The 56,903-nt window shown below is 40.3% G+C and overlaps 4 protein-coding genes and 1 long non-coding RNA gene across 6 annotated transcripts in view; 2 read left to right on the top strand and 3 right to left on the bottom strand.

Annotated features, from left to right (window-relative positions):
* Positions 1–30,274: 30,274 nt before the first annotated feature.
* Positions 30,275–31,270, top strand: LOC310870478. The gene is made up of 4 exons (XR_014570241.1): positions 30,275–30,397; positions 30,764–30,832; positions 30,954–31,030; positions 31,134–31,270. It is a non-coding gene; the product is annotated as an uncharacterized lncRNA (long non-coding RNA).
* Positions 31,271–31,717: 447 nt separating this feature from the next.
* On the bottom strand, positions 31,718–40,568 carry LOC310870815 (uncharacterized protein). Its single transcript, XM_083782135.1, has 6 exons — positions 40,557–40,568; positions 37,111–37,271; positions 36,050–36,158; positions 35,210–35,329; positions 33,418–33,496; positions 31,718–32,954 (listed from the first exon to the last, which is right to left on the bottom strand). Exons 2-6 carry the CDS (start codon positions 37,191–37,193, stop codon positions 32,863–32,865), a joined length of 483 nt encoding a protein of 160 aa, XP_083638261.1. The 5' UTR covers positions 37,194–37,271; positions 40,557–40,568; the 3' UTR covers positions 31,718–32,862.
* Positions 40,569–41,406: 838 nt separating this feature from the next.
* On the top strand, positions 41,407–45,058 carry LOC310870370 (cystatin-like). Its single transcript, XM_083781559.1, has 4 exons — positions 41,407–41,533; positions 42,304–42,402; positions 43,129–43,254; positions 44,422–45,058. The coding sequence occupies exons 1-4, from the start codon at positions 41,432–41,434 to the stop codon at positions 44,512–44,514; spliced, it is 420 nt and encodes a 139-aa protein (XP_083637685.1). The 5' UTR covers positions 41,407–41,431; the 3' UTR covers positions 44,515–45,058.
* A 1,065-nt stretch (positions 45,059–46,123) lies between these two features.
* Positions 46,124–53,488, bottom strand: LOC310870813 (uncharacterized protein; the record flags this gene model as incomplete). The annotated part of the gene is made up of 3 exons (XM_083782133.1): positions 46,124–48,172; positions 51,597–51,689; positions 53,443–53,488. The coding sequence occupies 3 exons, from the start codon at positions 53,486–53,488 to the stop codon at positions 47,196–47,198; spliced, it is 1,116 nt and encodes a 371-aa protein (XP_083638259.1). The 3' UTR covers positions 46,124–47,195.
* Positions 53,489–55,386: 1,898 nt separating this feature from the next.
* LOC310870406 (Y+L amino acid transporter 2) overlaps positions 55,387–56,903 on the bottom strand; it is a 14,432-nt gene continuing 12,915 nt past the window's right edge. Inside the window, exons 11-12 of one of the 2 annotated variants that reach the window (XR_014570235.1) lie at positions 55,981–56,903; positions 55,387–55,890 (exon numbers count right to left, since the gene is read on the bottom strand). The exon at positions 55,981–56,903 is cut by the window's right edge and continues 140 nt beyond it. The gene's annotated coding sequence lies outside the window, so the exon portion shown is untranslated. The other variant, XM_083781615.1, reaches the window with a different exon arrangement.

Raw genomic sequence — 56,903 nt, 5'->3', positions numbered from 1 at the left:
AAACATTTCAAAGATTCCTTTTCAGGCAAACATGTCCACCGTAAGATGAACCTAAGTAGGCTAGAATGGGGTTGCTAGGTGTAAGTATGTAGGACTAGCAGCATGCCAAAGTTTGTGCTATTGCCATAGAGAATGCATTGGGCGTTTAAGTTAAATAACTCATAAACTACAAAACATAAAAATAAAAAAAAGTTCCAGCATGTGTCTCCACAGTAAGCTGAATAATAAAAAGTGTGAATGGAGTTTCTAGGTGAAAGTGACTTTTGACGTGCCTATAGAGCTGTCATTGAGCCCCATGTTAAATGTCTCAAATTTGAAAGCACTATATTTCTAAAACTATGAAACATTTCAAAGATTCCTTTTCAGGCAAACATGTCCACCGTAAGATGAACCTAAGTAGGCTAGAATGGGGTTGCTAGGTGTAAGTATGTAGGACTAGCAGCATGCTAAAGTTTGTGCTATTGCCATAGAGAATGCATTGGGCGTTTAAGTTAAATAACTCATAAACTACAAAACATAAAAATAAAAAAAAGTTCCAGCATGTGTCTCCACAGTAAGCTGAATAATAAAAAGTGTGAATGGAGTTTCTAGGTGAAAGTGACTTTTGACGTGCCTATAGAGCTGTCATTGAGCCCCATGTTAAATGTCTCAAATTTGAAAGCACTATATTTCTAAAACTATGAAACATTTCAAAGATTCCTTTTCAGGCAAACATGTCCACCGTAAGATGAACCTAAGTAGGCTAGAATGGGGTTGCTAGGTGTAAGTATGTAGAACTAGCAGCATGCCAAAGTTTGTGCTATTGCCATAGAGAATGCATTGGGCGTTTAAGTTAAATAACTCATAAACTACAAAACATAAAAATAAAAAAAAGTTCCAGCATGTGTCTCCACAGTAAGCTGAATAATAAAAAGTGTGAATGGAGTTTCTAGGTGAAAGTGACTTTTGACGTGCCTATAGAGCTGTCATTGAGCCCCATGTTAAATGTCTCAAATTTGAAAGCACTATATTTCTAAAACTATGAAACATTTCAAAGATTCCTTTTCAGGCAAACATGTCCACCGTAAGATGAACCTAAGTAGGCTAGAATGGGGTTGCTAGGTGTAAGTATGTAGGACTAGCAGCATGCCAAAGTTTGTGCTATTGCCATAGAGAATGCATTGGGCGTTTAAGTTAAATAACTCATAAACTACAAAACATAAAAATAAAAAAAAGTTCCAGCATGTGTCTCCACAGTAAGCTGAATAATAAAAAGTGTGAATGGAGTTTCTAGGTGAAAGTGACTTTTGACGTGCCTATAGAGCTGTCATTGAGCCCCATGTTAAATGTCTCAAATTTGAAAGCACTATATTTCTAAAACTATGAAACATTTCAAAGATTCCTTTTCAGGCAAACATGTCCACCGTAAGATGAACCTAAGTAGGCTAGAATGGGGTTGCTAGGTGTAAGTATGTAGAACTAGCAGCATGCCAAAGTTTGTGCTATTGCCATAGAGAATGCATTGGGCGTTTAAGTTAAATAACTCATAAACTACAAAACATGAAAATAAAAAAAAGTTCCAGCATGTGTCTCCACAGTAAGCTGAATAATAAAAAGTGTGAATGGAGTTTCTAGGTGAAAGTGACTTTTGACGTGCCTATAGAGCTGTCATTGAGCCCCATGTTAAATGTCTCAAATTTGAAAGCACTATATTTCTAAAACTATGAAACATTTCAAAGATTCCTTTTCAGGCAAACATGTCCACCGTAAGATGAACCTAAGTAGGCTAGAATGGGGTTGCTAGGTGTAAGTATGTAGAACTAGCAGCATGCCAAAGTTTGTGCTATTGCCATAGAGAATGCATTGGGCGTTTAAGTTAAATAACTCATAAACTACAAAACATAAAAATAAAAAAAAGTTCCAGCATGTGTCTCCACAGTAAGCTGAATAATAAAAAGTGTGAATGGAGTTTCTAGGTGAAAGTGACTTTTGACGTGCCTATAGAGCTGTCATTGAGCCCCATGTTAAATGTCTCAAATTTGAAAGCACTATATTTCTAAAACTATGAAACATTTCAAAGATTCCTTTTCAGGCAAACATGTCCACCGTAAGATGAACCTAAGTAGGCTAGAATGGGGTTGCTAGGTGTAAGTATGTAGGACTAGCAGCATGCCAAAGTTTGTGCTATTGCCATAGAGAATGCATTGGGCGTTTAAGTTAAATAACTCATAAACTACAAAACATAAAAATAAAAAAAAGTTCCAGCATGTGTCTCCACAGTAAGCTGAATAATAAAAAGTGTGAATGGAGTTTCTAGGTGAAAGTGACTTTTGACGTGCCTATAGAGCTGTCATTGAGCCCCATGTTAAATGTCTCAAATTTGAAAGCACTATATTTCTAAAAATATGAAACATTTCAAAGATTCCTTTTCAGGCAAACATGTCCACCGTAAGATGAACCTAAGTAGGCTAGAATGGGGTTGCTAGGTGTAAGTATGTAGAACTAGCAGCATGCCAAAGTTTGTGCTATTGCCATAGAGAATGCATTGGGCGTTTAAGTTAAATAACTCATAAACTACAAAACATGAAAATAAAAAAAAGTTCCAGCATGTGTCTCCACAGTAAGCTGAATAATAAAAAGTGTGAATGGAGTTTCTAGGTGAAAGTGACTTTTGACGTGCCTATAGAGCTGTCATTGAGCCCCATGTTAAATGTCTCAAATTTGAAAGCACTATATTTCTAAAACTATGAAACATTTCAAAGATTCCTTTTCAGGCAAACATGTCCACCGTAAGATGAACCTAAGTAGGCTAGAATGGGGTTGCTAGGTGTAAGTATGTAGGACTAGCAGCATGCCAAAGTTTGTGCTATTGCCATAGAGAATGCATTGGGCGTTTAAGTTAAATAACTCATAAACTACAAAACATAAAAATAAAAAAAAGTTCCAGCATGTGTCTCCACAGTAAGCTGAATAATAAAAAGTGTGAATGGAGTTTCTAGGTGAAAGTGACTTTTGACGTGCCTATAGAGCTGTCATTGAGCCCCATGTTAAATGTCTCAAATTTGAAAGCACTATATTTCTAAAACTATGAAACATTTCAAAGATTCCTTTTCAGGCAAACATGTCCACCGTAAGATGAACCTAAGTAGGCTAGAATGGGGTTGCTAGGTGTAAGTATGTAGGACTAGCAGCATGCCAAAGTTTGTGCTATTGCCATAGAGAATGCATTGGGCGTTTAAGTTAAATAACTCATAAACTACAAAACATAAAAATAAAAAAAAGTTCCAGCATGTGTCTCCACAGTAAGCTGAATAATAAAAAGTGTGAATGGAGTTTCTAGGTGAAAGTGACTTTTGACGTGCCTATAGAGCTGTCATTGAGCCCCATGTTAAATGTCTCAAATTTGAAAGCACTATATTTCTAAAACTATGAAACATTTCAAAGATTCCTTTTCAGGCAAACATGTCCACCGTAAGATGAACCTAAGTAGGCTAGAATGGGGTTGCTAGGTGTAAGTATGTAGAACTAGCAGCATGCCAAAGTTTGTGCTATTGCCATAGAGAATGCATTGGGCGTTTAAGTTAAATAACTCATAAACTACAAAACATGAAAATAAAAAAAAGTTCCAGCATGTGTCTCCACAGTAAGCTGAATAATAAAAAGTGTGAATGGAGTTTCTAGGTGAAAGTGACTTTTGACGTGCCTATAGAGCTGTCATTGAGCCCCATGTTAAATGTCTCAAATTTGAAAGCACTATATTTCTAAAACTATGAAACATTTCAAAGATTCCTTTTCAGGCAAACATGTCCACCGTAAGATGAACCTAAGTAGGCTAGAATGGGGTTGCTAGGTGTAAGTATGTAGGACTAGCAGCATGCCAAAGTTTGTGCTATTGCCATAGAGAATGCATTGGGCGTTTAAGTTAAATAACTCATAAACTACAAAACATAAAAATAAAAAAAAGTTCCAGCATGTGTCTCCACAGTAAGCTGAATAATAAAAAGTGTGAATGGAGTTTCTAGGTGAAAGTGACTTTTGACGTGCCTATAGAGCTGTCATTGAGCCCCATGTTAAATGTCTCAAATTTGAAAGCACTATATTTCTAAAACTATGAAACATTTCAAAGATTCCTTTTCAGGCAAACATGTCCACCGTAAGATGAACCTAAGTAGGCTAGAATGGGGTTGCTAGGTGTAAGTATGTAGGACTAGCAGCATGCCAAAGTTTGTGCTATTGCCATAGAGAATGCATTGGGCGTTTAAGTTAAATAACTCATAAACTACAAAACATAAAAATAAAAAAAAGTTCCAGCATGTGTCTCCACAGTAAGCTGAATAATAAAAAGTGTGAATGGAGTTTCTAGGTGAAAGTGACTTTTGACGTGCCTATAGAGCTGTCATTGAGCCCCATGTTAAATGTCTCAAATTTGAAAGCACTATATTTCTAAAACTATGAAACATTTCAAAGATTCCTTTTCAGGCAAACATGTCCACCGTAAGATGAACCTAAGTAGGCTAGAATGGGGTTGCTAGGTGTAAGTATGTAGAACTAGCAGCATGCCAAAGTTTGTGCTATTGCCATAGAGAATGCATTGGGCGTTTAAGTTAAATAACTCATAAACTACAAAACATAAAAATAAAAAAAAGTTCCAGCATGTGTCTCCACAGTAAGCTGAATAATAAAAAGTGTGAATGGAGTTTCTAGGTGAAAGTGACTTTTGACGTGCCTATAGAGCTGTCATTGAGCCCCATGTTAAATGTCTCAAATTTGAAAGCACTATATTTCTAAAACTATGAAACATTTCAAAGATTCCTTTTCAGGCAAACATGTCCACCGTAAGATGAACCTAAGTAGGCTAGAATGGGGTTGCTAGGTGTAAGTATGTAGGACTAGCAGCATGCCAAAGTTTGTGCTATTGCCATAGAGAATGCATTGGGCGTTTAAGTTAAATAACTCATAAACTACAAAACATAAAAATAAAAAAAAGTTCCAGCATGTGTCTCCACAGTAAGCTGAATAATAAAAAGTGTGAATGGAGTTTCTAGGTGAAAGTGACTTTTGACGTGCCTATAGAGCTGTCATTGAGCCCCATGTTAAATGTCTCAAATTTGAAAGCACTATATTTCTAAAACTATGAAACATTTCAAAGATTCCTTTTCAGGCAAACATGTCCACCGTAAGATGAACCTAAGTAGGCTAGAATGGGGTTGCTAGGTGTAAGTATGTAGAACTAGCAGCATGCCAAAGTTTGTGCTATTGCCATAGAGAATGCATTGGGCGTTTAAGTTAAATAACTCATAAACTACAAAACATGAAAATAAAAAAAAGTTCCAGCATGTGTCTCCACAGTAAGCTGAATAATAAAAAGTGTGAATGGAGTTTCTAGGTGAAAGTGACTTTTGACGTGCCTATAGAGCTGTCATTGAGCCCCATGTTAAATGTCTCAAATTTGAAAGCACTATATTTCTAAAACTATGAAACATTTCAAAGATTCCTTTTCAGGCAAACATGTCCACCGTAAGATGAACCTAAGTAGGCTAGAATGGGGTTGCTAGGTGTAAGTATGTAGGACTAGCAGCATGCCAAAGTTTGTGCTATTGCCATAGAGAATGCATTGGGCGTTTAAGTTAAATAACTCATAAACTACAAAACATAAAAATAAAAAAAAGTTCCAGCATGTGTCTCCACAGTAAGCTGAATAATAAAAAGTGTGAATGGAGTTTCTAGGTGAAAGTGACTTTTGACGTGCCTATAGAGCTGTCATTGAGCCCCATGTTAAATGTCTCAAATTTGAAAGCACTATATTTCTAAAACTATGAAACATTTCAAAGATTCCTTTTCAGGCAAACATGTCCACCGTAAGATGAACCTAAGTAGGCTAGAATGGGGTTGCTAGGTGTAAGTATGTAGGACTAGCAGCATGCCAAAGTTTGTGCTATTGCCATAGAGAATGCATTGGGCGTTTAAGTTAAATAACTCATAAACTACAAAACATAAAAATAAAAAAAAGTTCCAGCATGTGTCTCCACAGTAAGCTGAATAATAAAAAGTGTGAATGGAGTTTCTAGGTGAAAGTGACTTTTGACGTGCCTATAGAGCTGTGATTGAGCCCCATGTTAAATGTCTCAAATTTGAAAGCACTATATTTCTAAAACTATGAAACATTTCAAAGATTCCTTTTCAGGCAAACATGTCCACCGTAAGATGAACCTAAGTAGGCTAGAATGGGGTTGCTAGGTGTAAGTATGTAGGACTAGCAGCATGCCAAAGTTTGTGCTATTGCCATAGAGAATGCATTGGGCGTTTAAGTTAAATAACTCATAAACTACAAAACATAAAAAAAAAAAAAGTTCCAGCATGTGTCTCCACAGTAAGCTGAATAATAAAAAGTGTGAATGGAGTTTCTAGGTGAAAGTGACTTTTGACGTGCCTATAGAGCTGTCATTGAGCCCCATGTTAAATGTCTCAAATTTGAAAGCACTATATTTCTAAAACTATGAAACATTTCAAAGATTCCTTTTCAGGCAAACATGTCCACCGTAAGATGAACCTAAGTAGGCTAGAATGGGGTTGCTAGGTGTAAGTATGTAGGACTAGCAGCATGCCAAAGTTTGTGCTATTGCCATAGAGAATGCATTGGGCGTTTAAGTTAAATAACTCATAAACTACAAAACATAAAAATGAAAAAAAGTTCCAGCATGTGTCTCCACAGTAAGCTGAATAATAAAAAGTGTGAATGGAGTTTCTAGGTGAAAGTGACTTTTGACGTGCCTATAGAGCTGTCATTGAGCCCCATGTTAAATGTCTCAAATTTGAAAGCACTATATTTCTAAAACTATGAAACATTTCAAAGATTCCTTTTCAGGCAAACATGTCCACCGTAAGATGAACCTAAGTAGGCTAGAATGGGGTTGCTAGGTGTAAGTATGTAGAACTAGCAGCATGCCAAAGTTTGTGCTATTGCCATAGAGAATGCATTGGGCGTTTAAGTTAAATAACTCATAAACTACAAAACATGAAAATAAAAAAAAGTTCCAGCATGTGTCTCCACAGTAAGCTGAATAATAAAAAGTGTGAATGGAGTTTCTAGGTGAAAGTGACTTTTGACGTGCCTATAGAGCTGTCATTGAGCCCCATGTTAAATGTCTCAAATTTGAAAGCACTATATTTCTAAAACTATGAAACATTTCAAAGATTCCTTTTCAGGCAAACATGTCCACCGTAAGATGAACCTAAGTAGGCTAGAATGGGGTTGCTAGGTGTAAGTATGTAGGACTAGCAGCATGCCAAAGTTTGTGCTATTGCCATAGAGAATGCATTGGGCGTTTAAGTTAAATAACTCATAAACTACAAAACATAAAAATAAAAAAAAGTTCCAGCATGTGTCTCCACAGTAAGCTGAATAATAAAAAGTGTGAATGGAGTTTCTAGGTGAAAGTGACTTTTGACGTGCCTATAGAGCTGTCATTGAGCCCCATGTTAAATGTCTCAAATTTGAAAGCACTATATTTCTAAAACTATGAAACATTTCAAAGATTCCTTTTCAGGCAAACATGTCCACCGTAAGATGAACCTAAGTAGGCTAGAATGGGGTTGCTAGGTGTAAGTATGTAGGACTAGCAGCATGCCAAAGTTTGTGCTATTGCCATAGAGAATGCATTGGGCGTTTAAGTTAAATAACTCATAAACTACAAAACATAAAAATAAAAAAAAGTTCCAGCATGTGTCTCCACAGTAAGCTGAATAATAAAAAGTGTGAATGGAGTTTCTAGGTGAAAGTGACTTTTGACGTGCCTATAGAGCTGTGATTGAGCCCCATGTTAAATGTCTCAAATTTGAAAGCACTATATTTCTAAAACTATGAAACATTTCAAAGATTCCTTTTCAGGCAAACATGTCCACCGTAAGATGAACCTAAGTAGGCTAGAATGGGGTTGCTAGGTGTAAGTATGTAGGACTAGCAGCATGCCAAAGTTTGTGCTATTGCCATAGAGAATGCATTGGGCGTTTAAGTTAAATAACTCATAAACTACAAAACATAAAAATAAAAAAAAGTTCCAGCATGTGTCTCCACAGTAAGCTGAATAATAAAAAGTGTGAATGGAGTTTCTAGGTGAAAGTGACTTTTGACGTGCCTATAGAGCTGTCATTGAGCCCCATGTTAAATGTCTCAAATTTGAAAGCACTATATTTCTAAAACTATGAAACATTTCAAAGATTCCTTTTCAGGCAAACATGTCCACCGTAAGATGAACCTAAGTAGGCTAGAATGGGGTTGCTAGGTGTAAGTATGTAGGACTAGCAGCATGCTAAAGTTTGTGCTATTGCCATAGAGAATGCATTGGGCGTTTAAGTTAAATAACTCATAAACTACAAAACATAAAAATAAAAAAAAGTTCCAGCATGTGTCTCCACAGTAAGCTGAATAATAAAAAGTGTGAATGGAGTTTCTAGGTGAAAGTGACTTTTGACGTGCCTATAGAGCTGTCATTGAGCCCCATGTTAAATGTCTCAAATTTGAAAGCACTATATTTCTAAAACTATGAAACATTTCAAAGATTCCTTTTCAGGCAAACATGTCCACCGTAAGATGAACCTAAGTAGGCTAGAATGGGGTTGCTAGGTGTAAGTATGTAGAACTAGCAGCATGCCAAAGTTTGTGCTATTGCCATAGAGAATGCATTGGGCGTTTAAGTTAAATAACTCATAAACTACAAAACATAAAAATAAAAAAAAGTTCCAGCATGTGTCTCCACAGTAAGCTGAATAATAAAAAGTGTGAATGGAGTTTCTAGGTGAAAGTGACTTTTGACGTGCCTATAGAGCTGTCATTGAGCCCCATGTTAAATGTCTCAAATTTGAAAGCACTATATTTCTAAAACTATGAAACATTTCAAAGATTCCTTTTCAGGCAAACATGTCCACCGTAAGATGAACCTAAGTAGGCTAGAATGGGGTTGCTAGGTGTAAGTATGTAGGACTAGCAGCATGCCAAAGTTTGTGCTATTGCCATAGAGAATGCATTGGGCGTTTAAGTTAAATAACTCATAAACTACAAAACATAAAAATAAAAAAAAGTTCCAGCATGTGTCTCCACAGTAAGCTGAATAATAAAAAGTGTGAATGGAGTTTCTAGGTGAAAGTGACTTTTGACGTGCCTATAGAGCTGTCATTGAGCCCCATGTTAAATGTCTCAAATTTGAAAGCACTATATTTCTAAAACTATGAAACATTTCAAAGATTCCTTTTCAGGCAAACATGTCCACCGTAAGATGAACCTAAGTAGGCTAGAATGGGGTTGCTAGGTGTAAGTATGTAGAACTAGCAGCATGCCAAAGTTTGTGCTATTGCCATAGAGAATGCATTGGGCGTTTAAGTTAAATAACTCATAAACTACAAAACATGAAAATAAAAAAAAGTTCCAGCATGTGTCTCCACAGTAAGCTGAATAATAAAAAGTGTGAATGGAGTTTCTAGGTGAAAGTGACTTTTGACGTGCCTATAGAGCTGTCATTGAGCCCCATGTTAAATGTCTCAAATTTGAAAGCACTATATTTCTAAAACTATGAAACATTTCAAAGATTCCTTTTCAGGCAAACATGTCCACCGTAAGATGAACCTAAGTAGGCTAGAATGGGGTTGCTAGGTGTAAGTATGTAGGACTAGCAGCATGCCAAAGTTTGTGCTATTGCCATAGAGAATGCATTGGGCGTTTAAGTTAAATAACTCATAAACTACAAAACATAAAAATAAAAAAAAGTTCCAGCATGTGTCTCCACAGTAAGCTGAATAATAAAAAGTGTGAATGGAGTTTCTAGGTGAAAGTGACTTTTGACGTGCCTATAGAGCTGTCATTGAGCCCCATGTTAAATGTCTCAAATTTGAAAGCACTATATTTCTAAAACTATGAAACATTTCAAAGATTCCTTTTCAGGCAAACATGTCCACCGTAAGATGAACCTAAGTAGGCTAGAATGGGGTTGCTAGGTGTAAGTATGTAGGACTAGCAGCATGCCAAAGTTTGTGCTATTGCCATAGAGAATGCATTGGGCGTTTAAGTTAAATAACTCATAAACTACAAAACATAAAAATAAAAAAAAGTTCCAGCATGTGTCTCCACAGTAAGCTGAATAATAAAAAGTGTGAATGGAGTTTCTAGGTGAAAGTGACTTTTGACGTGCCTATAGAGCTGTCATTGAGCCCCATGTTAAATGTCTCAAATTTGAAAGCACTATATTTCTAAAACTATGAAACATTTCAAAGATTCCTTTTCAGGCAAACATGTCCACCGTAAGATGAACCTAAGTAGGCTAGAATGGGGTTGCTAGGTGTAAGTATGTAGAACTAGCAGCATGCCAAAGTTTGTGCTATTGCCATAGAGAATGCATTGGGCGTTTAAGTTAAATAACTCATAAACTACAAAACATAAAAATAAAAAAAAGTTCCAGCATGTGTCTCCACAGTAAGCTGAATAATAAAAAGTGTGAATGGAGTTTCTAGGTGAAAGTGACTTTTGACGTGCCTATAGAGCTGTCATTGAGCCCCATGTTAAATGTCTCAAATTTGAAAGCACTATATTTCTAAAACTATGAAACATTTCAAAGATTCCTTTTCAGGCAAACATGTCCACCGTAAGATGAACCTAAGTAGGCTAGAATGGGGTTGCTAGGTGTAAGTATGTAGGACTAGCAGCATGCCAAAGTTTGTGCTATTGCCATAGAGAATGCATTGGGCGTTTAAGTTAAATAACTCATAAACTACAAAACATAAAAATAAAAAAAAGTTCCAGCATGTGTCTCCACAGTAAGCTGAATAATAAAAAGTGTGAATGGAGTTTCTAGGTGAAAGTGACTTTTGACGTGCCTATAGAGCTGTCATTGAGCCCCATGTTAAATGTCTCAAATTTGAAAGCACTATATTTCTAAAACTATGAAACATTTCAAAGATTCCTTTTCAGGCAAACATGTCCACCGTAAGATGAACCTAAGTAGGCTAGAATGGGGTTGCTAGGTGTAAGTATGTAGAACTAGCAGCATGCCAAAGTTTGTGCTATTGCCATAGAGAATGCATTGGGCGTTTAAGTTAAATAACTCATAAACTACAAAACATGAAAATAAAAAAAAGTTCCAGCATGTGTCTCCACAGTAAGCTGAATAATAAAAAGTGTGAATGGAGTTTCTAGGTGAAAGTGACTTTTGACGTGCCTATAGAGCTGTCATTGAGCCCCATGTTAAATGTCTCAAATTTGAAAGCACTATATTTCTAAAACTATGAAACATTTCAAAGATTCCTTTTCAGGCAAACATGTCCACCGTAAGATGAACCTAAGTAGGCTAGAATGGGGTTGCTAGGTGTAAGTATGTAGGACTAGCAGCATGCCAAAGTTTGTGCTATTGCCATAGAGAATGCATTGGGCGTTTAAGTTAAATAACTCATAAACTACAAAACATAAAAATAAAAAAAAGTTCCAGCATGTGTCTCCACAGTAAGCTGAATAATAAAAAGTGTGAATGGAGTTTCTAGGTGAAAGTGACTTTTGACGTGCCTATAGAGCTGTCATTGAGCCCCATGTTAAATGTCTCAAATTTGAAAGCACTATATTTCTAAAACTATGAAACATTTCAAAGATTCCTTTTCAGGCAAACATGTCCACCGTAAGATGAACCTAAGTAGGCTAGAATGGGGTTGCTAGGTGTAAGTATGTAGGACTAGCAGCATGCCAAAGTTTGTGCTATTGCCATAGAGAATGCATTGGGCGTTTAAGTTAAATAACTCATAAACTACAAAACATAAAAATAAAAAAAAGTTCCAGCATGTGTCTCCACAGTAAGCTGAATAATAAAAAGTGTGAATGGAGTTTCTAGGTGAAAGTGACTTTTGACGTGCCTATAGAGCTGTGATTGAGCCCCATGTTAAATGTCTCAAATTTGAAAGCACTATATTTCTAAAACTATGAAACATTTCAAAGATTCCTTTTCAGGCAAACATGTCCACCGTAAGATGAACCTAAGTAGGCTAGAATGGGGTTGCTAGGTGTAAGTATGTAGGACTAGCAGCATGCCAAAGTTTGTGCTATTGCCATAGAGAATGCATTGGGCGTTTAAGTTAAATAACTCATAAACTACAAAACATAAAAAAAAAAAAAAGTTCCAGCATGTGTCTCCACAGTAAGCTGAATAATAAAAAGTGTGAATGGAGTTTCTAGGTGAAAGTGACTTTTGACGTGCCTATAGAGCTGTCATTGAGCCCCATGTTAAATGTCTCAAATTTGAAAGCACTATATTTCTAAAACTATGAAACATTTCAAAGATTCCTTTTCAGGCAAACATGTCCACCGTAAGATGAACCTAAGTAGGCTAGAATGGGGTTGCTAGGTGTAAGTATGTAGGACTAGCAGCATGCCAAAGTTTGTGCTATTTCCATAGAGAATGCATTGGGCGTTTAAGTTAAATAACTCATAAACTACAAAACATGAAAATAAAAAAAAGTTCCAGCATGTGTCTCCACAGTAAGCTGAATAATAAAAAGTGTGAATGGAGTTTCTAGGTGAAAGTGACTTTTGACGTGCCTATAGAGCTGTCATTGAGCCCCATGTTAAATGTCTCAAATTTGAAAGCACTATATTTCTAAAACTATGAAACATTTCAAAGATTCCTTTTCAGGCAAACATGTCCACCGTAAGATGAACCTAAGTAGGCTAGAATGGGGTTGCTAGGTGTAAGTATGTAGGACTAGCAGCATGCCAAAGTTTGTGCTATTGCCATAGAGAATGCATTGGGCGTTTAAGTTAAATAACTCATAAACTACAAAACATAAAAATAAAAAAAAGTTCCAGCATGTGTCTCCACAGTAAGCTGAATAATAAAAAGTGTGAATGGAGTTTCTAGGTGAAAGTGACTTTTGACGTGCCTATAGAGCTGTCATTGAGCCCCATGTTAAATGTCTCAAATTTGAAAGCACTATATTTCTAAAACTATGAAACATTTCAAAGATTCCTTTTCAGGCAAACATGTCCACCGTAAGATGAACCTAAGTAGGCTAGAATGGGGTTGCTAGGTGTAAGTATGTAGGACTAGCAGCATGCCAAAGTTTGTGCTATTGCCATAGAGAATGCATTGGGCGTTTAAGTTAAATAACTCATAAACTACAAAACATAAAAATAAAAAAAAGTTCCAGCATGTGTCTCCACAGTAAGCTGAATAATAAAAAGTGTGAATGGAGTTTCTAGGTGAAAGTGACTTTTGACGTGCCTATAGAGCTGTCATTGAGCCCCATGTTAAATGTCTCAAATTTGAAAGCACTATATTTCTAAAACTATGAAACATTTCAAAGATTCCTTTTCAGGCAAACATGTCCACCGTAAGATGAACCTAAGTAGGCTAGAATGGGGTTGCTAGGTGTAAGTATGTAGGACTAGCAGCATGCCAAAGTTTGTGCTATTGCCATAGAGAATGCATTGGGCGTTTAAGTTAAATAACTCATAAACTACAAAACATGTAGCTTTTAGAACTTGGTTGATTGAACCACCCCGGACATGTGATTAAAAATTTGGGATGGATTGGACATTCCGTTCGTGATTTATGGCATTTTTGTGATATAGGCCCCTCCTACTAACTTCGGAAGACGATTACGGCCGAACGATACGCACTACCAAAATTCTGCATTTGGTGTTTTAATCGGATATGTCCAGAGATCATGTGTGCCGATTTCTGTGAGATTTGGACAAAATATGTAGGAGGAAAAGCAAAAAGTTTGTTTTGGACAAAATTCAAAATGGCGGAAAATCTATCATGGCGGAAATGGGCGTGGCCTATATGGGGAGATGCGTCATGACCCAAGGAATCCAGGGAAAAATTTTACGACCTACGGTTCAAGAGTTATAAGCCAAAAGGTAAAGTGGGCTGTTATAGCGCCACCATGAGGCCGACCTATAAAATTATAATTTTAATTAATTTTAGTGATAATTATGAAATATCCCTAAAAGTTTTGTAACTATAGTGATTACAGTCTCCGAGGAAAAAATACTTGAATGTGATTTTTTGCCTTTTCCAATTCATGTCAATGGGGAAATTTAATTCACTAATAAATTCATATCAATTAAACTATACAACATTTCTCTTAACAAAATACAAGCACACGATTCCCGATTTTTTCGGTCAATTTGACATGGCTCAAGTGCGTACAGCGTACAGTGTGGGAGGTATAAAGCGACAAAAAAAAGTCTACTCCCGTGAAATAATAATAATAAAGTGTTACAATTACTAGAGTCTGGTTGCCCATTCGGGCAACCACACTAATAACAGCAGGAAGGCATGGGCCACAATCCACCGTCTTGGCAAAGACCACACCACCCATAATTCACAACGGTCACAGCAAACTCTATTGCATCACAACTGGTGTAGTTATTGGATGGAGCCCGCACACCACCAAAAAAAGAAAAACAACATACTATAGTATGCCCTCCGTGACCATGGACTTTAGCCTTTCGCTTTTCTGCGATTTAACCTTTTTTCAAATCCTCAACAATGATGAAGAATCGTGCACTATAGCGTGCCACTTAATGACCTTGACCAATATCAATGACCTTGAGCAGTATAAATTACCTTCAATAAGACTAGTAAATGACCTTGACCAGTATAAATGACCTTGACAAGTACAAATGACCTTGACCAGTATAAAAGACCTTCACCAGTAGAAATGACCGTGACCAGTATATGACTGTGACCAGTATACATGACCTTCATGAGACTAGTAAATGACCTTGACCAGTATAAATGACCTTTATAAGACTAGTAAATGATCTTCACCAGTATAAATGACCTTGACCAGTATGCGGTCCGTGACCATGGACTATAGCCTTTTGCTTTTCCTTGATTTTCACCTTTAAAAAATCCTCAACAATGATGAAGAATCGCGCACTATAGCGCGCCGCTCAATGACCTGAGACCATGGACCAATGAATGAAATACAACACATTGAGCAGGGCACTGCAGGGAGTTGAACCCCGTTCCGGTAAACCAGAAGTCCGACACCAGTGCCTTAGTTTTTGTGTTGTTGTTCATTTAAAGGTCCAGGTGTGCATACGCATGTGCGCCTGTGCGTGTGTAGGTGCATGTGTGCATGTGTGTGTGCACGCTTCAATGACCACTGTTGGACCCAATGGCGATCAAGGACCTCAGGGAGCCACCCATAATTCACAACGGTCACAGCAAACTCTGTTGCATCACAACTGGTGGCCAACAGTCGTAACCAACACCGCCGCCGACCCACAGGAGAATACCATCGCACAGTGGTATCAGACCAACCACAATCAGCCAGCCCTCAAACCAAACCATTCGACCTAGAATAACTCGAAACCCGGAAAAGCAGCAGGGATTGATGACATACTGGCAAAAATTATACAGCACCTGGAACCTAACGCAAAGACCTGGCTCGTGGGGATGCTGAACACATGCATGGCACAGAAAACCATCCCTTCTGTCTGGAGAAAGGTCAAAGTGGTTGCAATCCCCAAACCTGGCAAAGACCCATCATCCTCAAAGAGCTACCGACCCATTTCCCTCCTCTGCATCACCTACAAGAGAGGCTGCTACTCCAACGCCTCATACCACTCATAGACACCAAGCTGACTAAAGACCAAGCTGGTTTCCGTCCCGTCCTGTGCTGGACAGAGCTCAACCTCACCCAACACATTGAGGATGGGTTTGAGGGAAAACAAATAACTGGAGCAGCAACTGGAGGGCGAAGCAAGCACGCAGGCAGCTTGTGCCTGCCTGCGTGCCTGCCTGCCTTCCTGCCTGCCTTCCTCATGTGGAAACTGCATAGTTGACTTTGTGTGTGTCTTTCTTTTTCTGTCTGTCTTTCTTAGGATGAAGATCAAGGTAGACGCCGTTGGAAGGCTCAACACAAGCCGATGCCCCTAGAGATCCATCCCAAAGCTTCCCTCAGGGAGCCCAGCAAGCCAGCTAGCCAGCAAGCCCGCCCAGTCAGCCAACGCAGCCAGCCAGCTCCGCCAGTCAGCCAGTGTAGAAAGTCAGGCTGACAAGCCAGAGCATATCAGCCCTTGCAGTCCGCCATTGCAGCCATACCAGCCTTGCTCAGTCAGCTCAGCCAGGCCTCTCTCGAGGCCTGGCTCTCTGTCTGCCTGGCCCGGTCTGCCCTGCCCTGCCTTGCAGCAACAGAACCAGCCTTGCTAGCAAGCCAGCCAGCTCAGAATACGAGCTCAGCAAGCCAACGCAGCTGGCAAGCACGCAGTTAGTCTAAACCAGTTTCAGACAGGCAGGCCAAGGCAGACAGACAGGAAGACCGAGGCGCCTAGGCAGGCAGACAGGCCAGGAAGGCAACAAAGTGCAGGCAGGGGGACTATCCGGCCTAAGGCTGCGCTGCAAGGGTTGGAGCCTGGCCAGCTCCTGCTGGTCTTGGCTGAGTGGCTGTGGCTGCACAGTAAGGCTGCGGTAACCTAGTCTGGGCTTGCTGCTGCACTGGCTTGCTCAGCTCGCATTCTGAGCTGGCTGGCTTGCCAGAAAGGCTGGTTCTGTTGCTGCAAGGCAGGGCAGGGCAGACCGGGCCAGGCAGACAGAGAGCCAGGCCTCGAGAGAGGCCTGGCTGAGCTGACTGAGCAAGGCTGGTATGGCTGCAGTGGCTGACTGCAACGGCTGATATGCTCTGGCTTGGCAGCCTGACTTTCTACACTGGCTGACTGGCGGAGCCGACTGGCTGCGTTCGCTGACTGGGCAGGCTTGCTGGCTAGCTGGCTTGCTGAACTCCCTGAGGGAAGCTTTGGGATGGATCTCTAGGGGCATCGGCTTGTGTTGAGCCTTCCAACGGCGTCTACCTTGATCTCCGTCCTAAGAAAGAAAGACAGAAAAAGAAAGACACACACAAACCCAACTATGCAGCTTGCACCTGAGGAACCGAGACGCGAAAAACCGCCACCGACCCACAGGAGAATACCATCGCACAGTGGTATCAGACCAACCTCAATCAGCCAGCCCTCAAACCAAACCCTTCGACCTAGAAGAACTCGAAACTGCAATGGGAAAGTTGAAACCCGGAAAAGCAGCAGGGATTGATGACATACTGGCAGAAATGATACAGCACCTGGGACCTAACGCAAAGACCTGGCTCGTGGGGATACTGAATACATGCATGGCACAGAAAACCATCCCTTCTGTCTGGAGAAAGGCCAAAGTGGTTGCAATCCCCAAACCTGGCAAAGACCCATCATCCCCAAAGAGCTACCGACCCATTTCCCTCCTCTGCATCACCTACAAGAGAGGCTGCTACTCCGGTTTACATTCGAGGGTTGCCGGTCCTCTCGAACGGAACAGTTTAACGTCATGCCCAGGACGAAAAGATATAGAGAACACCAACATGACAAATAACAGCAGGAAGGCATGAGCCACAATCCACCGTCTTGGCAAAGACCACACCACCCATAATTCACAACGGTCACAGCAAACTCTGTTGCATCACAACTGGTGTAGGTATTGGATGGAGCCCGCACATCACAGGTGTAAAAAAAACGTTCTGTATTGAAATACTGACAACGTTTCGATCTATTTGATCTTCATCAGGTCATGTGTACACAAAACATACACTTTTATACTAAGGGAGTGCCCCCATCAACCAATCAAAACACCACATTTTGGTGCCCCTCCCACCACTGCAGGTGTGACACGTCAACCCTGAGTGAGTATGTGGGGACCCAGACATATTGATGTAAATATAGTCTGTTCAGAAATGTTAGTGCCTCTCATAGAGCTTGTAGGTGATGCAGAGGAAGGAAATGGGTCGGTAGCTCTTCGGGGATAATGGGTCTTTGCCAGGTTTAGGGATTGCAACCACTTTGGCCTTTCTCCAGACAGAAGGGATGGTTTTCTGTGCCATGCACGTGTTCAGCATCCCCACAAGCCAGGTCTTTGCGCTAGGTCCCAGGTGCTGTATCATTTCTTCCAGCATGTCATCAATCCCTGCTGCTTTTCCGGGTTTCAACTTTCCCATTGCAGTTTCAAGTTCTTCTAGGTCGAAGGGTTTGGTTTGAGGACTGGCTGATTGTGGTTGGTCTGATACCACTGTGTGATGGTATTCTATGTGGGTCGGTGGCGGTGTTGGTTACGACTGTTGGCCACCAGTTGTGACCAACACCGCCACCGACCCACAGGAGAATACCATCGCACAGTGGTATCAGACCAACCTCAATCAGCCAGTCCTCAAACTGAACCCTTCGACCTAGAAGAACTCGAAACTGCAATGGGAAAGTTGAAACCCGGAAAAGCAGCAGGGGTTGATGACATACTGGCAGAAATGATACAGCACCTAGGACCTAACGCAAAGACCTGGCTTGTGGGGATACTGAATAAATGCATGGCACAGAAAACCATCCCTTCTGTCTGGAGAAAGGCCAAAGTGGTTGCAATCCCCAAACCTGGCAAAGACCCATCATCCCCAAAGAGCTACCGACCCATTTCACTCCTCTGCATCACCTACAAGAGAGGCTGCTACTCCAACGCCTCATACCACTCATAGACACCAAGCTGACTAAAGACCAAGCTGGTTTCCGTCCTGGCCGCTCCTGTGCTGGACAGAGCTCAACCTCACCCAACACATTGAGGATGGGATTGAGGGAAAACAAATAACTGGAGCAGCATTCAGAGATCTCTCTGCTGCCTATGACACTGTCCAACACCGCACAATGGTCAGGAAAAGCCTCCTCAACAACAGGCGCTTCTATGTCCAGTTAAATGACCAGAGGAGTAAATGGAAAGCCCAAAAGAACGGCCTACCACAAGGTAGCCTGCTCGCCCCCTCCTTTTCAATATCTACACAAACGTCCAGCCACTACCCAAAGTAGTAGTACTGGAATGAAATGATAGAACACCTCACACACACATAGTTTCCTTTCGTGGCTGTTTACATTGGAGGGTCGCCGGTCCTCTCGAACGGAACAGTTTAACGTCATGCCCAGGACGAAAAGATATAGAGAACACCAACATGACAAATAACAGCAGGAAGGCATGAGCCACAATCCACCGTCTTGGCAAAGACCACACCACCCATAATTCACAACGGTCACAGCAAACTCTGTTGCATCACAACTGGTGTAGGTATTGGATGGAGCCCGCACATCACAGGTGTAAAAAAAACGTTCTGTATTGAAATACTGACAACGTTTCGATCTATTTGATCTTCATCAGGTCATGTGTACACAAAACATACACTTTTATACTAAGGGAGTGCCCCCATCAACCAATCAAAACACCACATTTTGGTGCCTCTCCCATCACTGCAGGTGTGACACGTCAACCCTGAGTGAGTAGGTGGGGACCCAGACATATTGATGTAAATATAGTCTGTTCAGAAATGTTAGTGCCTCTCATAGAGCTTGTAGGTGATGCAGAGGAAGGAAATGGGTCGGTAGCTCTTCGGGGATAATGGGTCTTTGCCAGGTTTAGGGATTGCAACCACTTTGGCCTTTCTCCAGACAGAAGGGATGGTTTTCTGTGCCGTGCACATGTTCAGCATCCCCACAAGCCAGGTCTTTGCGCTAGGTCCCAGGTGCTGTATCATTTCTTCCAGCATGTCATCAATCCCTGCTGCTTTTCCGGGTTTCAACTTTCCCATTGCCGTTTCAAGTTCTTCTAGGTCGAAGGGTTTGGTTTGAGGACTGGCTGATTGTGGTTGGTCTGATACCACTGTGCGATGGTATTCTATGTGGGTCGGTGGCGGTGTTGGTTACGACTGTTGGCCACCAGTTGTGACCAACACCGCCACCGACCAACAGGAGAATACCATCACACAGTGGTATCAGACCAACCTCAATCAGCCAGCCCTCAAACCAAACCCTTCGACCTAGAAGAACTCGAAACTGCAATGGGAAAGTTGAAACCCGGAAAAGCAGCAGGGATTGATGACATACTGGCAGAAATGATACAGCACCTGGGACCTAACGCAAAGACCTGGCTCGTGGGGATACTGAATAAATGCATGGCACAGAAAACCATCCCTTCTGTCTGGAGAAAGGCCAAAGTGGTTGCAATCCCCAAACCTGGCAAAGACCCATCACCCCCAAAGAGCTACCGACCCATTTCCCTCCTCTGCATCACCTACAAGAGAGGCTGCTACTCCAACGCCTCATACCACTCACAGACACCAAGCTGACTAAAGACCAAGCTGGTTTCCGTCCTGGCCGCTCCTGTGCTGGACAGAGCTCAACCTCACCCAACACATGGAGGATGGGTTTGAGGGAAAACAAATAACTGGAGCAGCATTCAGAGATCTCTCTGCTGCCTATGACACTGTCCAACACCGCACAATGGTCGGGAAAAGCCTCCTCAACAACAGGCGCTTCTATGTCCAGTTAAATGACCAGAGGAGTAAATGGAAAGCCCAAAAGAACGGCCTACCACAAGGTAGCCTGCTCGCCCCCTCCTTTTCAATATCTACACAAACGTCCAGCCACTACCCAAAGTAGTAGTACTGGAATGAAATGATAGAACACCTCACACACACATAGTTTCCTTTCGTGGCTGTTTACATTCGAGGGTCGCCGGTCCTCTCGAACGGAACAGTTTAACGTCATGCCCAGGACGAAAAGATATAGAGAACACCAACATGACAAATAACAGCAGGAAGGCATTATAAATTACCTTCATGAGACTAGTAAATGACCTTGAGCAGTATAAATGACCTTCATAAGACTAGTAAATGATCTTCACCAGTATAAATGACCTTGACCAGTATGCGGTCCGTGACCATGGACTATAGCCTTTTGCTTTTCCTTGATTTTCACCTTTAAAAAAAAATCCTCAACAATGATGAAGAATCGCGCACTATAGCGCGCCGCTCAATGACCTCTGAGACCATGGACCAATGAATGAAATACAACACATTGAGCCAGGGCACTGCAGGGAGTTGAACCCCGTTCCGGTAAACCAGAAGTCCGACACCAGTGCCTTAGTTTTTGTGTTGTTGTTCATTTAAAGGTCCAGGTGTGCATACGCATGTGCACCTGTGCGTGTGTAGGTGCATGTGTGCATGTGTGTGTGCACGCTTCAATGACCACTGTTGGACCCAATGGCGATCAAGGACCTCAGGGAGCCACACATAATTCACAACGGTCACAGCGAACTCTGTTGCATCACAACTGGTGGCCAACAGTCGTAACCAACACTGCCGCCGACCCACAGGAGAATACCATCGCACAGTGGTATCAGACCAACTACAATCCACCGTCTTGGGGAAAATAAATAGCTGATCAATAAGCCCCAAACGCGTTGCACTGCGACACGTTTTGAGCTTGTACATCGGCTATTTTTGCTACAACAGTAATATGCAACGTGGCCTTCTGGAGTGAGAGTGGAAATATAGTGGAAATATAGTCTCTATCGTCAAAGTTGCCCACCCCCATTCTAAACACTACAACATGCAGAGGAGAAGTCATAACGGAACCATCTAAACACTACAACATGCAGAGGAGAAGTCATAACAGAACCATCTAAACACTACAACATGCAGAGGAGAAGTCATAACAAAACCATCTAAACACTACAGCATGCAGAGGAGAAGTCATAACAGAACCATCTAAACACTACAACATGCAGAGGAGAAGTCATAACAGAACCATCTAAACACTACAGCATGCAGAGGAGAAGTCATAACAGAACCATCTAAACACTACAGCATGCAGAGGAGAAGTCATAACAGAACCATCTAAACACTACAACATGCAGAGGAGAAGTCATAACAGAATCATCTAAACACTACAGCATGCAGAGGAGAAGTCATAACAGAACCATCTTAAACACTACAACATGCAGAGGAGAAGTCATAACAGAACCATCTAAACACTACAACATGCAGAGGAGAAGTCATAACAGAACCATCTAAATACTACAACATGCAGAGGAGAAGTCATAACAGAACAATCTAAACACTACAACATGCAGAGGAGAAGTCATAACAGAACCATCTTAAACACTACAACATGCAGAGGAGAAGTCATAACAGAACCATCTAAATACTACAGCATGCAGAGGAGAAGTCATAGCAGAACCATCTAAATACTACAACATGCAGAGGAGAAGTCATAACAGAACCATCTAAATACTACAGCATGCAGAGGAGAAGTCATAGCAGAACCATCTAAATACTACAACATGCAGTCATAACAGAACCATCTAAACACTACAACATGCAGTCATAACAGAATCATCTAAACACTACAGCATGCAGAGGAGAAGTCATAACAGAACCATCTTAAACACTACAACATGCAGAGGAGAAGTCATAACAGAACCATCTAAACACTACAACATGCAGAGGAGAAGTTATAACAGAACCATCTAAATACTACAACATGCAGTCATAACAGAACAATCTAAACACTACAGCATGCAGAGGAGAAGTCATAACAGAACCATCTAAATACTACAACATGCAGTCATAACAGAACCATCTAAATACTACAACATGCAGTCATAACAGAACCATCTAAATTCTAAACACTACAGCATGCAGTCATAACAGAACCATCTAAACACTACTCTGTTCACCTCTAGTCGATTCTTTATTCAGCCACGGACCACCATTTGAGGCCATTTAGCCTCTCAGACCCATTTGAGCCACTGACCACAATTGTGAGCATTAGAGTATAATTATTATGAATAGAGAAGGCACCCAGAGGAAACCCTGAGGCTGAAATGGACATAGTGGCCGAATGAAGGTATTGCAGCCTGGCCCCAAACACATGAACGCGCTGGTCCGTTGACTATATCATTGTGCACGTTCACGACGGCAGCACGCTAGCTAGCTAGCTAACGAACTAGCGTGCATCCCAGAATGCTCTGTTTCTACTCTGTTGTGTTCATATATTATCTTTCTACTACTTTACAAAACCATGATCCAGTAGCCGAATGGTTAGAATCGATGCTATGTGAACATCCGGGCCCGGGTTCGACTCCCAGTCGATGACCGAGTATCTTTTCTTCTTAACAAACACAACTGTTTGTTTGCATCAAGTGGAGGTCCATAATTCATTCAGTATCTGAGCCGGCCACGGGACCACCATTTTTAGGCTCAAATACTGAATTGAATAATGGACCTCGACGAGAAAAGCTAAAACAATTGTGTTTAGTTTGGTAAGAATGAAGCTAACTTCTCAGTCCTCGACGGGGAATCGAACCCGGGCCTTGTTGTCTGCTAGGCGCCGACAGTAACCATTAGGCCACTGGAACACGGCTTTACAAAGCGGCACGAACATAATATATAAACATCACAACAAAGTTATCATATAAAGTGATCACAGATGTTTGAACAACAACAACAACGTTTAAGTATTAAATAACATTTAACGTACCTTGCTGCGGACACGACGACGAGACGGCGGACATGGTGACGTGGCAGAATCAAAACAACACTGAAGCAAACCCCCCTCCACGCGTCTCTTCCGTATTTGAGGAGGGGGGGCGTCACTTCCTTCCGGGTGTGCCGTGACGTGAGGCCACGCCCGCGAGTCTTTTGCCGCGATTTTCTTTGTAGTCATTATTGTAGTCCTCCTTACGTTACATCCGGGTCCCGTCCGCTTCTATTATGATTCTGAACGCGTGAATCTTTTTTTTTTTTTTTTACAATAGCGTTATTTTTCAGAAAGGAAGCCATTGAGGGTTAAAGTGTGTCTTAATGCTTCCAACTCGACTATAATTATTATTAATGTAACTGTAAAGAAAAGAAAATGTATGACGTGGAGCTTTCTTGAGTAAGACCCGGAAGCGGGTTACGTCACGGCTTGAATAGTCAATACAGACATCAGTCCCTTTTCTGGCAGCGTCCTTAGTGGTCTAGCGGTCTAAACACCCGACTTTCAATACAACCTTATGTAACTTCACGGGTTCAAACCCTGCTGATGTTTTTCTCAATCATTGATTCATTTTTGATTGATTGATTGAAATATTTATTAACGGTTTGTAGAATTTACAGTACATTTTAAGCACAAACTCAATACAAAGACTGTTAACTGTGAGTGGACGACCCAATTAAGCATTACACTGCAACCCCACTGTGGCTATACCTTTTTATTCACAATGCAAAGTTATTGTACTCCTAATAATATATCATGGTGTAGTCTAGCTCTGGTTTGATTGATTGAAATATTTATTAACAGTTTGTAGAATTACAGTACATTTCAAGCACAAACTCAATACAAAGACTGTTAACTGTGAGTGGACGACCCAATTAAGCATTACACTTGTTTACAACAGGGTCCACATTGTTCAATTCATCAAAACATTTAGAGACATACAAATAGACAATTCTATATAGTTAAAGAACAGAACAGGAATTCATCATATAGGAAGCAAAAAGGGAAAAGAAAGGAAGCCAATGAGGGTTAAATGGGTCTTTAATGCTTCCAACTCGAGTAGAATTATTAACGTAACTGTACACGTGTCCGGAAGTGGCTCTGGAAGGGCGGCTGACGCTGACGTCATGGCTTACATAGACAATATAGAACTCTATCTCTAAGGGCGCGTTCGGCTATGCGCACCGGGAATGTGGTCAGTTTGTTGAGTGTGGTGGGCGGTGACGTCACAGAGTGCGTTCAGTGTGCCTTATTTACGAACGACCAGTTACAACACACCATTCACACTGAGCAACCCTACCCTCAGGGTAGGGTTGCTCAGTGCGTGCACTCGGCACACCCGGTGTGCAGCGCACTGGATTTTCGAACGACAACGCACTGAGTGCACTGAATAAACGAACGACAAGAGAGCACACCAGTGCGTTCAGGGCGCATTTCCGAACGCGCCCTAAACCTAGCAACTTAACTTTGCCGGTTCGAGCCCCGTTGGTTACTTTCCAACAACACCGACTAGTTGTTTTGTGAGGTTATTGTTAGGGCTAGTTTGACATGCATTAGGCTACCCCCATTGAGTGGTATTTCTATCTCTGGGACCCCCAATCTATATTGTAAAATCAGGGTTAATTTGTTCTCTGAGAGTGTTTAAATCATGGAACATTGTCGGATTTATAGTTGTCGTGTATATTTGTACGTCTAATTTTGATGAATTGAAAATGGTGGGCCCTATTGTAAACAAGTGTAATGCTTTATGGTGTCGTCCACTCACAGTTAACAGTTATTGTATTGAGTTGTACAGTGAAATGTACTGTAATTCTGCAAACTGTAAAATAATCAATCAATCCTGCCTGTGTTCTACTATGCTAGTGTCGACTAGGCTATATGGTGCTGCTCTACTACCCGGCTATAGGATCAAGGCTCTTTAGTCGAGTATGGGAAGCCGTTTAGGCCATAAATGCATCAGGAATTAATTTGGATAATGGTAATGGAGATATTGTAAAAGTTGTCACTTTATTAATCCCCCAAGGTTCTTTTTTAAACAAAGAAAGTCTGAGTTTCTATATGGCTATGGGCTATGGTAGTAATAATAATCATATATATGTGTGTAATTATTTCCATTCGTTTTGTTCCCATTTTTCCCTACATAAGTAAATAAACTAATTATCTTTTGGGAATTTGCACCTTTGCACACCCACAATATGAAATATATATGAAAGCAGGGAATCATAGCTTCAAATTGACATATTGGTCATGTTCAGTTTCACCCACCAGTTTTGGAGATATGGGAATGGCTTATAGAGCAATGTCTTACAGAGAAACAGCGAGTTGAGAAAACAGGCATGAAAGGTTCACTTGTGGTCTTTGCACCTATAGCTACATGTTTAAGCATTTATTTCATATTTACATGTCGATTTCAGCTCAGACACTTATTGTCTCCACCAGGCCGAAGGCATGGGGGGAGAGTATGTTTTGCACTCCGTCCGTCCGTGTGTCCGTCCGTGTGTGTGTCCGTCCGTCCGTGAGGAGCTAATCTCGGCCACCGTTAACCCGGTCGATGCCACATTTTGCACACACACTCCCTGGATGCCAACGATCAACCTCTGCCCCAAACTTTCCAGAACGGCCTGTTATAGCGCCACCAGGAGGCCGCTTTGTGCAAAACAAGTTTTTGCACAGTACACCTACAGATTTTGTCCAAACATCACGCAAATTGGTACACAGTCTCTCTAGAGCCATTCAACGAAACCGGTCTTTCAGATTTCTCAGACGCCATCCTGATTGGCTAAGATTGGCTTCCAAAGTTCACAGGAGTGCTCAGTTTCAAACAAAATGCTGCAAATCATGAACACATCGCGTGATTTCCGTGAAATTGTGCACCCACATTCCCACTAGGCCGAGGACGAAATGCCACATGAACAATTTCAACTCAGCCTCAAGGTGGCGCTATAACTGGCCCAAAAGTGTTTTTACCTCTAACTGCATGGATCTGTGGATAACTTTGTATGCCAACTCCCTAGAGGCCAAGGAAAAACCTTTGCCTGGAATTTTTCACATCGGCTCTTTATAGCGCCACCAGGAGGCCGACATATGTAAAACACATTTTCTATTACTCCTTCAGATTTTATCCAAATTTCACGCAAATCGGTACACATGATCTCCATAGTCATGTGATCAAGACAGGTTTGTTTGATTTCTCATATTCCATCCTGATTGGCCACGATTGGCTCCTACAGTTTTCAGGAGTAGCCCGCTTTGTACAAATCGCCACAACTCCTCAACGCAGCGTCCGATTGCGATGAAACTGTGCACGCATATTCCCACTAGGCTGAGGAAGAAATCCTGGTGGAGACCTGTGCCCAGAAGGGCACTTTTTCTAGTTAACTTTGAAATCATATGTATCCCAAATGAATGACTGCTTTTCTTTCAATGTTTTTGGCTTTCGCCTTTATATTTTTTTTTTATGGAGGGACAGACAGTATAGGCTGACAGGAAATGGGGAGAGAGATGGGGAGAGACATGCACACATGCTGGAACTTTTTTACTTTGAAATGTTTTCAGTTTTGAGTTATTTAACTTAAACGCCCAATGCATTCTCTATGGCAATAGCACAAACTTTGGTATGCTACTAGTCCTACATACTTACACCTAGAAACCCCATTCCAACCTATTTAGGTTCATCTTACGGTGGACATGTTTGCCTGAAAAGGAATCTTTGAAATGTTTGATAGTTTTAGAAATATAAGGCTTATATTTATAAATGTCTCAAATTTGAAAGCCTTATATTTATAAAACTATGAAAAATTTCAAAGATTCCTTTTCAGGCAAACATGTCCACCGTAAGATGAACGGGATGAATGGGGTTTCTAGGTGTAAGTATGTAGGACTAGTAGCATGCCAAAGTTTGTGCTATTGCCATAGAGAATGCATTGGGCGTTTAAGTTATATAACTCAAACTACAAAACATTTCAAAGTAAAAAGTTCCAACATGTGTGCCTTCAGTAAGCTGAATAATGAAAAGTGTGAATGGAGTTTCTAGGTGAAAGTGACTTTTGGCGTGCCTATAGAGCTGCCATTGAGCCCCATGTTAAATGTCTCAAATTTGAAAGCACTATATTTCTAAAACTATGAAACATTTCAAAGATTCCTTTTCAGGCAAACATGTCCACCGTAAGATGAACCTAAGTAGGCTAGAATGGGGTTGCTAGGTGTAAGTATGTAGGACTAGTAGCATGCCAAAGTTTGTGCTATTGCCATAGAGAATGCATTGGGCGTTTAAGTTAAATAACTCATAAACTACAAAACATAAAAATATAAAAAAGTTCCAGCATGTGTCTCCACAGTAAGCTGAATAATAAAAAGTGTGAATGGAGTTTCTAGGTGAAAGTGACTTTTGACGTGCCTATAGAGCTGCCATTGAGCCCCATGTTAAATGTCTCAAATTTGAAAGCACTATATTTCTAAACCTATGAAACATTTCAAAGATTCCTTTTCAGGCAAACATGTCCACCGTAAGATGAACCTAAGTAGGCTAGAATGGGGTTGCTAGGTGTAAGTATGTAGGACTATAGCATGCCAAAGTTTGTGCTATTGCCATAGAGAATGCATTGGGCGTTTAAGTTAAATAACTCATAAACTACAAAACATAAAAATAAAAAAAAGTTCCAGCATGTGTCTCCACAGTAAGCTGAATAATAAAAAGTGTGAATGGAGTTTCTAGGTGAAAGTGACTTTTGACGTGCCTATAGAGCTGCCATTGAGCCCCATGTTAAATGTCTCAAATTTGAAAGCACTATATTTCTAAACCTATGAAACATTTCAAAGATTCCTTTTCAGGCAAACATGTCCACCGTAAGATGAACCTAAGTAGGCTAGAATGGGGTTGCTAGGTGTAAGTATGTAGGACTATAGCATGCCAAAGTTTGTGCTATTGCCATAGAGAATGCATTGGGCGTTTAAGTTAAATAACTCATAAACTACAAAACATAAAAATAAAAAAAAGTTCCAGCATGTGTCTCCACAGTAAGCTGAATAATAAAAAGTGTGAATGGAGTTTCTAGGTGAAAGTGACTTTTGACGTGCCTATAGAGCTGCCATTGAGCCCCATGTTAAATGTCTCAAATTTGAAAGCACTATATTTCTAAACCTATGAAACATTTCAAAGATTCCTTTTCAGGCAAACATGTCCACTGTAAGATGAACCTAAGTAGGCTAGAATGGGGTTACTAGGTGTAAGTATGTAGGACTATAGCATGCCAAAGTTTGTGCTATTGCCATAGAGAATGCATTGGGCGTTTAAGTTAAATAACTCATAAACTACAAAACATAAAAATAAAAAAAAGTTCCAGCATGTGTCTCCACAGTAAGCTGAATAATAAAAAGTGTGAATGGAGTTTCTAGGTGAAAGTGACTTTTGACGTGCCTATAGAGCTGCCATTGAGCCCCATGTTAAATGTCTCAAATTTGAAAGCACTATATTTCAAAAACTATGAAACATTTCAAAGATTCCTTTTCAGGCAAACATGTCCACCGTAAGATGAACCTAAGTAGGCTAGAATGGGGTTGCTAGGTGTAAGTATGTAGGACTAGTAGCATGCCAAAGTTTGTGCTATTGCCATAGAGAATGCATTGGGCGTTTAAGTTAAATAACTCATAAACTACAAAACATAAAAATATAAAAAAGTTCCAGCATGTGTCTCCACAGTAAGCTGAATAATAAAAAGTGTGAATGGAGTTTCTAGGTGAAAGTGACTTTTGACGTGCCTATAGAGCTGCCATTGAACCCCATGTTAAATGTCTCAAATTTGAAAGCACTATATTTCTAAACCTATGAAACATTTCAAAGATTCCTTTTCAGGCAAACATGTCCACCGTAAGATGAACCTAAGTAGGCTAGAATGGGGTTGCTAGGTGTAAGTATGTAGGACTAGTAGCATGCCAAAGTTTGTGCTATTGCCATAGATAGAGAATGCATTGTGTTGCGGAGGATGAGAGGAATGTTCTCATCCTCCGCAACACCCATTCTCATACACCGCTATACACCGCGAGGATATGGGCTATAGCCCATATCGTACGGCATACTATACTGTAGCACGCCGTTTTTCATAATTTTTGAGGATTTGAAAAAAAAAAAAAAAAAAAAAAACGATGGGTTATAGTATAGCCCATTGTTTTTTTAATGTTTGATTTTTTTTTTATCCTCGTTTTTCATCATTTTGGACCATGGGCTATAGCCCATATCGTACGGCATACTATAGCACGCCGTTTTTCATCATTTGTGAGGATTTGAAAAAAATGAAAAAAACGATGGGTTATAGCCCATTGTTTTTTTTGTTTTTATTTTTTATTTTTATCGTTGAGGTTGGGCCTTAGATGTAAATTGCAAGTAGCCTACAAACGTTACAAAGTTCAATACAAAATACATTTGTAAACGTTTCAAAAGAATACTGTCATTTTTTGCTTGCGGCCCTTGGACATTTGGGATTTTGCTGAGTGGCCCCCTCAAGGGCCTTGCAGAGCCATCTTAAGTTGAGTAGCCCTGGCCTACTATATCACAAATCATGTAGGAATTGTAGACGTATTGCCTTATTTATTTATTTATTTATTTATTTGTTTGTTTGTTTGTTTGTTTGTTTATTTATTTATTTATTTATTTATTTATTTATTTATTTATTTATTTATTTATTTATTTATTTATTTATTTATTTATTTATTTATTTATTTATTCATGTATTAATTAATTAATTCATTCATTTATTCATTTATTTATTTTGCTTTGTTTGTTTGTCGGCCGTTTGTGTAACAACCACAAACAGAACAGGCTCATGCTGTCTGCTGACTCATATACCGGTATATCTGTTAGTCTGAGCGTCAGAAATGTTGGAAAGCGCAGCCTATTGTTCTCCAGCAGCCAACAGTCAACACCCCTTTATACAAGACAGTTGAAGACACACAACGGTCGCAATAGCCTGTGGGGAAACAACATCAACATGCTGTTCCTGGTCATGTCTATGGTCATAACTGCTGCTTTTATGGCTCTGTCTGGACAAACAACAAGTTCAACAACAAGTAAGAACATCTTGTCCACTTTATATAATTTCTACTATGACGGTGTCGCTTGCCCTGTCAAACATATAGTAACCTAGGTAACTGCCTATTTTTTGGCAAACAACACCCGAGGCGGAGGAGCTAATTAAGCTTTTCATTGGTTAGTTACTCAATGAGCAAATTAATAGAGAGATCTCTAAAGGACTAAAAAGTCAACATTGTGCTGCTTGTAGGCTATAGGCCTACCTATGAGTGACAAATAAAACGAACTTGATTGTTGATGACTGATGGGCAATTAGGCCTATTCTATTTTTTTTTGTGTACAATGATTTACAGTGATGAGTGTGAGTGTCTGTAAAATAACAATAGGCTATTACCCACAAACAGACCCAGTATTGTTGCCTCCAACGTCAGCCAACGTTCCTTCAAACACAATGATTTCACCTGATTTAAGTGGTAAATTAAGTATAATTATCCTTTAACTTTCACAAAGATTAGAATCTGTATTCAACATATTTACATGTGAATAATGACATGTTCCTTAATGAACATGACCTGTTATTTGACTTTTTCCCAGCACTGGCAACACTCCAGGCAGTTGTTAAGTCTAGTCATGAACTAAATTCGACCTCAATGATTCCAGTCCTGAACAAGGTAACCCCCCAGTTCCACATTTATTTACACACTAAAATAATTATTTTTCCATAGTGGATTAAGCTGGTGAATTAATCATGTTGCCAATATTGTTGTGTTTCAGATCAGAGAGATTATTGAGGCTCAAACAGGTGCTAACTTCACTTTACGTCTGAAGAAAATCACTAGAGTCACTAGCCAGGCTCCAGAACTCCCCCCAGAGACAGTCCACTGAGTGGACTGATTCTCTGCTGCAGTCTGGTAATCAGACTAGAACAGTGGTTCTCAATAGTCAAGGACCCCCACATTTTATATATATTTGGCCACAGACCTCCATATCTGAAAATGTTTGTGCCAATGATCCCCAGAAGAGAAGATCTGAGTGCAAAATTAGCAGATGTATAAGCTCGTACGAACGTGATGGGAGGTTGTATCTGTGTCTATCTATGTATCTATGTGTAAATTGTTTGCAAAGTCTGTTATTTTGGGGGGGGGGGGGGGTGGGGGGGGGAATGTGAGTTTTTAATCATGGACTCTTGGGAGATTAGACCCTGGTGGTCTACTCTAAATTAGCATACGGTTAGGTATACCTCCAAATAAACAAACACAATTGAAGGCGTTCGGCCATGCATTCATTGTGTTTCATTCTGCTTCATTTGAAAATGCAGCTGGGTTTGACACAAACGTTACCAAATATAATATCACATTAGCATCACCGTAGAAGAAAATTAAATTAAAACCAGTCTGGCTGTAAAAGTGTAAATAACTCATGCATTATCATTGTCATCACCCATCACATTTTCTTTATAATTTAACACCCTCTGCTGGACAACTGTAGGAAAAGCAGCTTGAAATATTTCCCATAGATACCATGAAGTGAGCAATCACATCTTTAAAATGTTAGTGAAGCCTGCATTCATAGTTCAGGCAGACAACTTGTGGTACATTCTTCTCACTATTAATAACTGCAACATATTCAACAACAATAGCACTCAAATTATATAACAGATGTCTAAAGTCAGACATTAAGTTATTATTGTAAGTGATGCAGATAGACTTTAAAATGTATTTTTACTATAAAGAATGCTTGGGATAAGCGAACAAAGAGAACATGTATGTAGACCACGAAAAATACTTTGCACTGGAAACAGTTAAGAGCGAGTTAAGCTTATCAATACGCAGTGCTTGTGACGTTTAATGAAACAGCTCACACAACAAAAGTTATCATACTTTAATGCAGTTGTTAAAACTTGTAAAAGGGAATGAATAAAGCATATGCAGCATCATTAATTAACCTGTGGGTCCCCGCCTACAGGTTGGGAATCTCTGGTGTATTGTTCTAGCCTCCAGTGTTGATTTCGTCGACAAAAACTATGACGAAAAATGTTCGTCGGTTAAATGTTTTCACTGACTAAAACAATAAAAACGAAATAAAAACGAAGGCACGAGCCGCACGAAGCTATGATGACTAAATATATTAACGTGTAGAACTAAAACACAAGTCATTTTAGATTTGATTGCACTCGGGTGTTGCACTCTGAAATTAGCAGATCTACAAGCTCACAACACATTGCGCTGCGACGTGTTGTGAGCTTATAGATCGGCTATTTTCAGAGCGCAACCAAGTGTAAAATCAGGCATTACGACGCCATCAAGGCCCGCCAAAATCAACTGTATATTTATTAGACTAAAATTACATGATATAGTCGCCCAAACTCAAACTAAAACATTTCAGATGACTAAAATATGACTAAAACTAAATGGAATTTTATTCAAAAGACTGACTAAAACTACATAAAAAATTGCTGTTATAATCAACAGTGCTAGCCTCACTCCAGGCAGAGGTTGTTCTCTCAGCCGATGGTGCAGTTAGGAGCGTGGGATTCCACACAGATGTATTCGTTGGTGAAATGTTTGTATCCGTCTACCTTTGACAGTCCACTTCCTGTATGAAAAACACAATTCACAGACTTCATTCAAATTGTGAACAGATCCCCCAAATTCTATTTTTGTACCTTTTCTTTTGCATCTTTAACCCTAACTCTAATTTAACCCTAACCACTGCCCTAAATCTAACCTCCAAATGCCTAATCCTAACCCTGATAGTAACATTTGACTGGTTTTATTATCTTTCACAGGACATTTGGTTTGCACGCACGCACACACACTCGCGCGCACGCACGCACGCACGCACGCACGCACGCACACACACACACACACACACACACACACACACACACACACACACACACACACACACACACACACACACACACACACACACACACACACACACACACACACACACACACACACATACACACATATACACACACACACACACACACACACACACACACACACACACACACACACACCTCATTATGTGTCAAAATGGAATTACTCACCATCGATCAAGTTCTGGAGGCTACAGTAGTTGATGTCACTGTCCACCGGGTCAACAAAGATGTCTGATATTGAATCCCCCTGGACAAAGAAATAAAACGAAACCATCAATGAATACATTACTCATTTTCCCATGTCCTTGTTTATTCTTTTATTCCTTAAAAAGTATTTTTTGTTGTCGTGTTTTTACAACTTTTTTATTTTTTACAGTGGAAATATATCACCTTCAGAATCCTAATCAGCTTTATTGTCACAGGTTTACACAGGTGTAAAGTCAAACAGCGGGTACATTTTGTTTTTGTGCGTTTTCTTTACTAGATCTGTGTGGTTCCCTGATTGGGAATCAGGTTCGACTGTTTTACACAGCTGTATTTATCTTTCTGTACGGCACTTTGTAAACCCTGAGTTGTGAAATGTGCTATATAAATAAAGTGGATTGGATTGGATTGTCTATGTCTGCTATAGAGTGTACATGCGCCTGACATCATCATCATACCTGGAAGTTATGCGGGAACGCCTACTGAGTTGCAAAATAACTACTTTCTGGCCTTGATAGCCCATACATCCAAACAGAAAAGTCCTATTTGATTGCATTAAATGACTTTAAACAACACTAAATTCACTTTGTCGCTCACTTGCCACTCGATCTGCCATTCACTTTATGCATGTGCATACCCTCTATACCAGTGGTTCTCAACCTTTTCCAGCCGCGAACCCCCCCCCCAAATAAATATATGTGTACTGGGGACCACCATTACATTTAGTTTGACTCTGTTCCACAGAATAGCTGATCTATAAACTCACAAAGAATTGCAAGTCGAAACATATGTTGCATTGTGAGCTTGTAGATTTTGCAGTTTTTATAGTTTTTTGATTATACTTTTGAAGCTGTAATGTTACTTGTTTTAGGTAATGGTCCTAAAGTCATTAAATCGTCACTTAACTGTCATCTAGGCGGGACCCCCCCAAAATGATGTGGGCAACAGGTTGAGAACCACTGCTCTATACTAGCCGCGGAGCCACAGGCCCAAAAGCTCAGCGGTTAAGGATTAACCCGTGATGTCATGCCGTACTTTTTATTTGTGTTTTCTCTATTCACTTGGTCATTAAGGTCCACAGAATGAGAGGCCTGCTCTGCCGAAAACATTGAAAAGAAAAGTTATGGCCATTGTTGTATACCACACCATAGACAACCAATATAAGGAAACATTTCCCAAATGTCATCATGCTTTAGGTAGCATGTGACAATTGTGACATGTCAAACTAGGGGGTTTTCATGATTGTGAATCCATTCTAAGCATTAGTTTTGCACGAAAAGCACTCCTTGGCCTAAAAACGGCCATAGCCGCCATCACAAAAGTGATGAGGTCAGCACAAAAGTAATGAGGTCAGCAGATTTGGGCACATTTTGGCAAGTGGCTATGGCCGAATTTAGGCCAAGGAGTGCAGAGCAGGCCTCTCATTCTGTGGACCTTAATGACCAAATTAATAGAAAAAAACACAAATTACTTTCAAGTACGGCATCACACATCACAGGTCCTGTCCGATTTTGGGCCTGTGGGCCTCCCCGGCTATACTGACTGAGCGACCGAGATTGTATTTTCTACATTAGATAGTTGCTGTAAGTAAAGACAGTATACAAGATAATCGTTTTGTCTTCTCATGCGTTGGCTGTCTCTACTCCTATGAATCTGTCCTGATTGTGCAAAATTACTTTTGGAAAACATGTCACTTTAGGTAGCCTAAATGTACAGAAAGGTGGCCATTTGCCATTTAGACAAAGGATGTACTTACGGTGACTCTACACATGGTGGCCTCCTCTGCCGGATTGAAGATGATCTGAAATGTGTTGCTGAACTTGGTGCTTGGAGAGGTGTGCTTTGCTTTGATCACGTACGGAGTGGTGGACACCAACTGGGACAGAATTGAACGCTTTGATTAGATGATTAACCCATTCATGCAATGTCAAAACAGATGGACATTTTGGCAAACATGTCATATTATAATAATATATTTGGTCCTCGCTAATGCTCATTCAAATATGTCACAATTTACTACTTAAACTCTCTCTCTCTCTCTCTCTCTCTCTCTCTCTCACACACACACACACACACACACACACACACACACACACTTGAATTATTTTATTTGGATCTGCACAAGAGGCGTAATACAATAGACCCAAACACTGATCAGAATTAGGTTATACATTATATGGTCCAACCAGATATAGCTGCTGCACATGCTTAACACACAGAGGGAAAAGAAGGAAAAAATATATATATAGCACATTGTTTACATACTATTACTTGACACCACTATTAGACATGTTGTTTGTTTTGTTTTTGTCTTTTGTTTTTTTAAGCCACCTAGGGATAAACGCCAGACAGACAGACTGCCCATAGTAGCTGAGACAGAACAGTATTTAGCCAGCAATTTACTACTTAAACTCTCTCTCTCTCTCTCTCTCTCTCCACACACACACACACACACACACACACACACACACACACACACACACACACACACACACACACACACACACACACACACACACACACACACACACACACACACACACACACACACACACACACACACACACACACACACACACACACACACACATTGTACCTCATACAGACAGCTTTGACCTCCAGTTATGCAGCTGCCGTCGCTCCTCCAACTCTTGATCTGAGTCACCAGAGTGACATACACGTCACGGCACGGGATGCCAAAGATCCTAATGTACACACCACATGATACAGTATAATCATAATCATAATGAATAATAATTCTAAATAAGTCCTACATATCGTTGCTGTCGCCCTACTACTTGATCATACTACGTGTTTTGAGCTTGGAGATCTGATACTCATGCTACTTTGTTATTTGAATCCTGAAAAGCAAACCACCCAACAGAGATGATTTTCTTCTTTTTCTTTCTCTAAATAATTAAAAAACTATTTTGTCTATACATCACGTGGCACGAGTTGCTGTCCACCGCTGAGCGTGTCCAACGCGACAAGTATGAGAAAAGGTTAGAGTCACGAGCACCTTGTCTAACACGCATGTGACCCCATTCACACAGTGATAACACAGGATATCAAGTCATCTAAAAGTGAAAAGCACAGGCCAGCGTCTGTGCTCAAACTGCTCATACAGCAGTAGAGCTGAAGCTTTTAGAGTTAAATACTTCAGTATTGATTCAGTGAACAGAAAAAAGAACGGAGTCAGCTGAAACAGGTCATGTTAAAACCCCCAAATGATTTTAACGAATAAAACATTTTGAATATAAATACCGTACATGTAACTAGTAGATTTGAAGTGTTTGGACTCTTCTATTGAGACATTTAGACCCTGGTGTCGGGTAGGACGTAGGCCTACTGGGTGACAAGTAGTACTGCCTGAAGCTCATAAAAGTACTGTATATCTCCCTTGACCAAGCAAGTATTCCGCCTCCTTGTGAGGATACAAAACTTACAGATTGCAGCTTTAAAATCTAAATAATCAGTATATGGTGATGTGGGACTGAACACCTAAAAAGGATAACAATAATACTGTATAGACACACACACACACACGCACGCACGCACGCACGCACGCACGCACGCACGCACGCACGCACGCACTCACTCACTCACTCACTCTCTCTCACACAAATGCGTGTCAAGAGTTGAAAATGTCTTACGTACCAGATCATTTTGCACTCTGAAGTGAAGGCCACGGTTGCTCCCAGAACCAGGAACGTTGCTACCAGCAAGGACTTGGTGTACATGGTAGAGGCTGTGTGGCAGCGGTGTGGTAGCTGGAACGTTGTTTCGTCTGCGGGACTCCTTCCAATGTCTGTTAGCTTCTTGGCGCGCCAAGGCCCGTTATACAGGGGGCAGGGAGATACAGGTCATGTGAGCAGGTGCATCATTGATTGACATGCTCCAGAAAATGTGAGAGATCAGATCTTCGTGAAACGGAAGAATGCAACACGTTCAAATATTTGAACCCCCTTTCAGTCCAAAAGCAGCATTGCCATCAACCATTAGCAGTAGGATGGTTGGAGGACGATTTGACAGATTTATGCATTTGTCATACATACATTTGTCATACATATGAATGGTGTTTTTGATGTTATTCTATGAAGTCACAATATTTCGATGAAATGGTTCATGAAAGTCTGATCAGTGTGTTTGATATTATTAACAAACAACAATGTAAATATTATACATTTTGGGGAAAAGTAATTTTCGTGATATGCAAATGTGGGCATATTCAATATATATTAAGCTAATTTGCATATGCAAATTAAGTTTCAGAGAAACTTGTAATACAAAAAAGTTTAGTTTTCATGTTAAGATTCATTGTGGAAAGTTTCATTGTGATAGGACAAAAGAAAAAAAAAGCCCATTAGGGTGTTTAGTTTTCTCGAGGTATTCTTAGGACTTTTAGTATGTTGTTCTAGACACCTCATAGAGATGATCTATGGTGAAAAAAAATCTCTTTTAATTAGTCTGTCTGGAAATGCTACTTTGCCTGGACTAATATAGCCCTGGGGGATTCCAGTCAACTACGTATGTTGTAAGAGGCTAGCTTTAGATAGTTTTGATTGGTCAAGTGTCATTAGTCAGAGTTGGGGAATAGCTTCACCTTTCTGTATTGTATATTTTATATTATCATAAAAATCGTAGTCTTTTGCTATTATTATTTGGGGGCCCACTGGCAATATCCTCACTGCCCATCAATGGGCCCCGGGAATACCTGTCCTATATAACAAACGGTGTATAAGCAAGGTTGTGCTATTTTGTACACTGCAGCCAGTGTTTCAGCATACAGCATGACTAAGAATTTCAAAGCCTTCTGTTTGGACAACAAGTGACCACACTGCAATTAAAACAGGTTTCTTTGCCATGATTTATGATCATCTGGTGTTGCCAGACCATCATAAATCCACTGACTTGTGAGACTAATGGAGTTGTGAAACTCCATTAGTCACCTCAATACTAACCTCAATACTAACATTTGTTTACTGAGTGTACAACACTTTGGTTTTAAATGTGCTTCTAAATAAAGTATACCTGCTGTATAAGGGGCTGCCCTGGCGTTCATGCTGAGGTATAGGCCACCTAACCGTATTGGGATCAGCCTTCCATTTCGACATCCCGCCACTCCGACATTGATTTCTAATTGTCGGAATGACGGTACTTTACATTTTTTTCCAAGGGTCCTGCCATTCCGACACGGGACATCCCGCCATTCCGACACTGGACATCACTGAATGGATAATTTAGTGGATGTGCATGTGGCTCAATCAATTATCTCTATAACCCATTCTGACCGGGCACCCATTTTGGTGTTGGCATCATGTTATGCTTTAGCTATTGAAAAATAGCAGATCTACAAGCTCATATCGCGCCACCGAGTGGCGCGATACGAGCTTGTAGGTCTGCTATTTTTGAAAAATCGAAGAGCGACTGACATTTTTAGAATCTGATCTCAGGTCAGAATGGGTTCATCAGACCAGTGTGTGTCCGGCGGAAACCTCGTATGAATCTGATCTCAGGTCAGAATGGGATAATGAACTGTCGGGCTTGCACAGCGCGCCACGCGCCGTGGCCTCACGCCTCGCCACCTCACAGCAGTGCAACACCAAAGTCAACCTCCACACCACACCCCCAAAATAAATCTACCGTAGTTTCAAAACCTGATCTCTCACATTGTTCTGCTCTCACAATGCTCTGTCACATTATTCTGAGCTGTCACATTGTTCTGAGCTGTCACATTCTCTGTCGCATGATTGTCCATGAATGAACCTCTCAAATCCCATGGGTTGGAACCGGAGACCAATTGGGTCTCCATTTACCCGCTGAGAGCTGTTCATGAGGTGGACAGCCGCTGCCTCCGCCGGCGGGGGCAATGGGGCTCAAGAGGTTTAGGTCAAGCTTCAACTATGTTTACTGTTTAACAGCATATCCAATATAAATACATTGATATCTAAAGGACTATGTCAATGTTATTGTTGCATGTTTAGCCCACTGAATAGTTTGTAGGCGCAGTAGCCATGGTTCATGACTCTCGTATTCATACGAGAGTCATGGCTTAACTGCACCCTGTTTTTGGCGCTCGCTACATTTACAACTTTTCCGTATATATAAACATTCAGATTTCAAATATAAAGTACTCACAATTTGTCCCACGGGTGTTAGTTAGTTGCAGCACCAGCGATTAGAATTTCTGCATCCCGCGTTGTTTAATAAAAAGCATTTTTATCCGAGCTGTTATTTTGCCATTGGCTTTCAACTACGCGCCCCTATCGGTCGGGAGGAGGGTGGCACTCGGTGTGTTCGATATAGGTACGCTGACCGCCCTGCCAATACAGACTAATAGGCGAGTGCGCTCCCGGTGTGCAAATGTGGATTTCCCAAACGAACCCCGTTTGAAAAAAGTAGCCGGGGCGCTCGTATAAAAATGCTTTTTATTAAACAACGCGGGATGCAGCAATTCTAATCGCTGGTGCTGCAACTAACTAACACCCGTGGGACAAATTGTGAGTACTTTATATTTTAAATCTGAATGTTTATATATACGTAAAAGTTGTAAATGTAGCGAGCGCCAAAAACAGGGTGCAGTTAAGTCATGACTGTCATGATAATCATCATGGCAGTCATGTTTCAGGGCTATAGGCGCAGTATACTGACATGAATGGAGACCAAAGGCTGCTTGAAATATCAAGAAAACTGGATATTGTCAGCAGTACATTTACAGTATTATGACTTCTAGACAATGATCTACATAGGGAAAAAAACATGCATTTCCACATCTTCTGACAATGATGACATATTGCACATTAGGGTTACATTGCCAACATTCTATATCAAGGGTTCCCAAACTGTCACCCTTTTTGAGACTCAAAAGAAAGATGTGGTGTCTATTAAGCCCTACTGGCTATATATTTAAGAGTGAGAAATAAAAGTTTGTTTGTGAAGGCAGTACAAGCAACAGGCATTTTAATGGGTGTCTGGAAGCCTACTGGTCCTGACCTTCAGGTTGTGGAACCGTGTGCCAGATGGTAGAGGTTAATTACCTATAATCTATTCTTGTGTTTTGCTTTTTTTCAGTCAAACCGGTTCCCCAATAGGAAACTACATACCTGAGGTACGTGTAGGAGCATGAAGCAGTCGTTGTCCAGGATCAGCTGTCATGGTCTGTCAGTACGTCACAAAGGTTCTACGGAAAATAAATAATTATGATTGCTTAAGTTTGCGTCACTTCAATCAAAACCCACAAAGAAAATCTTTGCTCAATTATGCCACAAATCTGTGGAATGTAGGTTACTACCTCAAGACATTTGTAGAGTCCGGGGATGGCCGGGCTTGACAGTCTTTAGTTAATTATTATCTCAAGTGATTCCATTGTATTGAACAAATATATTTGTTCTCATTTTAATGTATTGCTCGTCCACTATTTGACTGACTTGATCAGCACTTTGCTGTTGTTGCTTTTTTATTGTTTTTAATTATTTTGCTGTACTTTACACGACTTTGAGCTGCATTGTTACAGTATAGGCAAGGTGCTATATAAAGTGCATATCATTATCATGACACTATAATGCTATTTTAAAATAATCAAAATCAAACTGAATTCACCCAAATGTATATAATCTGAAGTTTGCACCTTAAATTAATTGATTTGTGTTTTGAGGTTCTTCTCCTGTTTCTCACCAACCTTCTCCATCTTGGTTATGATGACTTCTCTTTTTTGTGTATCAGACAGGCCAATTGCCAATATCATCATTCATCAACCCATGAGCAAACATCAGTTGGTACACAGGTTTTATTTTTGGAAAGGAACACGCCCTGATGGGTTAACAAAAGTCACGCATCTGGTTTGCAGAGACTCTATATTTGCCTCCTGGGTCCCACCCCTATGACAGACAGGTCACAGGCCTCCTGGGTCCCATGCCTATGACAGACAGGGTTGGGTAATCTGCTAGGTGTTTTTGCTATTGCTGGTGATTTGAGAAACATGATTTGGAAGATTGTTGTGCTGGCGGTGGGTTTTTCCATAGGAATCTCAGCTTGGGAAAGTACTTGGATTGACACAGATACCACGAAAAAATGGCCCCGGGTACGTATTTTTACTGTACTTAAGTACAATGTTTAGGATTTTGTTTATATTTCTACTGCTCGTTTAAGAGTGTCTTGTTTTTAAGAACCACCTAAAAACATTACTGCTTCAACAAGCATTTGGGGAATATCATTGAGTTCCTCCAGGTGTGAAACACGTCTGTTTTCCTGAGATGTATTGTGGTTACATTTGTTGCTGTTTCTTATCATTTGAATGTTCCTTGCTGTTTCTATTTCTGTTGTATGTAAAGCAGTTCTTTCTGTGAAAAGTGCTATTGAAATAAATGTATCCTTTACTACATTTTAGAGGCAAATATTGTTTGTTATTTTGTACTTATTTTGAACTTACAATGTGTGCAACGACATCCGAGCCTACTTTTACTTTGTTATTGTTTGATGCCAATACTTTTGTACTTTTACTCAAGTAAAATATTATGAATTCAGGCCCTTTACTTATTTACATTAGTTTTATAGTGTGTTATTGCTACTTTTACATAACGTCTTTGTTCGGGTGGAAACCTCATTATGTCCAAAACTGTTCTAGATTCAAATTAAAAAATACAAAAAGTATCAGCAAAGCAAAGCTCGTCACATGGCACCGCGTTCCAAGCTTGTGGATCTGACACTTTTGTGTGACACTGTAGTATGATCAAGTAGGGCGTTAATTCATGAAAAAAAAACACAAAATGTTTTAATATGGCCGAGATAAGAGGTTTCTACCCGACAGCAACAATAAGTAAAGATCTGAGTACTACTTCTTCCACTGCCCAGGAGGCCTTGCAGTTTGCCGTGGACAAGTACAACCATAGATTCAAACACACCTTCCTCCGCCAAGTCTACAGAGTGCTCGGGGCTGAGGTTCAAACAAAGGTTTGGATCTTTTGGAATTATGCATTTATTCATATTCTCCTGTATTCCGACTTAACAGCAAGTCATAAAATAATTAGGGATGCACCGATCCGATACTCGTATCGGAGATCGGCGCCGATCCAGGCTAAAATTGTAATTACACATAATTATCGGGTATCGGATCGGTGGCCAATCCATTATCCGATAATTATGTGTAATTACAGTATGAAAACAACTCTACCTCCTCTGTGACACAGCAGTGTAGTATTGACAGTATAACATGTGGAATGCAGCCAGGCTAGCCTGCTCACACATTAACCTGGTCTAATTGTTGCACAGTTATTTAATAAATAATTCAGTGCATTTATATCTGTGTTTGTTACATTTTGTTTTACAAAGTTGGGAAAGTAATGTTTAAGTCAAGCCTTGATGTTGCCTTACACAAAATAATGATTCCAGACTCCACACAGTGAGGCATACAGCTTAATAGGTTATTACGTTTCTTTGTGGGGGGTATCGGATCGGTACTCTGTATCGGCAGATACTGGACCCCCATGTATCGAAATCGGTATCGAATGCCAAAAAGCTGGATCGGTGCATCCCTATATATATATATATATATATATTAATCTTTATCTTGAATTGTTTGTTAATATTTATCTTGCACTATTGGAAGTCCAAACATTGCCAGCAATGATTGCTATTTGACAGTGAACCATAGCTATAGCTTACTCTTCTCCCTTTCAGGAAGTGTCTGGCTGGAACTACATATTTGTTGTGGAAATGGGAATTAACACGTGTATCGATGGCACTACAGCGCTCCGCATTAACAGCACAGACTGTGTGGTACCTGATGACCTGCAACTGGTTCAGGTAATAGCCCCATCTATCGTCTGTCGGTGGAAACCTCATATAGGCCTATGTCCTAAATGGTTACTTGTCAGGATCCAAATTCAAAAATATCAGATCGACAAGCTGAAACGATGTTACTTTTGAAGCTTTTGTGTGACGCCGTATGATTAAGTTTACAAAAATATTAGTTATATTAAACATTAGTTTACAAATATAAATAATAATAATATAATATAAAATAAAATATTAGTTATGTTAAACATTAGTTTACAAAAATAAATAAATCATAATAATAATATGGAGATAGGTTTTTTTTCTTTCTTTTTTGTCTGATGTTGGCAATAACTTTTAAACCACTGGAAAGCCTGCTTATTTCCCTTTGTAAGGATCATGCATTTGGGGCGATTGAGCAGAAGCAGAATTGGCAGAAACCTTTTCATACACTCAACCCACAACTTTGGCATAAATTGTATTGCTGAGAAGCATTATTAAAAATATCTTATCATCTTTTACTTTCTATTGAACACCCCACATCTGTGTGTGTGTGTGTGTGTGTGTGTGTGTGTGTGTGTGTGTGTGTTTTAAAATATTTTAATGAAAAGTATTACAAAGTGCTTCTGACTAAACCTCCATTCGATCCTCAAACCAGTAAAACGTTTTTTCCATCATTGATTACAATGTCAAAGTCAGACAGAACAAAATCCACATAATGGTTAAAAACATCCTAACTCAACTTGCACTGTATTCGAGCAAAGTAATAATAATAATAAAATGATACATTCAAGTATCTGACAATGTATAAAGTCACTATACCAACTTTGACGAGGCAGTATTTCCCCACTGAAAAGATAATACTTTGGTTTCTGCCCAACAGCAGAGATATTAATCTATCTACAGTAAATAGAGTAATTGAGATATAAAGTTACATTCAATATAAAGTGAGGCTCATACAGTTAACTCATCCAAACATGTGGCACATCTTCAAGCTAATGCATAATACATTATTTAAATTATTATGTTGAAGGTGTGCTGCATGTTGGTATTATTTCATATGTCAATATTACATTTACATCACAAAGCAGCTTGTTTGGCCTGTGAGCTTGTTTTGTCCCTCTCAAAACAGGACTTCTTGGACATAGATTTATTGTTAAAATATGTGAGTTTGAATTAATTGTTTTGTACCCCCAGATTTACAAGTGCCGATTTGGAGTGTGGAGCCAAACAACAGGTCATTGGCTGACAAGCCTATCCTGCGATAACCGCGAGCAAGTGAACCTATAAGGTTCTCAAACATTTTCACGTGAAGGACGGCCAAATTATGGATTTGGCTGCGGAACCCCATCAGAAAATATGTTGAGCCTGCATGGGATCCCTATGGGATTTGTGTTGTTAAAATGTTTCAGAAATATTTAAAATATTTCAACAAAAGAAAGTAAACAAATAGCAGATCTGCAAGCTCACAACACATTGTATCACAGTATGTTATGAGCTTGCACTGGCTATCTTCAAATAACCGATGTATATAGTGTTGACGTGGATTTTGATGCTATATTAACACATTTGGCTGGGGACCACCTTCACCTTGTCGGACCCACGGTTGTCCAAAATCGCCACAAAAGGCCTCTGCCCGGGCTCTGGACAGGGACCCTGCCCAGTAGCTGGCCTGTTCTGACATCACAACACTCCATATTTGGGCATGCCTGACACGGAACTCCAAAAAGGGACACAGAGAGACAGATACAGAAATCTCCATATATGGGAACATAAAAGGGACATAGACAGATGGGTGGAACGGGTACTCTGACACGGGTACAACGGGTGTTGCATAGCCCATTCTGACCGGGCACCCATTTTGGTGTCAGCATCATGTTATGCTTTATCTATTGAAAAATAGCAGATCTACAAGCTCATATCGCGCCACCGAGTGGCGCGATACGAGCTTGTAGGTCTGCTATTTTTTGAAAAATCGAAGAACGACTGACATTTTTAGAATCTGATCTCAGGTCAGAATGGGTTAATCAGACCAGTGTGTGTCCAGTGGAAACCTCGTATGAATCTGATCTCAGGTCAGAATGGGATAGCCGGGTGGGGCATGGATCTCCAACTTCCATCGCTACCGACTCGGTGCTCTACACCCGGGCACCGGTCTAGTCTTCATAAAATTGGTCCACACTATTGTTCATTATAAAATACCAACATGTTTTTCTACTCAGTCTGTGTCTCATAGGAGGGCTGTGGGCAGATCAGAAACCCGTCCACCAGTGACATCACTGTTAGGCAAATCACTAACGATGGCTTCCATTTTCGCATTGCAACTTTTCAGGACTATAGAAAGGACATGCATGATTTTCCCATCAGGACACGCCCCCCTCATCTAGACTGAGTGGCAAAACAATGAGCAGCATGGAGTGTTGGAGTTTGGAAGCACTCTTGGAAATCACTCAACCGTCACCTGTTTCTAAATGTCACATAATGCAGGAGGCAGCAAAATGTTGTGTTATTGAAAACAAGCACTTCCAAACTCTGACACTTAGAAATATAATCAAATGCAGGGCATTTCTTGACAGAAAGTAGCTCATAACGTTTCTATGGTGAATTTTCATGAAACAAAAACTTTGCAGATAGAAAGAGGATAATTCAAGCTTTTCGTTCAGCTGCAATGTTGGTGAGTTAACATTGTTAAATGCAATCAGACAGGACTTTTCTGTTTGGATGAATGGGCTGTCAAGGCCAGAAAGTAGTTTTTTGCCACTCAGTGGGCGTTCCCGCATAACTTCCAGGTATGATGATGTCACGCGCATACCCTCTATAGAAAGCCTGTATTTTCTATTTGCTTGGATTTACGAGCAATGATGGACGAGTTTCTGAACTGCCCAAAGCTCCTATTAGGACCAATTATATGAAGATAAAAGTGGTGAAGTGGTCCTTTAACTGCTTGTTCCTTGTCTCATTCTCAAGATGTGAAAGAATGTACATTTTCATTTTATTTCATTTTTTTATTTTTTATTATCATTTTACACCTGGTTAGATTTGGCTACATACTGCCATTTGAACAAAAGACAACATATTGGACTGTAGATATAATAGCAATGAAGTTGCATTATTAGACTATTTTCCTGCTGAAATTTCTCGGATCCTTCTAAAGGTGAATGGGCTCGAGGCATGTGCAATACTGTGGCTGTCTTGGTTTGTTTTTATTTTTGCTTGTTTTTCTTTTTGTTTTGCTTCCTATGGTATGGTGTGGATGATGGCGTAGATGAACTGGAGGAACCCCCCCTGTCCTAATGTTTTTTTTTGTTTATTTGTTTTGTCTGCCTGTCAGTTTGGTAAAGTATGTCTTTTGTAAAGGTTTGCACTGTACGTGCAAATTTTTAAAAACCAATAAAACTATTAAAACACAATGGCAATGAAGTGCAAGCATGTGACAAAAGGATGAAAAAAGACTGAATTGTTTTGGTTGTGTTCACTTACATGTGGCTACACTGCCAACAAAATACTTATTGCATCCAGTAAAATTAAATTGTTTTAATGTGATGCATTTGTATTTGACTTTGACGTTATGGTCCAAAGGTACAGTATCACAGGACATGCAGTCAGCCCAAAGGATTTTGTTTATATTTTCAAATACGGCTTTGAAAAGGAACTTTGTACACCACTGCACTAAAGACAACACATGGGCCATAGTGTAAGGCAATATATCACTGGGCATAATGCGTAATAGATATGGATATTTTAAAGGCAATGGCATGTGGCACGGTGATTGGAATAATTATTGTAAGGCCCAAACCACAACTATGCATAATGTAACTGGTAGCAGAGGTGTTTTAAGGATTTAGGCTGGGGCACAAGATAGCCAATTGTTACGGGGGCACGCCTCTTACGCAATGCTAAATCCCCAAATTACGGATGAAGTGCCCCTGACGCAAGACAGGGGCAGACCCACTGACACTCTTGTCAGTGGGTCAGAAAGGTTTTTCTCTGTGGACATGCTGGTGTCTCTTTAGCCTGACTGAGATAATAAAACTCTTGTCACAATGTTTACACTGGAAAGGTCTTTCTCCAGTGTGGAGTTGCTGGTGCCTCTTAAAGTCACCTGACTGACTGAAACTCTTGTCACAATGTTTACAGTGAAAAGGTTTTTCTCCAGTGTGGACACGCTGGTGTGTCTTTAGGTGATGTGACAGACTGAAACTCTTGTCACAATGTTTACACTGGAAAGGTTTTTCTCCAGTGTGGACACGCTGGTGTCTCTTTAGCCTGCCTAACGTAATAAAACTCTTGTCACAATGTTTACACGGGAAAGGTCTTTCTCCAGTGTGGATACGCTGGTGTGTCTCCAGCTTACCTGATTCATTGAAACTCTTGCCACAGTGTTCACAGTGGAAAGGTCTTTCTCCAGTGTTGATACACTGGTGTTTCTTTAACTGACCAGATGTAATAAAACTCTTGCCACAGTGTTCACAGTGGAAAGGTCTTTCTCCAGTGTGGACATGCTGGTGATACTTCAGGTGAGATGACCAAATGAAACTCTTGTCACAATGTTTACACTGGAAAGGTCTGTCTCCAGTGTGGACACGCTGGTGTACTTTCAGGTAAGCTGACCGAGTGAAACTCTTGTCACAATGTTTACAGTGGAAAGGCTTTTCTCCAGGGTGGACACCTCCACTTGTCTCCCCCAGATCATTATTGTCTTCAATGACTTCAGTGTCAGATTCAAGTTCAACTTCAACTTCAGAGCAGTGTGAAGAGATGTCTTTATCAACTTCACTTTCCACTGATAGTAACTTCAATGCTGACCCACCAGGCTCCTCTGGTCTTTCAAGTTGCTCCTCCTGTTCCTTTTTAATGTGTGAAGGCTCTGGTTCCACCTGGAGGGGACTGAGGCTCCTCTCCTGTTCAGGAGAAACCTCCTCTTTACGCTCAACCATGTACCGGATGGCTAGGAGCAGAAAAATAACATGTTAGACAACACTGGATTCCTAAAACGTAAATCTACATTTCTATCTTCCGTGTTCCATGTACAAAGCTTTTACTTACTAAGACTAACAAAACATTTACTAAACCAGTAGGACGCCTAAGAGTGAGAAGGGCGAGTGCACGCATCCGCCTCGTTGACGGCAGACTGCTGGGCGAGCGATGGCGCTTTGGCATGGGGGATTAGATCAACATGGAATTAATTCTGTACAGGACATATAAGGAGCATGTCTTGAGTGTACAGGGTTTGAGGAGGTCAGATCAACAATGTCAGAACAGGTCAGTGCCCTATATGGAGATCTAAGTGTGGTAGCGGGGACATTCACTTGAGCGTACAGCGTTCGATGAGGGCACAGGTAGGGCCGGGCCTACATTTTCGGGGCTGAAGTCTAGTTTTCGCCGGCTCCCGGGAGGGGCTGCACTATTAACTTTGAGGCAGGCCTGTATAGAGTTTGAATGGACAGGTATCAGTCAAAAGGGAGACATCGAAGAGGATGGATGGATGGATGGGGAAGGATCAACATATGGAATGTCAGAACAGGTTCTGACATATATCCATATATGGAGATCTAAGGGTTTGAGGTCAGATGTAGAGTTGTTGATGACATCAGGGATCTCCATATATGGGCTGATGATGTCACGAGACCATCTATGGGGATAATAAGTGACTGACTGATTGACGGGAAATTGGCATTTTCGCCTTTATTTTATATATTTTATGGAGGGACAGACAGTAGGCTGACAGGAAATGAGAGATGGGGGGAAGACATACAGTAAAGGTCGGCGGGATCGGGAGTCGAAACCGCGGCACACTGCCAGACTGGATTACCAGCCAAGGTGCCTGGACCAATGAGCCATGGCCCAGGCCGAAATTGGCATTTTCATAGTAAATGGCAATAAGTACAGGTTGTTACAGGTGGTTCTGGAAACAAAAAGTGAGGGGCGCTAATATATTAAAGTCTAACTCATGTTGATTAGGTGATGTAATGCTGATGTAAAACAAACGGTGCCAACACAAACATTATACGCCATTAACAATAAAGAGACAATATGACGTAAACGACACATTATGACGTAAATTTTCCCAATGCATTTACTAAACAAACTTAAGACAAACCTGTGTATAGGAGGGGCTAGTGCCCCTCAAAAACCAGGCTTTGAGGTTTTAGCTAGCCTCGGTACCCAGGCTTTTATTTTCGTTCTGGTTTTAGCAAGATTCTAGCAAAATACACATTTTAAAAAGTGACCTGAATTAATATTGTAATGCTCATTGCTGGTGCTATGATGGTTTCTATGCCTCATATTGTTCTTAATATTTAGCTTATAGTTATTGTTACAGCATAAGTGATTCTCTCTTATTCCTTATGTACACTTTCTTGCTAACAGAATTACATGTATTTGGGGGAAGGTACATGACTGTGGAGGGAGATTTCGTTTTCCGGTTTTGGTTCATTCATGGTGATTGTGACGCTGGCTGGCTTTGGTATGGACACTAAAAATATTGTAATAATTATTACCATTCTGACAAGTAAAGAAGAGAATTTGATATCCCTCGTACTGGTTATTCCTTGTTGACATCTCGCAACAATATATTTTTGTTGTATTACCCAACAAATTAATTATGGTGATAGAACAAACATATATTTTGAATCATTAAAACATGTTTTTTACACTTGAATGGTTTACTGTACCTTAAATTCTTTTGACTGATAAAGTATTCCATCAATCAATTCTTATGTGAGCTGGGAGTAAGTTAGGTTGTAGTCCAAGCCATTACAACTAGATGTCTGTATGCAGTATGTATGTCACCTCCAAAATAATTCATAAGTCATGCCTGACATGTGTATGACATGGTCATAGGAGCCATGAATTGGTGTATTGCAATCATTGATTGTTATTATGATTTAAAGTATATTATCTAAACTCACTGCGTTGCACTCTGCAACAAGACAGTGCCGAAATCAAGTGTATGTTACTGCATTGGCTATTTCTCACCTGAAATGTTTTAGGAAACATTATGTTGATAACATTATTATTAATTAATTAATAACGTACCATTCTGCCATCCTCTTTGTTTGTTCAGATTCAACTGAGTAACTAGCAATCGCCCTGAGATTGGGAGATCCGGGTTCAATCTTGTGGCCGGGTCATACCAAAGACTATAAAAAGGGGACGCGATGTCTCCCCGCTCTCAGCATCAAGGGTTGGAATGGAGTAAATCCACCCAGGATAAGGATGCTAGGGTTCAAGTGGTTAAACCTTAAATCAAGAAGCTTATAAAAAGCTTGTCAAATATCTGCGTTATCTCACACAAATCAGACTCACAGACCCATTTCTAGACTTATCACCTCCTAAAGAAATGCCATTAACAAAATCTATCCAGGTATTTCTGGCTTTAATGGCTGGAGGTGGTTCTGTTTCATTACGTAGAAGAAAACACTTGTGAAGTGATGAGATGGGGAGCACGGGCGCAGTCAGTAAAAGATAATACAAAATAAAATTCAGATGGGGAACACAAGAAGTACTGATTTATTATGGTGGTGTGTGTGCCACAAGACATGATGATCAATTTGTTAAATCATCTGAAATACAAAAATACAAGGGGTCTATGACCAAACAATGAAGAAGTCAAAAAAAAAAGAAGAGTTTACAGCACTGTACTGGCCAAAATAAATGACTATTTCAACCATAATCGAGCAGTCTCAACCTTGTGTAAAAAGTAACACATTTTGGCATGATGGTGGAAGATCAGGGACACTCGGTTAGCGTACAATGTCTTCCAGGGAGCATGCATACGTAGAGCAAGCTTCATGGCAATCTTTGTGCAAGTGCATGGCCTAACCCATTCTGACCTGAGATCAGATTCATAAGAGTTTTCCACTGGACACACACTGGTCTGATTAACCCATTCTGACCTGAGATCAGATTCTAAAAATGTCAGTCGTTCTTCGATTTTTCAAAAAATAGCAGACCTACAAGCTCGTATCGCGCCACTCGGTGGCGCGATATGAGCTTGTAGATCTGCTATTTTTCAATAGCTAAAGCATAACATGATGCCAACACCAAAATGGGTGCCCGGTCAGAATGGCCTAAAGGTGGCGATAGCTAGAGGAACGTGTGTTCTTTGGGTACCAAAATCAGTAAGATTCATCCTTGCTGGATGCAAGGACTATTTACTGCAACTTTTGGAAGAAGCAGCATTCAGATTTTCTTGAATGTGTTTCTATTATTTATTTTATATTACTACTATTAACGTTATATCACATTTGCACTCTGAAGCACAATTATATAATAATTATTATTATACAATAATTTCACTGCCAATAGTGCAGCTAGCACAACTGTTGTATTTGATAATGTACACCTGAAGCTGAAAAAGAGAGACTTACAGAGGTCTGGCTGGTCTTCAGGTTCCTTCTGTTTCACTGAAACGGGTCTGGAGAATGTATCTGCACCTGCTGTCTGGACTCCACACACAGAGTCTGAAATGAAACAATAAAGATCCCAGATGAGTATTGGATTCATAAAAAACAAACTCCTCTCATGCTCAACTTCAACAACCTTTTGTTAATCACTTGTCAACTGGTCAAGTAACCTTTTCACATGAGCACTTCAATTATGAATAATAAACCTTTTCACATCAAGCAGGACACCATCAAAATATTGTTTAGCATTCTTGAATAGTTTGTGGATAATGGATGTATTGGATATAACGTTCAGGTTCCGGTTTATTTGTCATATGTGTAACTGCCATTTTTCCAGTTTCCAATCTTTGGCTGTTACCTCACAGGTATGGGAGTGATCCTACGCAGTACACACAGAAAATTGCAACAGATGGATGTCCAGTCTTTGATCCAGTTTGAGTGTTATTTATTTATCAGAAATCAGAAATGAAATTGAGCATGAACATGAACATACCAGTGATGTGAGTGATCCAGTGATGTTATTAGTAGATTATAGGTTATAGGTTAGTCTCTGTGCTGCCGATACTGCTGTGCTGGTAAGAACGGTTTGCTCCCTGGTTCCCTGTGTCTAGTTCCTTACTAGTGCCCCTGTGTCACCTTATAAGTGGTCACCTTCTAGCAGCTGTGTGTCTCAAGCCCGCCACCAGGTGGTCAAAAATAATACTGGTAATAATAATACAAATAATGCCTCTCTTCTAATGGCTCCTACAATATGTATAGATACAGAGTATAAATACAATGAAATTTATTTAGCTCAGAGCACTCTCAGTCTTATAGACACAGGACAAAAACAAACTGTTCAGCAGCCAAATCTGAATCAAATCAAATCAATCGTTTTCTAATTCTAATCATTTTGTGCTGGAGGAAAAAATAAAGCCTATAAAGTATAAATGTTTTGTTTTTTCAGATAAACACTCAGTCTCTCTCTCACTCTCTCAAGACTCCCCCCATTTCTGGTTCTTTATAAAGAAAATATTTTTATTTTAAAAATGATTATAGAAAAGGGCATACAGAAATAACATTGTTATTTTTAACATCCTGTTAAAACATTTTAATGTTCCTATCAAAATGAAAATAAACTGGAGTTTTCTAGATTACAGTTTAGCTTGGTATTTCTTACCAGTAACAATCAAGCTATCAGTGAGTTAAACATTCAACATCCTGGTCTTCTCGTTACCAGTAGACTTCACTAAAGATCGATTGATCACCTTTCTTGTGTACTGTGACAGGTACTGGCATCAGTGGCATGTCATCAGTGGCAATAAACCTGATCCAGGATGTATGAGTGTCCTTAACTCAAGCACAATGCACATATTGCTGATAAACCAGTAGCTTCTCTCTGAAGTCAGGGGACAAGCTAGCCCCTTTCGGGACCCTACATAAAGGGTCGAACAAATGTCAGAAACTTCAGTAGCATTGGGTTCTGCTTGGAGGACTAGGGACAAGCGTGGCTGGGTAAGGCCTGTCCTGGGTCGTATTAACTGGATCACAGCTTTGGTGATGGGCATTCCCTCATTCCGTTTTTCAGTAACGAATTCACACACCCTCCTATCAATCTCTTGGAAGGTTTAGCCGCTCCGAGGGCCGCGGAAAGCCTTTCTCTGACTGCATGTTTGAGACGTTCTTTTTGTGCTCGCCATTTTCGAACGTGACATTCTGTGAGTGACATCGTACTTTATGGCCGCTTGGCAGTTGTTTGATGACTCTGCCGCGTTGATAACCATCATCTTAAAATTGGCATCATAACTTCTCCTCTGTTGTATACACTTACACATCAAGTCGTTGTGTCCGTGTGTTGCTTCCATCGCTCGATTCATGTGTATCAACTCAACCCGGACGAGAGAGGAACGGACACAGTCAGTCGTGAGTCGTCGCCCGTGGGCCGTGCCTCTCTCTCGCCCGGGTTGAAACACGTCACACACACACAAACTATTTTGAGTTCCTACAGAAGCCCCTTTAATCCATGCTTTTAATGCTCGTTTAGTTTAGAAGAACATAAACAGGTAGGAGTCAGGTAAGGAGTCGGACACAAAATAAATGGAAAATAACTCCCACTGAATTAATAATGTAACATGAATTCCAAAGCAATTTCTTATTTCTTAAAACAAATAAAATACCTAAAGGTTTACAAATAGATGGACATTTGGGCACAATATTTTCTGGGTGACTGGGCAGTGGGCACCACTTGGACATGTGGGCAATAGGACAACTGGCACCTTGGAGGGGTGGGCACTGGGCACTTACAGCCTGGGCACTAGAGATATGTGGGCACTTGGACAACATGGGCACTATAGAGATATGTGGACACTTGGACAACTGGGCACCTTGGACGAGTGGGCACTTGGACAAGTGGACACTAGGGACATGTAAGCACTTGGACAACTGGAGGCACCAAAACCATCTGGGCACTAGGAACAACTGGGCCCTTGGACCACCTGACTTAGGGTGTTTTTTTGTTTTGTTTTGTTTTTACCTTTATATGCTGTTTTTGGTAAGTGATATATTTAACCCGTTGAACGCAACACAACACAACAACAAGGTCAAAGGTACTCACTGGTCAGCAAAAACACCTTGAAGACCTTAACAGGAGCCCTCGTACAAGGTTTCTTTGACTATGCATCCACCTCTTGGTACCACAGCACCTCAAAGGCCCTCAAAACAAGGCTCCAGACCTCCCAAAACAAACTGGTCAGGCTCCTACTTGGCCTCACCCCCCGAACCCACCTCACCCCTGCCCACTTTGACAGGCTGGGATGGCTTAGGGTCGTCGACAGAGTACAGCATCTTGCAATGGGTCTGGTCCACAAGATTCGATACACCACCAAGATACCCATGTACCTGTCTAATACTGTCTAATGTAAACGAAGTCCACACCCACAACACCAGAGGGAGTGCAACAAACCATGTGCAACCCAGATTCGGCACAAACAAGGGACTAAATTCTTTTCGCTCCTATGCCACCAAAATGTGGAACGCCCTACCAACAGTCATTAAGACATGTGAATCCCTTGACTCCTTCAAAACCGCTCTCAAAGGGCACCTACGGATGGCTGCAATTCGAAACTGGCCTCTGTAAAATCTGAATCCCCCCCCCCCCCCATTTTCCCTCACTGTATATTGTATCTTTTCCCTTTTTTGCTTCCCATATGATGAATTCCTGTTCTGTTCTTTAGCTATATTTGTATGTCTCTAAATGTTTGTATGTCTTTAAATGTTTTGATGAATTGAACAATGTGGACCCTGTTGTAAACAAGTGTAATGCTTAATTGGGTCGTCCACTCACAGTTGACAGTCTTTGTATTGAGTTTGTGCTTAAAATGTACTGTAAATTCTACAAACTGTTAATAAATATTTCAATCAATCAAAAACACTATAAGAGTTTATTTTCCAAAATAGAACTGAGGCCAAAAGTAGCCTACATTATAGCAGAGTTTCAAAGTACAATAGAAGAGTGTATTTGCCAAAATAGGAGTACTGTTAAAAATAGAACAAACTGGGGAAATTGTAAAATACAAAAAAAGAATGAAAGAGTACTGTTAAAAAAATGTTAAGATTGAGAAAAACATAGCTACACTATACACTAGACCAAACATCAAATACTGAGTAGCATAAATGAACGATTCTCGTTTTATACCCGGTATAAAACTATATATTTTTAGATTATGTGAAGTTACAAACTACAGAGCCATGGCAAATAAAAAGACGTGCAATATGATTCATATAAAAATATTAATAACGTTTATTAATGATAAAATAATGAAGGAAGACCACAAGACCACAAAAGTGTGTACTTAAACAGATGTAAAAATGGAGACATTGACATGGTGAGTGTGTTCTCAGTGCATAACCTCAACAAAAAGGTAAGACTCTGGTGATTAGATGGTTCTATTGCAGAAAATATAGAGCGAACAGGAGAACAAACAGATACTGTCTAAAGCCTGATGTTTACTTTATCGGTATGATGGTGGCGATGCCACATGATGTGACCTATACTGTACTGTATGCTTGGGGATCAGGCTTCACACACCATTGTCTGGGAGGATTTTCAATTTTTTGTGCTATTCTACTCTAATGAAAACAAATGTAAATTATATAAAGTATTATTGTAATAATAGACCTAGTGTGCTCTTGAGTGTCCATTGATTCTGTTAAGAACAAATTGCAGCTAAGAAAACAATGATGAATGTCAGAATCTTCGTGAAGGGCAGGTCACACCGCCCTTTTATTCTTCCTATGAGGGCAGATTCTACCAATGCATTTCAATGGGAATGTAGCTCTTTTTTGCAGACATCCGCAAATGGCAGCAAACCACTAGCCTGGTTAACCCCAAGTTAGAAAACTGCTTCCACTCCCATTGAAATGTATTGGCAGAATCTGCCCTCATAAATAGAATAAAAGTGTTCTGTGACCGTGCCCTAAGTGGGACTTAAGAAGAAATGACTTGTTTGTTCATGAGGCCCATTTGGTGATTCACACACAACTTATATAGAGAAGAATATGGTAGAGAAGTGTATGGTTTCCCTTGAGCAAGGCAAGGCCATTTTGCTCCGAAATGTTCCAGCAGAGCTGAGGTCTACAACAGTGGAAAACTAGGGCACTATAGCTGTCCCTAATAGTGAAAATGTAAACACTGCTGAAAATGTGCTGAGCAAATAATCCCCAAATATAAATTAAAACATTAGTACAGGACAAGGACAGGTGCAAAAGCAAGAGTATTATCAGGGGATCGATAATAACTATATGCGTAATTTGCAAAATGTAAAAACAAAAGTACAAAGACAGAAACCCAAATGTGTTTTATATCAAATGATTTCAGTTACAAAATAATCATCATATTTCCTCACATAAATATAAAACGTTTTATTGTTCCTTTTTTGTTCCTTTGTCCTAGAGATCTTCTACGATATGTGCTGCGATAAAAACAAAAGTTTTCTCTAGTAAGAGCAAGGCGGTGGAGGTGGTGGGCCTTTTTGTTTCTTTTTAACTGACCGTCGCAGGAGAAATCTTTACCGATCGTCCAGTGGAAGAAGCGCTTCACTGTTCCATCCATCCACTGTCCCATGAGTTGCATCATGTACGCTCACTCAGTGTTTGTCAGTGGTTCACAAAGTGTGGTCCAGCTAGGACCATTTGCTTCGATTTATACGATCTCAGAGTTATGGGGCTCCTTGGTTTATATCCATCCATGGGTCCCTTGGATAAAGGTGCTATATAAATGCACCATTTACCATT

Source organism: Protomyctophum parallelum (assembly GCF_964188405.1).
Source record: "Protomyctophum parallelum genome assembly, chromosome: 14".
Taxonomy (NCBI): Eukaryota; Metazoa; Chordata; class Actinopteri; order Myctophiformes; family Myctophidae; genus Protomyctophum; species Protomyctophum parallelum.
The sequence above is the reverse complement of the archived record's forward strand: the minus strand, read 5'-3'. Positions and strand labels throughout refer to the sequence as shown.

Excerpts from the sequence above, each read along its gene's own strand:
- LOC310870815 (XM_083782135.1), bottom strand. The coding sequence starts at position 37,193 with ATGTACACCAAGTCCTTGCTGGTAGCAACGTTCCTGGTTCTGGGAGCA. Across the intron at positions 36,159-37,110 it reads TCAGAGTGCAAAATGATCTG|GATCTTTGGCATCCCGTGCC; the intron begins GTACGTAAGACA and ends TGTGTACATTAG. Across the intron at positions 32,955-33,417 it reads CCTCCAGAACTTGATCGATG|GAAGTGGACTGTCAAAGGTA; the intron begins GTGAGTAATTCC and ends TTTTTCATACAG.
- LOC310870370 (XM_083781559.1), top strand. The coding sequence starts at position 41,432 with ATGATTTGGAAGATTGTTGTGCTGGCGGTGGGTTTTTCCATAGGAATC. Across the intron at positions 41,534-42,303 it reads CCACGAAAAAATGGCCCCGG|GAGGCCTTGCAGTTTGCCGT; the intron begins GTACGTATTTTT and ends TCCACTGCCCAG. Across the intron at positions 42,403-43,128 it reads GGGCTGAGGTTCAAACAAAG|GAAGTGTCTGGCTGGAACTA; the intron begins GTTTGGATCTTT and ends TCTCCCTTTCAG.